Below are 72,089 nucleotides of genomic sequence, written 5' to 3' on the forward strand. Positions count from 1 at the left end.
CTGAGCACTCAGGCCCAGACCAGAAGGTACCAGTGCTCTGGGCAAGGAGTGAATTCCTGGGTCGCTGTGTGTCCTGGTTACTCCCTGTTTGGGGAGAGCATTGCTGAATCCTTACCTTAGATACTGCCCAGGATAGAGCTCCTGATAGCCCCTCTTCATCTAGGTTTTGTGAGGTTGGGTGCAGAGCTGCAGCTGGTGATCCCACTCAGTGCTCAGGCCAAGACCGAAAGTCCTTATCTATTTTTTACAAGCATTCTTAAAGTTAATATCAAACTTGTAAAACCATTTGGTATTGGTCAGTGATTTTTGTGTCTGTTAATTTTTGCCTGCACAGAGCCATAAAGGTTAAAGCATAAAGCCCAAAAGTTAATCGTTTCATTTATTTATTTTGTTGTTCTTGTTGTTGATTTACTTGGCCTTTTCTTTTAATATGAGTTTAAGAATCATGTGTCAATTTCTTATGTTAATTTCTATATGCTTTATTATTGTGATTATAACATTTGGATCTGAAACTCACCTAGAATATATGTATGTGTAAGTTATTTTTTCTCACATGGTTAGGTAATTCGTCTAGCAGTATTTATTGGAAGGACAGTCTTTATCACACAGCTTGCTATTGGCAAGTCGGTCGTGAATCAAGTGTTGGGGGGTGAGGGTTTGTTTCTGGATACTGTTTGACAATCATGCCAAACTGGTTCAGTTACTACAACTTTATAGTGAGTCCAGTATTTATACATTAGTTGTCTTTGTGTCATTAACCCAAACTTGACAAAAGTTTATTCAGCCCATCATTCAGACACACTCCATCATGGACACAGCACAGGCTGTGTCTGTGGCAACATCTTCTTATAATAGCAGGCAAATCAAAGTTTACACCTGCTTCCCAAAACCCACTTCTTCCATCTAGGGAACAAGTGTTTAAACACGAGCACACTCATGTAGAACATTTCACACTCAAACAAAAACAGTCCCATTGTGTGAGTCCTTCCTCATTTTGTAAAGGTGAAGTTAATCTTTTTATTTATTTATTTTGTTGTTGTTGTTGTGTTACTTGGCCTTTTCTTTGAATAATAGTTTAAGAATCGCTTGTCAGTTCTACAGAACAAAATTCCTGGGACTTAGGAAGAAATTACACTGAATACGTGTCTCAAACAGGGAAAAATATCACATCGTGCTGGATGGATGCTTCTGATCCCTGAGCATAGCATGCCTTTTGAATTTCTAAGATATCTGCTTTCATTTTTTAAGAACATGACTTGGGAAATGTCTTTATACCTCAGTAGATAAGACATAGAATCTCAAATCATTGCAGTTTTTTTGTATAGAGAATCTTCACATCTTCCATTATGTTTTGTGAAATATTTGATTTTTTAAAAAAGCTTGCAAATAGCATGGAATACTGGAAGTGCAAATACTGGAAGTTATACAAGAAAGGCAGAAATTATCATTACTGCTTTGTTAAAATTTCTTCCACATGCTATGATGATTAAAGGAACTCTACCAGAACAGCACTTCTCTGCCTTCAGGGGCCTGACTACTGTTCACAGTTTAAACCATGTCTACTAAACACATCTTGATTAAGGTGTGATGGACCCAACTATAATCCATTCCAACATTTGGAAGGCAGAGGCAGGAGGATTCTGAGTTTGAGGCCAATCTGGTCTATGTAGTAAATTCTATGCCAATCCAGGTACATAGACCTTGTCTCAAAAAAAAGCACATACTATGTGTGTGTAAAATGTGTATGCACATGCATATTTTTTAAACTCATAAGTTAAAGAAAAACTTAAAGCTTTTATAAATCATAATTTTTTCTAAAGCATAGTAAGATAAATAGCCATTCAATTATCTATGTTTCTTAAGAGACAGGATAATTCCAAAATCCCTGGACTCTCAGGTTCTCCCCACCTCCTTATTTTTATCAATACTAATAGGCCAGTTTTCTATTTTTTCAAACACTGAAATTACTTTTTCAAAAACAGTTAAAAATCATCACTCAGATTGGAATTCTTGTAAATATTCTTGTGTTCTGGGAAATTCTTGTAGATGAACTCAGTCAGTGGATTCAGATGTCTTTTAAGCATTACACTATGCAAGAAGCCAAACAGCAGTTTATCGAAAGTGATAAGAACAGCTATGGTACTGTGACATGGGATGAGTACAACATCCGGATGTATGGCCGCGTGATTGATGACAACACTGCACTGGATGACACAGAAGAGGGGTCTTTTAGGCAGGTGGGTCCACTCTGCTCCTTTTGAGCACATCCTTCTCTTTATCCTCCTGTTTGAGGAAGCACAAGAGGACCTGAGGTCCTAGACTGTTGCCTTGTCACTGGACAGTCACCAGTTCCACTCCAGTGGGGGTTTCGATGGTTTCCTTTTACCCACACATAGGACTCTTACCTGTAGACCTAAGTTATGCCTGCATTTGTTTCCCAGCTCACTAATTTGTTCACGTTTCCAGAGTTGTTCTTTAAGTGCAATTTAATGATACTAATATATTTATCAACATTTTATTTTTAAAACAATTTAACAGTCAGCTTAACATATTTACATCTGGGGTGAATACAGGAGGAACAGTTACTTATATTTTTATGGTTGTGAGCTTAGCCTTTAATGGCTCAGCCATGTCTCCTGCTGTGACAGGTCACTTTCTGATTTTCCTGTTGTCCTCCCATGCACGACGTGGAGGATGAACAGGTACAGCCTTCGTCTCTGAATCTGGAAACAGAAATTAATTTAGTTAAGAGACAGAGATGAGGTTTTGACAAAATTCTTGTCACAGTTCCCTGGAAAGATCAAAGTGACCACTGAGGTGCCTTCTTTCCTGCTATGCCCCACGTTTGGGGAAAGTGCTGCTGGTTTTGATTCTTTCCCTGTGTCTATTCTCATGCTGGGAATAACACTTCTCAGGGCATTGAACTCCTCCCTCTTGGTACAGTTCTCCTACTTGAACAGCTGGTCATCAGCAAACTTCATATCTGCTACCCAGTAAAAGGAGCAACTGAGGTGGCATACTAAGTCTCAAATGTCTGTCTCCCTAGGAATATTCCTATGAAGTGCTCAGTTCTGTCTTCTCACCATTGGGATCAAGTCTGTGTGAGCAACTTTGTAAGGGAGTTCACTAGGACCATAATTCATAAGGCACAAAGTACTCTGACAGAGAGATAGTGGTTAAGTGAAGAACTATTAATAAAATACTCAGTTCTCTAGCTGGAAGGACTAGGGACACCAGGTCAGGAGCAAGGTAACAGGTGAAAAAGATCCCAGAGTCTCCTAGGACTGTCAGGCAAAGAATCCAGTACCAACATAGCCTAAAGAAACAGAAGGAAGAAGGGACTATGGGTAAGAGATACTCAGAGAAAGAGTGATTGCAGGATGTGGCCAAGGAAGCAGGTTTTGGGAGCTGAGCAGGACACAGAACAGAGACTCAGTGCACAGACAATGAGAGATCACACTTTATGATAAGCAAAGGCTGTGGCATTGCCTCAAAGGCTTCTGGGAAGGCAATGGAGGAAAGAATATTTAGCTCAAACTAGTGCCTACAGAACTGAAGAAATACCTCAGTACTCTCTCAAGCGGAACACACAGAAACTCCACAGATATCTGGGGACAACCAGAGGTCTCAGGTAGCCATGACAACTTGATGGTAGAAGATAGGGGTAGGACAGTGAGGTTTGGACATATGTGACTCTATGGCTCCAGAGTTTCAAAGAGATGGCGGACAAGTGTCCATGTATTTTAGCTCTATTAACTGTCTGCCATAGCTGTGGGAGATATTTAATATCCAGTCCTCATCATCGTATGTACTCAAGAGAGAATATTTGAAAAACAGGCCAAACAGGAGCCAAAGGCCATATCCCCCATCAGCTCACTAGGTGGGAGACTCCCAAATGGACAGGCCACCCTCTAAGCCCCCTTGCCTGGCACCCCTACAAGCCCCTCAAGTGTGCAGAGTACCAGCTGTAAATGAAGTGCAAGTTTTGTGCTCACCTCCCAGAAGCCACAGTGAGCAAAGGCTAGAGTGCCCTGCTGTTGCTCCAGGTGTGTCCTATAAAGTGGGACTAAAAGGACCAAAAGGAGAGAAAGAAACCTGCATGTGGTTCTGCGTGTATGGACAGAGCACAATGAGGTCTGCTCGTCTTGTACTGGTGGTCCAACTGTAAGATTCCTGTCTCCAGGTTTGTGCCAAGTGTGCATGAAAGAGTTTAGTCCCACCAGCTAGATTCCCTCTGTCACAGGTCAGTTTCCCAAAGTCAAACTATTATGGACAAAATTGCCAAGAGCTTCATTAAGCACAACAAAGGAAACAGGAGGAAGCAGGTGTGATGGCAAAGATCCTGTTTAAATGGCAGAGCAACCAACAGACACAGTGAAGAACGAGATCTTACCAGCAATGACCTACCACTACCAAGACCATCTTTGAAGGCTGTTCTCCTTACCCAACTCATTCACAACATCACTGTCATCCAAATCACCAGTATCTGGAAGAAAGGCAGGGAAGAGTTGGATGTGACCAGGATTACCATTACCATACCACCACCAAGGTCATTGCTATAGAGGCTGGTCCTCATACCCAAGTCATTTTCAGTCCTATCTTCAAACATATCAACATCTGGAAGACAATCAATGGAGACAGTGAGTGACTCCTACCTTAGTGACCATTATAGCTGAAGCTACCCTGCCTCACATGAGAACGAGCTCAACTTCCTTTGGCTCACATCAGTCACTGAGAACCACAATAGACACTCTCCTAATGAGCTAGAGTAACACCTCATATATTAAAAATACTGCAAAACATCTTAATTCTTGTGACACAGAGATACAGTCTTACTTACAGCTCCTATTATTAATAGTGAACTAGGAACTTGAGAGATGGCCCTATAGTTAACAACACAGCTCTTCCAGAGGACTAGTGTTTGATTCCCAGCACCCACATGGTTTTGAAGTTTGGTCTTTTGCTATGTATTATTCTGCTAAATACTAGCCTCCAAGGCCTAGTTGTCCCCAAGGCCAAGAGAATCTGCACATAGACCCAAGTGACACTATGCAACCTTGCCCTCCAAGTTACCCCTGATTGATGAGTAAAGATGCCTACAGCCTAAAGCTATAGCATATAGCCTACAAGTATAACCTGTAGCCATGTGGGCAGAATTGAGAGAAGCAGGGCTTGGGGTTGCCCAGACTTGGCTTGAGAGAAGAACCACGAGGAGAGGGAGAAGAAGGTGGAGAAAGGGGGAAGCTGTCATCAGATAGGTGAACCATGAAAACTTAACTCTGGGGGTAGCAAATTGGACTTTAGAGCTGCCAGGATGGAACATGGCAAGTTATAACTTGGCATTATAGATGGGGGAATGGATTCTAGTAGCACAGAGGGTAGATCTAAAGGTTGAATTTCTTTTCTCCAGGAACTGAATGGCCAAAGGCAGCATAGAAGCCCTGGATTGAGATGGAATATTTCTGTAGTAGCATGGTGGTTCAAATCCATGTGGTACTCCAATTCTGGTCTATTGTATGCCCTCTTCTTGCCTCCACTGGTACTATGCAACATGTGGTTCACCCACATATATGCAGGCAAAGCACAGTAAGGTTAATGTGTTGGTTTTAAGAATTCAAACATTATTGAATTTTCACAGTACCGTCTTGAGTACCACAGGCCTTCTCTGCTGTATGCACACTCTTTGATTGAGGTTTCATGATGTTTTCATTGTTTTCATGATGCTGGACAGAACCCAGTCTTTTCAATGTAGGGGAAACTGGAATGCAGTCACAACAAAAACAGGTTAGCTGGATCACATGAAAGGAAGGCTGACCACTGCCCTGGCTGAAACATTTGCTCTCATTACTTATTTGCAAGTACATTTGTCTGATTCCCAAAGTCACTTCTGGAAGACCAAGGACATCAGTGAACACTTAAAGCTGATGTGACATGGTCAGTGTAGTTATGATCTCAATCCATGTGGATGAGAGGAGATGGACAGAAGAGCATTTGATCACGGTTGGCTCTTCTGTAGCAGGCTATGCTGAGAAATGACTCTACCATACCCCACTATGATGAGCTTTGATTAAATAATGTAGGTAAAGCATGGTCTCAGGTTTTTTCATTTACAAAATTGGCTGAAAATTGGGTTGAGCAATTGGGCTATCTTTGGGGAGAAAACACATAATTCAAATCTCACAGCAATGAGGGTAAATGAGGGTATGAGACACAAGTGACCATGGTATATCTCTTGGGGTATCACTGGTGGTTTTAAGCTAAATTCACAAACTTATTGCCAGAAAGATGCTTTGAAATAGTGGAGAACCAGACAAACAGGAGTGTGTGCAGTGTTCTTATCTACACTGTGCCCTAACACAGCCATTCCAGAATACATACTGTATTTGTGCCTTCTAGACGGGACCTGAAATTTAGAGAAAACACTCTTAGGCCCAGATCATAATGAGTTATGTTTGCACAGGTCTATAGTTTGTTCAGTGTCTCAGGTTAGTGGTAAACAGGACTGGGAAGAATAGCCAAGTCAAAGATTTGATATTAGTCTGTTGTGTGACATTCTTATAAAACACCTGAGGCTGGGTACTATGTGAAGAAAATAAGTAATTTTTACACTTTTGCCCATTTAGCCCAGATCAGGCAAACTTAATCCCTTTGTCCCCTGCTAAGAGTTCCCTCAGAGCTACTTTGAAACTTGGTAGAGAAGCATTATGCAACCTGGTGCTGTGAGATGAATCCCTTGTAAGGAGTGCCCCTGCAGCCCAATCATCTACTCTAACTTCATCCTTTAAAGGTGTCTCTGGCTCAATGTCCCTTAATGGACAAAGGAATCTTCTGCTACATCAATATTTGGGGAAACTCAACCCACCTGTGTTAACCTTAGGAGACCTCTGGCAGACAGACAAGAGGACAGTTGTAGAAGAAACAGAAACTTCTCCTATACAGTAGCCTGTCAAATTCTTACACCTGTTTTCATCTAAACAGGAAAATGTCTGCAAAAGAGGAGCTTCCTGACATGCACTGTGGAACCTGACATGATTTATACTTTCCTCTCATGCTGTGTCTTATCATGGGTGACTTTTGTCCTCCTCCCTTGTAAGTACTCTAATACCCGTAGTGTGTGAGCAGTTTTATTACAGAGATGTGAGAGCCATAAAAATAAAGTATCACGAGAGTAACCTTACTGTCTGAGGATAAAGAAAGCCAACTTACCTCAGGCAATGGTGGTGTCCCCTCTCTTCCTGAGGCCTTCATTTGTTCTTTGTGCAGTTCTATAGGAATAGAAAGAACTTTCAGCTCCTGGCAACATTTGTCACAGTCAAGAGTTATTAACTTGATATGCATAATGGACTATAGCTGTGGTCTATACTAGAACAACTATGGCTGTCCTTCTAAACAATGGGAATTAAAGCACTGTCAAACTGAATTGATATTGAATTGGATCAGTATTAAAGTTGATTTTAATCCCTGCTCGTCACAAATTAGAATCACATGAATAGGAAGCTTCACCTAAAGAATTGCCTTAATTAAGGCAATTACTTGTGTCGATTGCCTTAATTAAGGCCAGCAGATCCACCCAGCATTAGGAGAGTGCCTCCTCTGATTGCAATCTAAAAAGAAAGCTGGATGGATGGCAGGAGGAAGGTATTTTACAGTGTGCTGGCAGCATGGCTTCTCTGTTGCCACCATGTGGATATGCCTTGTTGATGCTGCTATTCATTCCTTCCCTGATAATAGAACCAGTGTTTCCAGGCCTCTATCTATCTATGATAAACGATGAATGGCTTTCTAGGAACTTTCATATGTATATGTATGTATGTATGTATGTATGTATGTATGTATGAAAATGAAGTCATGTTTTACATATATACATATTATATACAACAAACATTGTGGGACCACAAGTGGCTTGGGGAAGAAGAAATTGAAAAATTAATTTCTCTCCCAGGCTTGGTGGTAGCTGTAGCTGGTTGTCCCACTAGAGAGAACCAACAGTTTCTAAAGACTCCTTTGGTAGTGTGGAAAAGCAAGCCAGTGAGCATGGTCTTCCATGCTCTCTGCTTCAGTTCCTGCCTCCTGATTCCTGTTTGAACTCCAGCCATGAGTTCCCTGTATGATGAACTGTTACTGAGAAGTGTAAGCTAAATAAACCTTTTTTGCACCAAGTTGCTTTTGGTATTGGAGGAAAAAAAATACCTGGGACAACTGGGTAAACACTGCAATAAATGTCATGTTAAATTACAGATTTCTATCACTTCTTCAGACCATTTTCAAAAAAAAAAAATTCGCTATTCTCTAGGTATCCACAAAATGTATTTTACCCACCACAGACCAATGTTAATATATCCTATATTCATTAACCATACATGACTTTAGCTTTCAAATTACTTTTATTAGAGACTGGAGATATGGCTTAACAATTAAGAGCACTGACTGCTCTCCCAGAAGGCCTGAGTTCAGTTCCCAGCAACCATATAGTGGCTCACAACCATCTCTAGTGGGATATAATGCCCTCTTCTGGTGTCTCTGAAAACAAATACAGTGTACTCATATGTATCAAATAAATACGTATTTTTGAAAAATTACATTATTATTATTATGCATATGTGTGCATATGATGTATATGTGTGGTGGTACATTTCATAACATGTGTGAGAGTCAGAGAAGAACTTTGGCAGTTGTTTCTTTCCTTCAGTTTTTATATGGATTCTTGGAATCAAACTGAGGTTATCATCCTTGAAAAGCAAACATGTTTACCCAGTCAGTCATCTTGCCAACCTTAGCACATAGGATTGTGATTTTAGCATACACATTGTTCAAGGTATAGGAATGTATCATCCCAGAGATGTAATGATACATAAGTATTCACTCCTTGATACACAATATCTTATTGAGTAGTGCAACATACTGATTTCATTACATTTTGAAAGAAAGTACATAGCTCAGCATTTATTTCTCCCTCTGTATTCCCTTTACCATGTCATGACTTGTATTCATTGTGTGAAGCAGCTGCCCAGATTCATCTGACCAGCTCACACTAAGTGGGGGAAGGATGGTGATGTGGCACCCATGGGCCACTGGGGATTAAGACTTTCCACAAGGGTGAGCGTCTCTGATTATTATATGTCACTCTCTCAGAGTGTTCAGTTCACAGAGGTGCAAAATTGTAAGGTCACAGTTACACTGTCCTTTGTCTCCATTCTTAAAGAGTTCTGGGGCAGAGGAAAGGAGTGACCAAGTACTCAATGTGAGCATCACAAATGGTGAGCCTCCACAATCTTTATCTCATTTGGTTAATCCTATGGCTTTGAACATCATGACAGTGGTGAACTGGGGCATTTCAGTAGCAAAATATGCCCTGGGCTAGGTTGCTTTGGATTCACCTTTTCATGTGTATTTCTATAGGTTTCAGAAATTTACACATAAAATGACCTGTCTGGAATGGTAGCTAATGACCACAAAGCCTGAATTATAAGCACAGGTCAAGTTTAGAACTTGAGAATTAAGAGCCACACACTGATTCCCAGCTTGGCCCTTTTATCTAAAAGCATCATGAGCTTGGGTATGTGTCTCAGTATTGCTGGTTGACTCCCGGTGGGGCATGCATGTCATAACTGAAGGACATGTGTCTGTGATGTTAGTGTGTGATCTAAGGAGCACAGCAGTGTGCTGTAGGTGCTTAGACAGTGCACTACAGTGAATGCTGTTCTACAACTTATTTCTGCTTATCCTGCAAAATACTAATTTTAGTTTCACACAGATTCAGGTTTGGCAGAACTAGATAAAAGTTTAAAAATAACTCTTATTTGGCAAGGGTATCTATTCTTACAGTCAGTCTAGCAAGGTTCCAACAGAAGGTTCTAGTTGCCTGAGGTTCATAGACTTCATTCTGAATGAAATGAACCTCAGAACATTGGATGGATTAACATTATATTATGATTTCCAGTATTGTGAAATTAAAAAAAATTCTGGCTTACATTATTAAGGCCTCATTGATAGGAGGGAAACTCCCTCTAGATGGGGGCCAATTGATGAAGGGTTGCAAAACAAGCATCTTTTCAAATTAAATGTCCTTGGCCCTCAAAACCACATGAAAGGGGACATTTGAGTCATTATTTGGCATGATAGATTGATTTTTATACAACACACAAGTTTTCCATGCCTCTGTTTCCATGCCTCTAGACAATAATTGTTTTAAGATTCCATAGACATTGTTTATGTGATATATGTTCATTCTGACCTGACCTTTGTCAAAATAGAGTCTCTGTCCATAAGCATGTTTCCCGTACTCGTGGCATGAAAGAAAAAACTAAAATAATCATTAATGAAAGCAATTGGAGGACAAGGCGGCAGAGAACATGGACTCTGGTTTACTAACATACATTAAAAATAAAACTGAATTCCTGACCATACAACATAGTCATTTCTTTCTACTTGGAATTTACTGTCTTCCTTTGTGGAAAGATGACAGAGAGGCAATAAAAGAAAGAGGGTCCTTAGATTTCTACCTGGGCTCCACCTTATAGGACATGTCATGTGCAATCTACATATCTCTGTGTGTCATGGTTTGGGCCTGCACGTGATGCTACCCCAGGAGAGAGCAGAAACTTTAAGGTCTGGGGCCTATGAGAAGTTAACGAGTTATGAAGGGCCAACCTTCAGATTCTGGAGCCCAGGCCCACTTCTGCTTACTGTGTTTCCTCCTCAATGTGGATGCAAAGGGACAAAGTGGTCTCCTACAAACAAGGCCACCCACACTGATCCTGACAGTGCCAGGGATTCAAACATGGCAGAAAACACTTCCTTCCTTCAGTGCTATTTCTTAGGTCATAGCAAGGAGGAAAACAACAAACAAAATGATCCCATAAGAGTTGCATCATGGCTTCTCTCTATCCAGAAGGCCCTTACACTGCATCCAACCAGGATGCCATTACCCACAAGAAACTGTGTCTTTGTACTTCAGAAAGGTATGACAAGATGAGTTGGACATTTCATCACTGCCACCTAAGTCTGAAAGAGAGCCAGGTGACAGAGGGACTCACACAGAGTGCTTGTTGCCACACAGCCTCACAGAAGAACCAGCTCAGCTTTCCTTTGGTTCCTTATCATGTCATCAGAACCAAAAGAGGCGTTTAAATGTGGTTTTATAGTTCTACACTTAGTGGGCTAGGGAAATGAACAATTCCCATGCTAACACTACTGCAAGATATCTTCATTTGTTTTATAGTGGAGATACAGTATAATCTACAACTACTGGTAATAGCTGTAATTATTGAATTTCTACAGTACCGGCTTCATTTTCTGCTCCTGTCACTGTAGATGGCACTGTTGTCACTGCTGAAGGCGCAGGTGCTACAGCACTCGTGAATGAAATGGACCAGCGAATCCCACATAATTTCAGCATAGCAGTGACTGGAATGCACACACAACAAAAACATTTAGGTCCACGGGATTCATTAGAGACAAACAAGAGACTAACAATTCTTCTGTGTTTAACATTTGATCTCATTACTGACTTGCAAACACACTTGTCTGATTCAGAATGTCACCTCTGGAAACTCATGGAAATCAGTGAGCACTCAATAGAGATATGGCATGGTCATTTGTGTAGTGTAGGTGAGGTCTCTGTTCACATGGATGGGACAGTATCGACAGAGCAGTGTGAGTATGAGATGGACAACATCACATCACTCTAGAACCATGTGAACACATTGAAATCTGTGCAATTGTGCAGTTCTGAATCTTGATGTATAACATTACAGTTTCCTAGGAACGCACATTAACCCTAAGGAAGCTGAAAAGGCAAATGAAGAAAAAGCCCCTAACAGCAAACACTGATGCCACAAAGGTCCTATATGGTGTTTGCTGATGTCAGAGAATCAGCTGGATGGTGATGGTTAGAACCACAGACCATATTTGGATGGCTTCTGGAAAGGAGATATGGTTGTTTCTTTCATTATTTACACAATGCGAGTTTTACAGTTCACAGACACAGCAGTATGACCTACACAGAAAGGCATTACAACACTTTTACTACACCTCCCACTTCTGACACGAGTTGACATGAAGGCACTGTACTAGTTACCTACTAATGTCACTGTGACAAAGTCGCTGACAAACAAAACCATTTTCAATCCCTGCTACAGAAAGTCACCATTCCTCCCAAAGAAGTAGCGTAAGGGACCATGGCATGTGGCATTCCTCCCCCACAACTTCTCGTGGCCAGCTCCTCTCAGTGGGTCTTTCAGGCATTGTCTTATGGGCTCGTCTGGCTAGGAAAGGCCAGCGACTGAAGATGAGATTGAGTTCCTGATAACCAAGGATCCCCTGCTAGAGTGCTAGGTTAACAAACCTAGGTACACCCATCACACTTTATGCACTCTTAAATATCAAACCCAGAGACCCCTGAGTCAAAGTCTGGTATTCCAATGACAGAGTAAAAACACAAACAAAACCACAAAACCAGCTTTCTGTCCTTCCCAGCTGTGAATGACTGTCACCTGATCCCCAGCTGCTACCTGAGATCTCTGATCACTAAAGCAGATAAGGAACTGCTCCCATTCTCTATAGGCAGCAGTATTTCTGGGGACAAGCTGGAAAGCTGAATGTGTCCTTGTGAAATGACAGCTCCTGTCTCCGTGGGGAGATAAGTTGAGTTTATAACTAAAAATGTCACTTTTATACCAGATATCAGGGAACACATTTTGATCTTGTACTCCCTAGCTGTCCACCTGGACACTCACCTCCTGTCCTGGGTGGTGCTTCTGTAGCAGGGTCTACTGAGAATTGAATCCACCAGACATTGCTGTGATGAGCTACTAACTAAGTGATACAGGTAAAGCATGGTCTCTGGTATTTTTCATTGACAAAATTAACATGGGTAATTGGAATATCTTTTGGGAGAAAACATATAAAGACATGTTTTGATACAGGAAATCCCAAGCCCATTAAGGGGAATGAGGGAACGACATACACATGATCATCATGTGTCTCTTCAGATATGAGTTGCTGTTTTACAAACATCCACAATCTCATTGCCATTAGGTTGCTTTGAAAAGAATGAGAAACAAACACGACCCAACAGAGCTGGTGGCAGCATCCATAGGTTCAAGCCAGACAAGTCCACACGCCATGATGGGGAGTAAACATGGGCTCCCATTGCTAACCAAGAAGCTGTCTGCAACTGACACCCACTCACAAAGGAAACATGAGTTTTCTCAAGTGGATTCTCACTGGGTATATAAACCACATTTCTGGTACATCCTGTGTCCAACAGTAGAGCCGACAAAAAACAACCTAACTAACATTTTTATAGATTGTTTTTGTCTCATATTTCAATGTTCTATCTTACTAATATTTTTGTATATTTTGTATATTATGGTTTCTGATTCTGTATTTCTATAGTGTGTGTGTATGTGTATGAAAGAGAGAGACAGAGTGTGTGTTTGTTATGCTTTTTCTGTGTTTTATTTCTTTTTTTTTTTTTCCTGTCTGTTTTCTAAGGAGAGAGTGAGAAGCATACAGACTTGGATGGGTGGGACAGTGGGGGAGAGCTGTAGGGAAATGGGAGAGGGAAACATGAAGATTTTTTACAATGGAAATAAATATGTTTATAAACCAATACAGAGTGGAGAACTAGACAACGACAATGAGGAAGTGCAGTGTTCTTATCTACAGTGTGTCCTAACACAGCCATTCCAGAATACATACTGAATCTTCTCCTTCGAGACTGGACCTGAAATTTAGAGAAAACACTCTTAGGCCCAGATCATAATGAGTTATGTTTGCACAGGTCTATAGTTTGTTCAGTGTCTCAGGTTAGTGGTAAACAGGACTGGGAAGAATAGCCAAGTCAAAGATTTGATATTAGTCTGTTGTGTGACATTCTTATAAAACACCTGAGGCTGGGTACTATGTGAAGAAAATAAGTAATTTTTACACTTTTGCCCATTTAGCCCAGATCAGGCAAACTTAATCCCTTTGTCCCCTGCTAAGAGTTCCCTCAGAGCTACTTTGAAACTTGGTAGAGAAGCATTATGCAACCTGGTGCTGTGAGATGAATCCCTTGTAAGGAGTGCCCCTGCAGCCCAATCATCTACTCTAACTTCATCCTTTAAAGGTGTCTCTGCCTCAATGTCCCTTAATGGACAAAGGAATCTTCTGCTACATCAATATTTGGGGAAACTCAACCCACCTGTGTTAACCTTAGGAGACCCCTGGCAGAAAGATAAGAGGACAGTTGTAGAAGAAACAGAAACTTCTCCTATACAGTAGCCTGTCAAATTCTTACACCTGTTTTCATCTACACTAGAAATTGTATCATGAAAGTAACCTTTCTATCTGAGAAAAGAAGGAAAAGCCATCTTACGTGAGTCAATGCTCTTGTTAACTCTTCTCCTGAGACCAGTGGCAGTGTTGCCTCTTTTCCTAAAATCTTCCTTCGATCTTCCTCATTCAAATCTAGGGGGACAGGAAGAACTTTCAGCTCATGACATCACTTGTCATGGGCAAGGGTTTTTATGTTGGCAGTGACAGTGACATATGGATTGAGTCTATATGCCTCGCCTAGATGCATAGAGTTAACAAATATAGTTGAAGCACTGCAAAACCCTTCTCACAGCTCTGAAAAAGGAGAGCAATGCAAGACCTCAAGAGAAATGAGAATGGAATGTTATTCCCCAGTGGGTCAACACTGGATAAAGGTTGTGATAAATGAGAGTTCTATCCCTTTTTCCAGCAGATTTCAAGTCTTTCTAGATTTCTCCTAACCTCTTTCAGCCACTACAGATCAACATACACAGATTCTGTATTCCTTTACCATGATCTTATGTTTTGACATTGCTCATTCATTACTGTGTGTGAATGCACACATACACAGTGTCTATGTAAGAATGCATGCTATGTAGCATCTATCGGGAGTCAAAGAACAGGATGTGGAGTTGATTCTCTCCCTCTGCCTTCATATTGATGTGAGAATTGTCAACTCAGGTCCCAAGAAATGTAAGAAATATACACTTAGTCATTGAATCATATTACTATATGTACTATAAATACTATGGCCCTAGCATATAGAATTTTGATCTTGAAAATGTACACATGTTCAAGAAAAATTAATGTAGTATCAGGCACACGATGAAATGACACTAAATTATTTACTCGTTGATACATAATACCTTATTGATGAGTGCAAGATACTGACATTTTTACATTTTAAATAATAACCACCACACATTGTTTTTGTCTCCTGCTAGGTTTTCTTTGCTGGGTCATGCTTTGTATTCCTTTTGTAAGGTGGATGTCGAGGTTCAGTCACCCCAAATCACATTAAGGCTGAGAATTTTGATCATCTGCCCCCTGAATCTCTAGTTGCTTCAGCAACAGGGAAATTCGTACAGAAGAGATACTCTTGTACAATGGTGAAGGTTCTCATAGCCTAAACATAAGCACAGGTCAGCAGTTTGCAACCTCAGCCTCAGGGCCACACACCTGCCTCCCTCCTTGGCAACATTCTGACCTAGGGTCTATTCATCATCAGGCCTCTCCAGTTCCATCCAGGGAATAGCCATCATCACTAAGGAAGCATTCAGTACACATGTATCGTTGACCTAGAGTCAATTCTCAAGCTACTGTTCTCAGATATATCCTTGTTTATCCCAAAGGTATTCACTGTAATACTTTAAAACAGACTTTTGTTGCTCAGCAACAGATAAAACTTTAAAATTAATTCCTGTGTTGGCCTGAGTGTATATTTAGCATCCACTTGTGAAAGTAAAATCACTGTTACTCTTCAGGAACTCCCAACCACCTGACTAGTCAGAAGATCCTGCTTGAATAAAATGAACTATAAAAGACTGGTTAGGTTACCATTATTTGTTTAAATGTCTAGTACTCTTAAAGTTAGAAAATCCACTCTCTTATATTACAACTGCCTCAGAAATATGCCCCTGTCTTCCTTGAGCTATTGGTCAAGTTATGGGAAAGTCTGTATGCTTGAATGCAAGCACTTTATTAACTGAGCTAGTCACTTAACCAGCAAGAAGGATATAAAGATACAGGAAGAAATCGTTCCTAGTGAAAAACTGATCTTACATAGCAAATCAAGTCTTTCCATTTGCTTTCTACACTACACGGCATGCACAATAACGTGAAGTCTACACAGGTGTCTCTAGGATATGCTTTCATGTTATCTAACTTGCCCAGTGTCCAAACAGATTCCCTCTATCAGCTGTGTGGCTTCAGCAAAAGGCAGTACGCAGGAAATTACTAAAATACTTATTTTTTACACAGCAGGCTAAGGACACAGGAAAGCAAGTAGACATCAGGACAGCTGCCAAGATTGTGACAAACTATATTAACTCTTGATCAGATGGCATGGTCACTGCTTTGCATGTGAAACATACTCTCTTCCTATCTGAAAGGATGACAAAGGAGTCAAAAAGAAAGCAGGTTCTTGTATTTTTACCTCGAGTCCAGGTTATGTGATATGAGATGATCACTCTACACAAGGCGAAAAGTACAGAATGTGTGTCTGGCTTTCTTATAAATGCCCCCCATCCCAGAGCCTCAGCCGATGGTACTGCACAAGAAAGTTTGTAGAAGAAGGAGCCTTTGTGGACAAAGTGAGTCACTGGAGAAGACTTAAGACTAACTCTATGTACTCTCTCCTTCCTGAGAAAAGATGCAACATGACCAGCCAGCGCCATACACCTGCTGAGACATTTTCCTTCCAGAATGTACCCTTGACCTATAAGCCAAAATAAACCCTTACTTCATTAATTTTTTTTTCTGTTATTTGGTCACAGAAACAAGAAAAGCAACTAAACATGATGATTGAGTCATGGGGGTGCCTTATTCCTTCTCCCCATTCAGAAATCCTTACATTGACTTTCTCTCTTCTTTTGCCTCCCAAGCAGAAGGAATCACCTGACTGCTGACTGCTGCTATACCCTCTCATTGGATCTGACCAGAAGTGCTAGTACCTTCCATGATCTTTGCAATTCAAGCTGGTCTCAGAAAAAAACTCATTTTCAGTGTTGTCATCACTCATGACATTAATGTCTGGAAGCAAGTCTGTGGAGAGTGGCTTACATATTACTGTCTGTAGTAGGTGAACCCACACTGCCTCCCCCAAGAACCTGCTCCGCTTTCCTTTGGTTCATATCATTCAGTGAGAACCACAATGGCCATTGAATTACATTGTTAAGTTCTATGGTTGCACTGTGCTGATGGGCTATGGAAAGGAACACTTGGCACATTAAAATTAAGCAAGATAGTTTTAGTATTTTTAAAGAGTGATATAGTATTATGGTTTGAAAAAGAAATGTCCCCTATATGTTCAGATACATCTGGTCCTTAGATAGTGGCTCTGATGGGGAAGGTCATGGAACCTTTAGGGGACAGCCTTGCTGAAGGATGTTACTGACGAAAGGGTTTGAAGAGCCCTTAGCCTCCCCCTAACTCCTGTTCATTCTCTCTCTTTCCAGTTTGTGGTTGAACATGGGACTTTTCAGAATGAATATGTGAGTGCAACCTGTTCAGTAACCTGTCTGATGTGACTTGTATGTATATGACTCAGGGTTGATCACTCACTGTTGGATAACGGGGTTGGGGGAGGGGGAGGAGTTCATCTCTGAAGAAGACTGTTTCTCCTGTTCTCAGTAGTCTCCAGTTGTCTACACTTCTTTCCCTAGGGGTGGGGCTCAGTGAGATTCTCCTCTTCCATGTTAGCTTCTCTGTTGGTATTGTATCTACTTCAGGTCTTGTGTAGGCAGCCATACTGTTGAGCTATCATTTGGTGAAGCTTCCCTGTCATTTTTCTGGGAGCAGATTTCCTGCTCTTCTGGTTTTTACAACTTTTCTATTCAGTCTTCCTTGATGTTCCCTGAACCTTAGGTGAAGGAGTTATGCTGTGTATGTATCAATTAAGGCTTGGCACCCTGTGGAGACGTTTTCAAATTGAGCGCAATGCATTTAGCATTATAATATGGTCATAAGCCTACAGAGGCCAGAAGTACAATGTGCTGGGGCAGCCACAGGCTCCTATAATGGAAACCTTGTGCCCTGGTAGTTGATGCTGTTTGGAAAACTTGTGAAATGTTTAGGAAGTCGAACATCACTGGAGAATCTACACCACTGTAGGCAGACTTTGAGAATTCACAGCCTCACCCAACTTCCAGGTGGCTGTTTTCTGTTTGCCATTAAAATCATGGTCTCTCAGGCTGCTTGCTGCCATGACTTTCATCACCATGATTGACATTGATCCCTGTGTGATCTTAATGGGACAAAATCTTTCTTCTATAAGCTGCTTTTCTTCCTAGTGTATGATCACAGCAACAGGAAAGTGAGTAATACAAGTGTTACCACCAATGACTATTAATAAATCAAACTAATTATTGAATATCAACAGTACCTTTACCAAGGCCGCAGGCCTTCACATCCACAGGTGATCTTTCGGGTTTGACCCTCGAGGAGTTGGTGGGCCTACGCCTCAGCTTTGTCAAGATCGAACTAACTGGAATGCATTCACAAAAAATAGGGGTCAGCTCAGTTGAATTTTAAAAATAAACAAAACCCAAAAAATCTAACAACTGTTCTGTGTATGACTTTGATCTCAATAGTGACTTTCAAGCACACTCATCTGATACAGAGAATTACTTCTGGAATATCACAACATCAGGGTCCATTTAACACAAGTATGGCGTAGTAAGGCCTCAGTTTATGGGAATGACAGTATTGACAGAGAAGCAATGGGACTCAGTGTGTTAGATAGCCATTAAGATGCATGTAAACCTAGTGAGACTTACGCAACTACTAGGTACACCACTGTTGGCACTATGACACTCTATTGCCCAAGCACTTACATTAAGCCTGATGAATCTCAGAAAGTAAAGGAACATAGAGCCTTAAAGAGTAGCAGTAAGTCTACAGGAGTGTTCTGTGGTGTTTGCTGACTGAAAGAAGAATCAGCAAGACAGCAGTGGTTGGGTCCAGCTTCAGACCAGTAGGCAGTGGCTGTTCTTTTCATTTTTCACCTAAACTTGGTGTTGCACAATCTGTGAAGATTGTATAATACCACACTCAGACAGAGAAGTAGGGAAGAGGCTGTCTTTATGCCACTGTGACATAATTACCCTGAGAGAAAAGACTCAGAACAGGGATGGATGTTCTACTTTTTTTAGTTCCTAATTTAAATACTAACCATTTTCTCCAAAAGGAGTGTTAAGAGGGAGTTTGGCTAGTTCCAATGCCTCCATTTTCATAGCAATGTTTAGCATACAATGACCCCACAGTGATTCAGACTCTAAGCCATTCTAACAAGGCTGTTATATTACAGTGTGGACAGAGGGCATTTCCCTTCAATTGATATATTCTGGATAAGCCTTCAAACTCACTGAACAAGACAAGAAGTCTGGTGATTTGGTGATTTAATGGATGTGTCTGTGCATACCACTTTCTAGGTGACAACTGTCACCAACACTCTCTCTGTGAAGCCTGAACTAAGAGTAGTCCCAGAGAAGGGCACAGCCTTCACTAGGTCTGAGTGTGTACACCTCTCCTGCTCATTGTTCCACAACAAAGTCGAGTTTCTACACTACACACTTTACTATCCACAGTCTAGGCTTGAACAAGATACACAGTCCTATTTGCCTTTAAGAGCAACAATCCGTAGATATTCCCTCGTTCATAGGCATATTAAAATAGTGACATGAAATCATATTGTTTGATAATGAGTATATACTTCCACTGAGTGTATAGGCTCCCTACACTTTCCTATTAGCCAACATGGGAACAGCACCAGTGAGGGGAAGTAGCCTTCAGACACAAAGTGTAGCTCAAAATAATGAGACCATATTAGTAACTTAGTTGACATGAGCCATAAAATGTGGGGCTCTTTGGACTTACACTAATAGCATCTATAGCACTAAAGTATTTCTCTAAAATAAGCCATGTTGAAGTAAACCCAATGATGACACCCATCCACCATGTTTTCTGATGTAGAGTCTCCCATTTTTCTGATAAGAAGCAAAAAGGTTTTTATTTTTCTGGGTTGTTTTGGTTTTTGTTGTTTCTGGCAGCTGTTTTACTCTTCTCAGACAGGGTCTCATGTCACAACTTGGGCTGACCAGAAAATGCCTCAGACTGCTCACCATGCATTCCTCTCTACAGTGCTGGGATTACAAAACTGTATACCAACTCCCCAAGGAATGCAGTGCTGAGGATTGAACCCAATGCCTTCTGCATCATAGCCTAGTTTTCTGTGAGCTAAACAACCAGAGCCTACCTGTGCTGTCTCTAGCTTTGAAACTAGTATCTCCAGCATAATGCATGGATGCTACCTTCACCTTTGACCAATGAGACAGCTAAAGTACAGTTCAGAGTTCACTGTTTGTTGGAATTATTCTGGAAAGCTAGAGTTCCTCCATAATTTCTACCCAAATCTCGATAGAATAAAAAAAACACAGTTTATAATTTGGAATGTTACTTTCACACCTCCTATCTGGAGACACATTTTGTTCTCCTAGACTCTAGCTCACACTCTGGGTCACGTGACTCCCTGTCCTGGTAGGTTCTTCTTCAGCAGGATATACACTGAGAAACAAATCAATCAAGGATGTCTGTGGTGAGCTACAAACTATTGTGGGGAAAGTGTGAACTCTCCATTTTTTTTTCCATTGGACTGGAAAATAGAGCCAAACAATTGGGGGGAAGGAAACACATATAGATATTGTTTGTTTTGGAAAATCACAGGGTGACTAAAATAAATGATAGAACTAAAGACACATGACTATGATTGTGTCTCTTGGAATACCAGTTGTTCTAAACCAAGCCTGATATTCTCACTGCTATCAGTTCACTCTGAAAAGAGTGGTGCAGTAAGTGCTTAATTTTTATCAAGAATGCGACTTAACAAAGCAATTCTAGAATACATACAGCATCCGTGATCCTTTGAATCAACCTGCAATGTAGAGAGAACACTCTTAGGCTCAGATCATACTGACTTCTGTTTGTCTTTGGTTCTTCTAGTGAACTTAGAGCAATGGTAGCCAGGACTGGGAAAAGGGGCCAAGTGAATGATTCTATATTAGTCTTATTGTGTGATACTCTTACAAAGTACCTGAGGCTCAGTACTGTGTAAACAATGTATTTTTTCACACTTCTGCCCATTTAGCTCTGACCAGACAATCTTATCTCTTTGTCCTATACTAAGAAGTTTCCTTAAAGCTTTCTTGGCACATGGTAGAGAACTGTTCTGACAGCCTGGTATTGTGAGAGGAATCCCTATTAAGGGGTGCCTCTGTGTCTGGATTATTTACCCTAACCTCATGCTTTAAAGATCTCAATGCTTCGATGGCCTTATAGTCAACATAAAAATCTTTTACCACATCAATATTTAGAAAAATAATTTGCAACTGCCCAAATCTTACAAATGTTCTGAAGAAAGATAAGAAAACACTTAGAAACAAACTTATCACAGGTAATGTAAGCCAACTTTTGAGTGAAGATCACTCAAGTTTTAATCTAGATAAAAAAAAATTGTTAGAAGAAAGGCTTCCTTAGAGCTGATCTCTGTGCCACAGCACTCTATACCCAAATTCTGTCAGGAGAGGACTGGTTTCCCAGGAGCTGTGACACACCTGTGAGCACAGGTAAAACCACCACTTTTTCTAAAATTCCTTCCCCAACAGGGACCCTCCCAGGACCATCAGGACACAGGAACCAAGAAAGAGTCAGGGAGACTAGACCCTTCCAGTTTCCATCCATACCCTGGAGCTGACCCTGTGCCAGAGCTCTCCATACCAAATCCCTCCTGGAGAGAACTGGTCTCCCAGGAGTAATGACACATAGGCATGTAGGAGGGACAAGCCACAGTCATCGACAGCAAGACCAGCTAACACCAGAGTTATCCAGATGGTGAGAGACAAGGGCAAGGACATAAGCAACAGAAACCAAGACTACTTGGCAGCATCAGAACTCAGTTCTGCCACCACAGCAAGCCCTGGATGCCCCAACACACCAGAAAAGCAAGACTCTGATTTAAAATCACATCTCATGATGATGATAGAAGGCTTTAAGAAGGACATAAATAACTCTCTTTTTTAAAAAAATACAGGAGAACACAGATAAACAGGTAGAAGCCCTTAAAGAGGAAACACAAAAATCCCTTCAAGAATTACAGGAAAATACAACCAAACAGGTGAAGGAATTGAACAAAACCATCCAGGATCTAAAAAATGGAAATAGAAACAACAAAGGAACACCAAGGGAGATAACCCTGGATATAGAAAACCGAGGAATGACATCAGGAGTCATAGTTACAAGCAGAATACAAGAGAGAGAAGAATCTCAGGTGTAGAAGATACCATAGAAAACATTAGCACAACAGTCAAAGAAAATGAAAACTGCAAAAAGCTCCTACCCCAAAACATCCATGAAATCCAGGACACAATGAGGAGACCAAATCTAAGGATAATAGGTAAAGAAGAGAGTGAAGATTCCCAACTTAAAGGGCCATCAGGAAATATCTTCAACAAATTATAGAAGAAAACTTCTCTAACCTAAAGAAAGAGATGCCCATAATCTTTTAAGAGGCCTACAGAACTCCAAATAGATTGAACCAGAAAAGAAAATCCCAAAAAAAAAAAAAAAAAAAAAAAAAAAAAAAAAAAACCTCTAGGACAAAAAGAAGAAAAGACACCTAAGAGGAGTAGAGGCAGGAAATAATCAAACTCAGGGCTGAAATCAAGTACAAACAAAAAGAACTGTAAACCAGGAGCTTTTTTTTTTTTTTTTTTTTTTTTTTTTTTTTTTTTTTTTTTGACAAAATCAGCAGGATAGGCAAACCCTTAGCCAGACTAACCAGGGGGCACAGATATAGTATCCAAACTGACAAAATCAGATATGAAAAGGGAGGTATAACAACAAAAACTGAGGAAATTTTTTAAAATCGTCAGATCCTACTACAAAAGACTATACTCAACATATGGGAAATCTGGATGAAATGGACAATTTCCTAGACAGATACTAAATACCAAAGTTAAATCAGGATCAGATCAATCATTTAACAGTCCTGTAACCCCTAAAGAAATAGAAGCAGTTATTAAAAGTCTCCCAACCAAAATAAGCCCAGGACCAGACGGCTTTAGTGCAGAATCTTATCAGACCTCCAGAGAAGACCTAATGCCAATAACTCTTCAAAGAAAGATTCCTCAAAACAGAAGGAGCACCACCCATTTCATTCTATGAAGCCACCGTTTCACTGCATGTTCTCCTGGGAAGGTGTAACAGTTTCTGTCTAAGCAGGAACTTGTCATAATTTCCTTTCCTAGAGGACTTCATAAGAGATTTTTTTCTACTTCTATCATGTTTAATGTTCCAAACAGATTTTAAAAGCTGGTTGAGTGCACATTACTTTTAGCTTCAGAAGATATCATGTATATTTAAGAGGTATTTAACTATTATAAATTACTTTGATGACTTAAACATGTCAATACTGAGTTGTATATTTTAAAATAAATTTTATTAGTTTTAAATAAATAATTAAATAAATAACTAAACCTTTAAAAAGAAAGGCTCCCTTAAACACCATCTGTAGAGGCTGGCACTGGTCTGTTTGTATAGAGCCCTCCATCAAGGATCCAGTTCTAGTTCTTCCTTTTACTAAGAAAATCCTTGAATACCTATAGTGTAGGCTATCAGTTTATTCCTCAGTGTGATAAAATAGAATATAAAGGAATTCTAAAACTTACCTTTCAGTGTTTTAGAAAAAGGAAAAGGATATTTTACCTCCATTTCTGGTGGGTTTGTCTCCGTTCCTTGTGTGTTCTTCATCTGGCGGTTGTCAGACAAACCTAGAAGAGCAAAAATCAGCTCTGAGCTCATGGTACGACTTATTGGGTTAACAGGGGCTCTTGGCTTGATGTGGACAGAATTCTATGGATTTAGTCTAAACATGTAGGCTTACTGCACCTAGTTCATTAATAAATATACTGGTGCTGATGTGAGAACACCCTCTTGGCTGGGGAAAATTTAAGAGGAGACCTCGAGAAATAGAAAGGAAAGTTTTGTTCTTTTATAGAATGCAAATCTAAAAATATCTGAAAATGTTACATCGAGGAGACAATGAAATAACTGTTAATGATAGCTTTCTACTACTTCTCCCAACTACTTTGAAATCAGGACAGTTGGTACTTCTGTTGGGTGTCTGTCAGACCTCTTTTCTCTCCAGTGGCCAGCATCTAGATTCTGCATGTATTAACCAGATAGGGTTTTAATTATATATCATCTTAGTATTGTGAGTGTGAGCGTATGAGTGTAAATGAAGTGTGTGTTTGGGAATGCTATGTATTATGTGGGTCCAGAAGACAACTTTGTGGAATTTCTTTTCTCCTTCATCATTTATATGAAATCTGGAAATCAAAAACAGGTCATGTTGGGTAAATTTTTGGTTTCTTTCTTTTTTGCTTTGGTTAATTATATTTTCTTTTGCTGTAATGTCTATCTATGTGCCTGTATATATGTGCACCACTTCCATGCCTGAGGACATCAGCAGTTAGCAGAGAGCATTTGATGTCCTGAAACTGAAGTAACAAATGGCTGTGACTATCTGATCTAGGCTCTATAAACTGAACCTGGGTCTTCTGGAAGAGTAGCAAACATTTCTGACTATGTCCAAGCTCTCCAGCCCCCCCCACCAAAGTATTCCTTTTTATATACAATGATGACTTATTTAAAAAGTTAAAGAAACTGATAGTGTTAATTTTAAAAGTAGCCACTACAGCTGCTACAATTTCTGTGTGCCTTTTCCACTGTGGTGGAATGATCCCCTTGAACTATAAGCCAGGATCTTACCAAGCTTTCAGTCAGGTATGTTGGCAGCAACAGGAAAGCAGCTAATACAGAACGGTCCAGTCATCGCCTCTGCCCATTTGGAAGACCTTTAAATTGCTGTTCTCTCTTTCTCCACCACCCAAGAAAGAAACAACCCAACCACTCCCAGACCTTCTCACTGGCTCTGACTAGGAATGCCAATATCCACCCCTACACCATGATCATCACTTTGAAGGCTGTTCTCTGTAACCTAAGTAATTTTCAGCCTCTTCCATATTGAATCTGGAAGACAGTCAGTGGAGAGAGTGACTCACACATTGTGTGAGTCTATAGTAGGTGCCTACAGTAGGTGAAGCCACATTGCCTCCACAAGAAGCAGCTCAGCTTTCCTTTGGTTCATGCCATGCAATCAGAACCAAACTAAACGTTTAAATGTTTTTACATTGTGTGGCTGAACTTGTACACAGTAGCCAGAAAAATACTGCAAGACACCTCCATTCTTTTCACAGAGATGTAGAATACTCACAAGTGCTATTCATAAGAAACAGACTACAGAATTCCCATAGAATCAGTAGTGCTGCCTGACTTTTCTGCTTTATTCTCTATCACATGTCAACAGTCATGTCCTTCTACTGAAGCCTCTTACTGCTTCTCTGCACTTTTAAAGAGAAGTTGAACTTTTATATGGCTGGCATTATTTGAAGACTGAGGAACTTTTAACACTGTCACCACTATTTTATATCATATCAACATAAGATCTTGGAGAAAAACAGGCAAGACTATGATTCAACGGTGGCAGGCTTTTGTGCCAAGGCTGATGTGCATGCTTATGGGCCAAGGGGAGAATAGGGTGCTTTGGATCACAAATGTCCCTCAAAGCTCATGAATGTGTTGATTCCATAGGTGGTGATCATGTGTGGGGGAGGTTGTAGAACTTGTAAGACTTGAAGCCTTACTTGGAGACGTACATCCTTACACGTGGGCTGTGCAAGTTTGTAGCCTCATCCCACTTCCACCTGATGTGTTCTACTTGCTGGATGTAGTTGAAACTGGGATCTCTTGGCTTCTTTCTCTGTCCCACCTATTCCAAGCCTCTCCCAAAATAGACTGCATCATTGGAACATAAGCCCAAAAAAAAGGTTTTTTTTTCTTCCATTTTGATTCTGGTATTTTATTATAGTAACAACAAAGAACCAATGCAGAAATTGGCGCCAGAAAGTTGGGCATTGCTGTTACAGACCTGACCACATTCCTGGATGGAGGATTATGGAAATGTAGAACTTTGACACAGAAGATCCACTGAGTGTTCAAAATGTAATAAGCTTATGAGCAGGATGTTGGAAAATAATGCTACAAGACAGACAAGCAAGGAAAGCTTGGTTTGTGGGGTTTCAGAGAGCAGCAAAGTCTCCTTGGAGCTACTTGAGTGAAGTTTGGGTTAGGAATCTGTGAAGAGAACCCTGTGCTCTACTGGGATAATAATGGCTCATGGGTAGCCAGGGCTGGGAATTCAGATGACTTGGGAACCAGCATGGTCCCTAAGGGGAAATCTTCCAAGAAGGATGTCCTTGGAAGTCAGCACACAGAGGCTATGTCTCACAGAGGGCAAGGATGAATCTCAAGTTGACACTCAGACTTGGTGATGTGTCAGTTTTCTGTGTGCTTTTTGGTGTGGTGGCATAAAAGCTAGAGGACTGGAGGGGACATGGAAAGAAGCTGAGGTGTGGCACCATGTGAATGGGTCAGAGTCCCTAGAGAGTCTAAGCAAGGCCATTGGTGAAAATTCAAGCTCAGTTGCAGGAAGACCTCTGCATGTTGGAGATGACAGGATACAGAGAGCAGTGAACTGGGAGTGGAGCTGGCGTGACCCTCCAGCAGGAGGCGTGTGTGCTGTGGGTGGTTGTCTGGGAAGCGCAGCTCTGCAAGTCTTTAAATGCAGATGATGAGAACCTCCTAGATGTTAGACAGGGAGCTTCTTGGATGATTTTGTTGTTGTTTTGTTTTCTTTTCACTACAGCCTTCTTATTGCTTCTTTGAACAAAAAGTAACTTGTTTAAACTTGTTTTTTGACAGGAAACTACAGTTAAGAGATTGGACTTGAACTTAAACTTCTAATGCTTGTCATTATTTGAAGACTTTGAACATTGTACACTATTTTATATCAACATGAGATCTTGAAGAAAGCCAGGCAAGGCTATGATTTAACACTGGCATGCTTGTGTGCACAATTACATGTCAAGTTGACAAGACTGAATAGTGCTATTTAACCATCAGCTACTTCTACACCTAGGAAGACAATCAAAACTGGGCAGTTGTTCCATCAGATTGGCCTGTGAAAATAACTGTGGGTATGCACCTGTCTGCTAATTGACACAGGAGGACACAGACCACTATGGGTGGTGTTATCCCTTAAGCCGATGGGGTTGTCTTGTGTAAGAACAGTGACTGATCAAACCAGAGAGAGCAAATCAGTAAGCAGCATTCCTTCATCATCTCTGCTTATGTTGCTGCCTCCCGCTTGCTGTCTTGAGTCCCTGCCTTCACTTTCCTTGATGGTGGACTGTAACTCAGAGATGAAATGAGCCTTTTCCTCCCAAAGTTACTTTTTGCACAATACACTTATCATACTAGCAGAAAGCAAATTATAACATGTGCCTTTGACAAGATGTACAACACAGAAAATAACGAAAATAATTCATGAAAGCACCAGCAAGATGGCAACATGAGAAGGAAACCACTTTGGTTTGACCATTAGATGACAGTAACAAACTACATTAACCACCAGACCAGATGACATGGCCATTTTTTTGTCTAAGGAGTACATTATCTTCTCACAAATAGTGAAAGAATAAGAAAGAATAATAAAATATCTGTTCATAACATTGAGAAGAGCATAATGATTTACTCACACAACCTCATCGGTCCTTCTGCCTATTTGAAAGACCCTTAAATTGACTATCAACCATGGAGAAAGAATAACATGACTGTTCCTAGACCATCTCATATGACCCAGAATGTCATTACCTACCACTAGAACATTCCTTCAATTCCCTGTTGGCACTAGGTGATATACCAGTGATGCTGGTGAGATAATGTCTGCCACCCGAAGCATCAGTATCTAGAAGAAAGTAAGTGGAGAGAGTGACTCACATATTGGTACCTGTAGTGGATTAAACATGCATTGAAAAAGAACAATCTCAACTTTCCTTTTGGTCTCATCATTCAGTGAGGACCACAATAGAAGTTTAAATGTGTTTTTAAGTCCCATGTTTATACTCATCCTTATAAGTTATGGAAATTAACACTTCCCATATCAAAAGAACTTTGAAGATATCTTCATCTTATTCACAGAGAAGATACCATAAAATATACAAGTTTTATTAACACAAAATGTAAACAATGGGTTACCATAATACCATCAGTAGAATAATGGGACTTTTATGCCTCCTTCAGTGTCACTTGGCACTGGCATCGCAAAAATGTCATGACATTTGTTAAATACAAAAAAAACAAACAAATCCCAGCACCTCGATTAGACGGGCTGCATACAGAGAGGGTGTTTGCATGGCCTCAGGCCAGTGGACACTGGTTGCTTGCTCTTCTTTCTTATTAACTCAGCCTGATGGTTTGCAGATCATGGAGAACATATAGCATCACCTCCAGTGGGCTATATATTACGTGTACAACGTTATATTACATTACTTACATTTCACCAGAAGCTATTGGTGTCATTGTAACCAAACTGCCTGACAGAAGTAAACTTAAGATAGGGAGGGATGGTCTATTTTTGAATCCCTAACACAAAATATAAGTTTGCAACAGAAGCAATCTAGAGACCTTGTGGGTGTGTGAGCCTCCCTCCTCCACCACCCTCATGCTTCCTTTCAGTGGTTTGCAATTGCCAAGTCCATGGACATGGGACCACTTCTCCATGTCTACCACAATAACTCGTATGACAAGTCATGCTAACCCAGTTGTCACTTGGTGTTGGCAGGGAAGTGACACTATCTTTCAACTGATCAACTCAGTTTATTGAAAGTAAATCAACCCTCAACATAAACTGACAGGACAAGATGCCTCGATCACTGTGGCTCAACACACCTGAGTATGTGCATCCCACTTTTCAATGACCATTACCCTCAGCAACAATCTCTATATCCAGGCCAGGCCTGCCTCTAGCAAGGATGGTGGCTGCACTAGCCCTGAGAGAGCACCTGCCCTGGTCACTCCTTCCTCAGTGAAATCCAGTCTCTACTATGCAAGCTGTCTTTACATTCACTGGCTACCCAGGGGCAGAATACAGGGTCCTGTTTCCCCTGATTGCAAACCCTCCTTAGCACATGCCTGGACATGCAGACACACCTTGGTCTGACAAGCAGCCACATCTTCAATGCTCTGTACACACACCCAATGGATGGGTTCCCTGAGGTCTTATTTACTACTCAACACAGAGACTGACTTTCAGTGAGGAAATACTTTGAAGCAGAGTCTAGCTCATCTTCAAATGTGGCCTGTTGAAAGAATGTTTGCGACTAGATTTATAACAGTATTGACTGGAATTGGGCCCTAAACTGTGTGTTGCTTTGAGCTCATGATGACAAGCTAAAGCTAGTCGCCAGTTCTTACTGTGATCTGTTATGTCTAGATGAAATTCAGTTGGGACACACATGCAGTTTGTCTTTCTTTGCTGGATCTTCCATAGTTACAATCAATGCTCTCACTAGGCAGGGCAGCTCATTCTTTCCCTGTTTGTCACTTTTGTTTCCTGTTTTGTTATTGTTGTTAGGCATGGGCTCATTGTATAGCCCAGGATGAGCAGAAAGTGTCAGACTGGAAATGACTGTGGACTCCCAATCCCCTGCTTCTACCTCTAGGGTGCTGAGATCACAGGCTTGAATGTTACCACTCAGGTTGGTGTGACACTGAAGATCCAATTGAGGGCCTCCTGCATCACAGGTAGGCACTTAACTATGTGAGCTATTTTCCAGCATCTGTGGGCTCTCTCTGTCTCTCACACTTGTGCAAGTCTGCACCCAAGCACATGGATGCTAAAGTGGGTTTATGTTGTTCCTTTGTATCTCTGCAGATGTGACTTGTACCAGGTCCATCTAGGGGCTGGAACTCATCCACAGTGACTACTGGTGTCCTGATAAGGTAGTAAGTGGAAGCTTGATCTCATACACTGATACTGGACCCATGTTTGTGTACACAATGGTGATCTTCACCTCTGTAAGTGACAACTCAGTCACTTACCTCTGTATCTTGGTCGATTCTTCTCTGGAGCACTACGCAAAGAAATAGAGCCAGCCTGCGAGGCTGTGATGAGGGCTAAACTAAATGTAGGCAAAGTGTGCACTTTATTTTCATTGAGAAAACTGATGTTAGAAATTGGGCTTAGGGGCTGGAGAGATGGCTCGGGGGGCTAAGAGCACTGACTGCTTTTTCAGAGGTACAGAGTTCAATTCCCAGCAACCACATGGTGGTTCAAAACCATCTGTAATGGGATCTGATGCCCTCCTCTGGTGTGTCTGAAGACAGCTACAATTTACTCGTTAACATGAAATGAATAAATAAGCCTTTAAAAAATGAAAAGAAATTGAGTTTAAATAATTGGGTTTCCTATCTGGTAGAAATACAGATATCAGTTTGTAGGTTAGTTGGGGGAAGTTGGTGTCGTTTTTTTCTTTAAATAAAAGTCTCAATACTCATTGCCAGCAGGTGGTAGAAACTGTACACCTTACAAAGGATGGGCAGTACTTCTACCACTCTTATCTAAGATAGGTCTTAAGAAAGTGCCTCCTCAATACATACCATAGTGTTTTTTCTTTGGCTCCACCTACAATTAAGAAGAAACAAACACTCTTAGTCCAGAACATGGTGAGTTCTACTTGTACAGGTTTTTTTCTCTCTTCATACTTAGGTCATGGTAAGTAGAATGGAAAAGAATGGTCAAATCAAAGCCTCTGTATTATTCATACAATTTTGTTGTGAAAACACCTGATCCTGGATACTTTGTGAAAGAACTATTTTTCCCATGTTTGCTAATTCAGCCCAAATAAGAACTCACTGTTATCCTGTAAGAAGTCCGGATGCTACACTGACACATGGCAAAGAAACTGTATAACAACCTGCTCTTAGGAGTCCCCTTTAAGAAGTTCCCCCAGGGCCGATGATCTGTGCACCCCCTGGCTGTGAAGAAAGAGGCTACTCTGCTGTGAGTTGGATGACTGCAGAGGCACAGTTGAGAGGAAGGGACCTGGGAGCTTCTCTGACAACCCCTGCTCTCACCCCTACCTCCACCCTCTGCCAAAACCTAACAGCCAAGACAGGAAGTGACCAAAGATCTCTTTTTAAAAGTGTGCTGGGATGCTGAAGCAGAGCTGTTCACACTGGATGGTTTCCTATGGAGTAGGGGAGGACTCAGTACTACTTAAGGGGCACTCCAGGAGAGTTTGGCCAGGCTCCACTGAGTATATAAATAACACAAACTGGACTTGCTTTTTTTTTTTTTTCTACTGGTTTTCTTTAGGGGGTGGCATGGAAGGACTGGGAAGTGAGTGTGATCAGGGTGCATGATGTGAAAGTCTAAGAGAATCAAAAAACTCTGTTACATTAAAAAGGGTGGGGTTGCATTCATGTCCCAATTAATCACACTAAATTTCATGTTTTAAAAGGTCTGGTGACCTCAATGTTCCTATAATTGACATAGGAAACTTCTGGAACAGCAATTCTTCAGAAACCTGCTCATATCATCTAAATCACAGAACCTTGCAAGAGAGAGCAGAGACAACACTTACAGAAAATACAAACTTTTCATAAATGATGAGTCAGCTACCTTTGAAAATACTTATTTGCTGTGTATGTGTGCTTAAGTGTGCACTTGCCTTAGTTAGGGTTTTCTTGCAGTGAAGAGACACCATGAACAAGGCAACTCTTTTTTTGTTACAAGAGCACAAGTCTACTTTATTTATTTACTCTCCATTAGTTTAAATCTCAGATGGGTACAGCATCACACACATTCTGAGTCCAATGGCCTTTGCACGAATGTTGCTTCAGAATTTGGCACGAGCCATACCACTGTTTCTGTGGGCCTGAGTTACTTTTCCCCAGATCACCCTGGTTTTGTTTGGTTTGCTTTCAGGTGTTACTGTATTGGTTTTTGCTTTGTACACATAAGCACATCTCTTGCCTCAGTAGAACTCAGTTTCATCTTGGGCATAAACACCTTCCATCTTAAGAAGAGCTGTGTGTTCTTTTGGTTCTGGAGACCTCAATTGTGGCCAGCAAAAATGGCCTTGCACCACAACCTTCAGACACACTTGCTGTGTTTTAGAAGTCCTGTTCCCAGCAGGCCTCCACAGGCTCCAAGATGGCAGAAAGAGCAACCAAGGTAACTCTTATAATGACAACATTTAACAGGGGCTGGCTTACACTTTCAGAGGTTCCATCTATTATCATCGGGGTTGGAAGCATGGCAGCATCCAGGCAGACGTGGTGCTGTACAAACCCAGAGTTCTACATCTCGATCTGAAGACAGCCAAAAAAGTGTGTCTTCCACAGGCGGCCAAGAGGAGGCTCTCTTCCACACTGGGCAGAACTTGAGAAGTAGGAGACCTCAAAGCCTGCCTACACAGAGACACACTTCCTCCAACAAGACCACACCCATTTCAACAAGGCCACACCTCCTAAGAGTGCCACTTCCTTTGGGCTAAGCAGATTCAAACCACCACAGCACCACATGTGTGCAGGAGTCCACAGAGGCCAGAGAAGGATGTCAAGTCCTCTAGTACTGGAGGTATAGATGGTTGTGAACAGATGGTTATAAAGGCTTTATGCCATCAGACAGTGTAGCATCTGGAACCCGTGACAGAGTGATAGGATGAGCTGATTTGAGCTGAGTCAGGGAAAATGTGAGACCACCAAAGGGATCAAACCTGAGTCCTTTGGAAGAGCAGCAAGTGCTCAAAAGTGCTGAATCATTGCTCCAGCTTCACCTATTATCTTGTGAGTAAAAGTTAGACAACTTTAACTATAAAGAAGAATACCTTCAGAAGAAAAGGCCTCTTAAAACATACCCACAGGGATCAAGTCAGGGGATAACTTGGTGTGATTTCTTTTCATTCACTTCCTAAGTAAACACTGTGATGCATGTGTGTGTATGATTATTTTTATTATTCCAATATGGTATCTCCTAAAAACAGAAGGACTGTGAAATCGCTTGGAAATTCCTTGGAGAATGTGCAGGCCAACTTACCTTAACTGGCTCTGCCAAATCTTCTCTTTTAACAGTTTCTTCCTGGGGAGGTATCTCCTGTCTTACAGGTACTACCTGTATGTCATCTGGGGAAAAAATAGAACACAAAAGAACATCTCAAGGAACAATTTGTAATTTCCCAGAGATCTTTCCTTCATATGGACAAAGATCTATGGATTTAGTCTACATGGCTGAACTGAATGGATGTAGTGTATTAAAAAGCATGATCTAACTACTGCTAGACCATCCCTTCTGATGGGAAAGTTGGAGAATGGAGGAGAGACAAGAGTTTTGGCCTCTCTCAGGAATGAGAGTAATGTCTAAGGAAATGTGCGCCAACCCATGTTGGACGGGCTGAGAACTAAAATGAATCTTAAGGTAACATAGGACCTATAACATGTCTTCAGGCCATTGTGAAGCCCAGGAAGATTGACACTTTCTAAGGAATCTCTCGAACCTATGTCAATGCCCACAACCTCAAATATGCAGAATTTTCATTTGTCATTAAGCAAATTGAAATTTAAACTCAGTAGTCTACACAGTATACTAGGGAACTAGGTTTGATAGCAGGTACACAATGTAATTATATTCACCCACTCATCCTTTCAAAACCAATAAGATGCTGAACAGAAGAAGATGCTGATGGTGGTACACTGTCTAAGAAGTGAAACACACACATGTAGTTCTATTGATCTTCCTTCCATTTGTCTTCATGGTGTGGTATGGCTGCACAGATACAGATCAAAATATGGGAAGTGCACATTCCTATGAACTGTCACATAAATAGAAAACACATGCCCGTAATTTTCTGAATAAAATACACCTTTCAGGAAAAAGAAGAGAATGTGTGTTTAAACATACACACACACACACTTATTATATAAAATGCCTTAAAACAACTCCAACATTTTTTACTCATTCCAATTTCCTGAGATTACTAATTTAAATATATGTAGCCTAAATCTTATCAAAATAATCAAGAGTTATTTATACTGTGGATCACCTAGTAAGAAAAGACTAGCAACATACACTACAATAGGAATTTATGCACACATATGTATACACAGACACTGCTTCATATTGGTCGTCAACTTGACTATACCCCAAGCTGCTGGGCATTCATTCCTGTGAGGGATTTTCTTGATTCGATTGTTTGAATCAGAAAGCTCCGCCCTATGTCTGGGCTGTACCTTCTGATGCAGCCCAGGTAAAAGGACATGGCATTATGAAAGTTTGCTTTGTGCTTCTTTGCCCTCACTCTCCCTGGCAAGACCATCAGCCCTGTTGCTGCAGTGCTCCTTCACTGGGGTTAGAACCAACTTCTTTGGGACTTCAGTGTAGACTGAAGATTAGGAAACCTCCAGGACTCCAGTGTAGACTGAAGCTGCTGAGACAACTAGCCTTTAGATCAAACCACTACTAGGTTTTCAGTCTCTCAAGCATGAGACAGCCTTTTCTGAACTAATTAGACAGTAGTATTCCAAAAGCCAATCTTATGAATCCCTGTTTAAAATGTGTGTGTGTGTCTGTGTGTCTATGTGTGTGTCCCCGCGCGTGCGCGTGTGTTCATTCTATCAATTCTGTTTCCTTAGAGACCACGAATAAAACATATATTGAAAGGTAAAGTCAAATTGCTTTACAGGACAATCAAATAAATATATTTTACAGAAAGTAAAATATTAACCAGTCCAGTTGAAGGACAACATTCAATGGTGAATATCTTACCTTGACGGGAGCAAAAACTTCCCATTTTAAACTTTACCACAAATAAAAGAGCACGTTCTAGTATGGACGTTGCTTGTTCAGCAGTCTCTACTAGACTGAGACTCAGACCTGAGACATGAGGACATGTACTCACATAACTATGACAACACTGTGTCACAGAACTGAGGTCACAATCCATACTGCAACAGCTATCAGCTGCTAGTGTGGCAAGTGTGCTAGTACAAGTTCAAGACCACACTGATGACTAGGTTAGTGGGTTGGCAAGATGCTGGAGTGCTTAGAGTGTCACACAAGCCTGATGACCTGAGTTTAATTATCAGAACCCATGGTGAAATTCTCAAAGGCTGTCTTCTAGGATTCTATGTACTTTATGTATCGATGTCCATCCATAAACCATCAATACACCTGTACTAAATACATACATACATACATAAGCACCAAAAAGTAATACTTTTTTTTTAAGCAAAGAGGTTATTGTACATGTTATCTGTAGTGGCTCGAGTTCTCATGCTAATTATGTTGCCCCCAAACCTGCTTGGAGTGTCCTGCATGTAGGGTAAAGGAAGCCTATTCCCAGTTGGTTCTGACAGGGAAATAAAGTTGCCAGTGGCCAATGGCTGGGCAGGGAGACCAAGGACATTTAGGATTCCCAGGCAAGAAACACAGGAGAGTCATGACAAGGGGCTAGGAGACAGACCTCACCAAGGGGATAGAAGACAGACCAGCCAGGAAAATGCAGGACAGTGAGATGCTGAAATGTAGGTGCAAGGGGAAAGTGGCCCTGAGGGCCTGAAGGGGTGGGACCCAGCAGAGTCTAGGGCAGCAAAGATAAAATACAGATTTAGTAAGTATTAATTCAGAGTTATCTGAGGTGAGAGTGTATTAGCCATGTGCAGCCGAGGTCAGTGTTTACATACATGGCCCATATTATCACAGAAGGTCATGTGGATGTCTATGGTCTGTGCTGAAGCCTGAAGCTGTGTTGATGTCCATGGGCTGGGCTGACCCAGAGGGCCATGTGAGTGGCCTGCACTGCTGCCTGAGGTCATCTTGATGTCCTTCTCCTATGCTGCCACTGAGGGCTGTGATGGTCTATGGCTTATGCAGAGGCAGAGGGCCAGGTTGATGTGCATGGTCTGTACTGCCACAGGAAACCATGCTGAGGTCAGTGGCTTGTCTGTGGTTTATGCTGTCACCAGAAACCCATGTAAGTTCATGATCCATGTTCCTGCTAACTATAAAGGGCAAGGAAGCTACTTTTCCTTGGCATTGATGACTGCAAACTCACAGCTGAGAAAGAGGGACACAGAAGTTTTCTGGGACAACTCTGACCCCTGCACCTGATAAGTAACAGCCTAGACAGAAAGCCATTAAAGAGAACTTTTTACACTTGTGATAAGAATGCTGAAGTGTAGCTCTCCAGAACTGTTGATGGCTTCTGGCTGGGGTCTGGGAGGGAAGGGCTCAGTTTTCCTTAAGGAGCTGGATGCCTTAAGTTTGGCTATGCTCCAGTGAGTACATGGGCAACACAAATTGGACTTTTTTTCTATGGAGTCTGGCTAAGCTTTGGGGTTAGTAGAACTTAACTTCTCTATAGAACCATCAGTTGGCACCGGTCAGCATCAAGGCTGTGCAGGGATACTAAAGTCAGACATAGCTGCTCCCAACCCCAGCACTGCCTTACAAACCTGTACTCATTGATTAACTCTAAGAGCTGTGTTCTCATCTGTAGAAATGGTGTACATGGGGCCTCAGCCGATGGTCTAGTCAGTAAAGTGCTACCCAGACAAGTATGAGGATCTATGTTTGATATCCAGAATCTTTGTTTACAAAAAATGGCCTATGCATGGTGGAATGTGCTTCTAACTCTAGTGTGGAGACAGGTGGATTTCTGGGGTTTGTAGGCCAGTCTAATTGGTGAGCCCCAAGTTCTAATGAGAGAGTCTGTCTCAAATAACAAAGCAGACAGCTTCTGAGGAGTAACATTTGAGTGCACCTGCGTACACATGCACATGCTCACACACCCCTGAATACACATGTGCACACACACACACCTGCATACAGACGGACACACACACCTTCATACACATGCACATACATACACACACACCTGCATACACATGCACACACACATACCTGGATACACATACACATCTGCATATACATGCACATAACACACCTACCTACACACACACACACACACACACACACACACACACCTGCATATCCGTAGCCAGGAAGCAGAGAGAGATGACCGCTGGTGCTCAGCTTGCCTTCGCCTTCTTCTTATTTAGTCCAAGATCCTACTGCATCACTGTAGCACAGGGACTTGCAGAGAGTCTTCCACATCAATTACTCCAGTCTAGAAACTCCTCACAGATGTGCCCAGTGGCTTGTCTCTGGATGTTTCTGGACCCTGTCAAGTTGACAATACTATCACACAGGGCTTTCTGGGACCAGGGATTCAGTATGTAGTGCCCCTGAGTCATCCTTAGTTATCCTGCACACCACTGCCATTCCCAGGAGACCAGGCTGGAGACTAGGATGAAGCTCCCAGTAGGGTTTCCAGATGGAAGGCTTCCCTGAACTTCTCCCTAGAACCTAACCCACTGACCTGCAGCTGTGTACCAGTCCCACAAGATATGGAACTGGGATCAGAAGACCTAGAAGAGAGAATGGGGGGAAAACAGGTGAATGCAAAGTATGATGATTTGTCTATAGTCTGATCAAATTGTAATTTTTACTTGTTGTCACAGGGGTTATAAACACATAAAGACAGGATGTGGGGAAGGGGATGACCCAGGAACATAGCTGTTCTCAGGGGGAGTACAGATATCTTCCAGAACAGGGTAGCAGCTGGGTGAAGGTTCAGGGAACAGGTCACTATGACTGTCTATGAATCACTTGTCCTTATCTAAGTTGGCACTAGCCACCGAGGCTACCTATCCACAAGTTCTATGACTAGCCAGGCTGGTAAATTTCCACCAAGGCAACTTGTTTACAAGATCTTATAGCCATCTGTTCAGTGTTTTTCCACAGAGACCAAGACTTTGTGTCAGCAGTTGACTTAGGCCTATTGCTGATTTTAGGCCTTCACTGTATAAGCAAGGCTGCCCCTGACGGAGCTGCCTCCTAGTCTTCCTGATTGGCCTCAGTTCACATGGTAGGGTGGGAGAGCTGACATCACCCACAGTTGTCCCCTAGATGGGTTGGGTGGGGTGAGGAGGTCGAGGGAGCACAGCTGTGGGTGGAGTGAACTGGAGGCCACACTGTTGACTTTTTTCACATGTGCCCACTGCCAGGATTCCCAAATGACCTCTCTTTGGGGGAGGAGTAGTGAGCAAGGACACAAGACCTAGGCTGGGTAGTAGTCCTAGCTTCTGCTTGGCTGTCCTATGGAGTCTAGGTGTCCTGAGCACAGGGAGGGGCATATGAGAGTGGAGCTGCTGCCTTACAGCAAGGCTGTAAGTGACCTCAGTGACAGCGGATGTGCTGACACATTCTGACAATCCCAGATCAGGGAAGCTGGGGCAGGAGCATAGTGAGCAAGAGGTCAGCCTAATTACACAGTAAGACTGTGCAAACTGGATTAATCAGTTAAAGCGGCGGAGCTGAGGATGGTGATGGTGCCTTTGGTGAAGTACTTGTCCTGTTCAAACATCTTCGTTCAGTTCCCAGGTGTTGGGGCGGCCAAAATAAATGTTGCAGCCCAGGCAAAATGTTGAGGCCCGGGCCGACCCACGTTTGGGCGGCCACTGTATCCAGGCCCAAGCTGCTGCTCTGGTCTGCAGGTCGGGTTTCAGCTAGAGCAAGGGTGAGGGCAGACTCTACCTAATGTCTGATGTGTATGAATCTCTCTCTCTGGTCTGATGTCTCTGATTCTCTCTATATAGTCTCATGTCTGGTTCTGTCTTCTATAGTCTGACTTCTAAGCCACGCCTCTAAGTTACACCTTTAATCATGCCCTTAGGTCTTGTCTCTAACTCTGATCTCTATACTTCTAATTCATACTCTTAAGTCACACACCTTTAATCTCACATACCTTTAATCTCAAGGTATCTAAACCAAGATTATCGGAGTGTTCTCAGCTGTTGTAGGCTATTGTAATTCAAACCTCATGTCAGGGTATATGGCTCAAGATGGCTGCAAAGCTGATAGCCTCTTTCTGCTAAAAGTCAGCCCCCAACACCCAGGCACCCATGTGAAGACCAGGTGTGGCAGCTTGTAAATGAAGCTCCCCAAGGGTAGAGCTTATGCCTGCCTTTTCCTCTGCAGCAGCCTGGGATTTGGGCAAAGCCTGCCTATGGAGGTGCCTCCAAACTGTGGAAGCTACTCATGGCACCACCCATGAGTGAGTGCGTGTGGGGTGTCTCCTCTGAAGCTTTCCCTGCCCTGCGGTGAGCCACTTTAGTCTGCAATGGAGTTGTTGCTGTCCAGTGGCTGAGTTGGGAAAAGGTGAACTCCTCATCACTGAAGATAAAGAAATGGGAGGGCAGAGCTAGGGAGACAGCTCAGGAGGAAAGTGTGTGGCACACAAGCCTGAGGAACTGGATTGTCAGCACCCATGTAAAATCTGGGTCTGGTGATACATGCTTGTGATCCCAGTGCTGGGGAGTGGAGACAGAGGGATGTGTATTGCTTACTGGCCATTCAGTTCAGATATATTGGTGAGTTTCAGGTTCCATAGGAAATCCTGATTCAAAAAAATAGGTGGAGGGGGCTGGAGAGATGGCTCAGTGGTTAAGAGCAATGACTGCTCTTCCAGAGGTCCTCAGTTCAATTTCCAGCAACCACATGGTGGCTTACAACCATCTGTAATGAGATCTGATGCCATCTTCTGGTGTGTCTGAAGACAGTGAGAGTGTACTCACATACGTACAATAAATAAATCTTAAAAAAAATACTAGGTGGAGAGTCACTGAGGAAGATACACAACAAAAAGATGTATAACACATATACACTTGAAGATGTATAACACACATACACATGGATGTATAATACAAACAAGAAAATGTGTAACACACATGAAGATGTATAACATACACATGAAGGTATATAACAGATATATGAAGATGCATAACACATACAAAGATGTATAAGACACACACATGAAGATATATAACACACACATGTGAAAATGTATGACTACACACGTAATAAAAAGAAAAGAGGAGAGAAGTTGAGAGTCTTGGTGAAGGTCTTAGAGCTGGCACCCTTAACAGTGAGTTCTGGTTGAATTGGACCACACCATGAGACCTTCTGACTCAGTGCAAATGGCAGGCTGAATTGCCCACTTTGCTTCCCAGCCACTGGCAGCCCTCAGACACACCTGGCCCAGTAGTGCACACTCAAGTGAAGGTCACTGTTATGCATGCTGTGTCACATACCCTACCCAGAAAGGACAGCATCTGAGTACACAGCCACAGACACTCCACCCTGTCCCTACAGCCACCCAGTGGCCACCAATGCCATCACTAATCTCCTGAGCACCAGAGGCCAGCCAAGCTTTGGGATTTGTCCTCTGTCATCACTTCATGTCATTCTTGTTCCTAAGAGGACAGAACCTCTGTCCCCAAGCAAAGATTCAAAAGTAAGATGCACAAGCCAGGAGCTTCCTAATCTCAGGCTGTGGAGTGGGGCTGAGGGGGAGCTCTTCTTCACTCCATGGCTTAAACTAACTGGCATGACCCACACATGTGAGCTCCATCCTTTGGGGGACTAAGTTTTGTAGAGTGGGGTCAAAAATTTTCAAATAACAGTATGTGAATGGCATTAGCGACCAAGCCTCACTGTATCTACCAATTCAAATGACATTTTGTTTGGACACTGTGGTGTGTGTGTGTGTGTGTGTGTGTGTGTATCTGTCTGTCTGTCTGTCTTATGTATGTATATGTGTGTGTGTGTGTGTGTGTGTGTGTGTGTGTGTGTGTGTGTGTATCTGTGTGTTTGTACTCCAGAAGTCAATTTCAGACATCTTCCTCAGTAGCTACCTTGAGACTAGGCCTCTCAATGGAACTCACTGTGTGACTGGGCTGGCTGGCCACTGAGCCCCAGGAACCCTTCTGTCCCCATGTCCTCAGTGCTGGGATTACAAGGAAATGCCACCATGTCCAGATTTCCCTTTGGGTTCTGGGTCTCCAATTACACTTGAATGGTAAGCACTGTACTCACTAACTCCAAAGTAAATGCCTGAATTAAAATTCTGCCCTTCCACTGTGGACCCGGGCAGGACATACAACCCTTCTTCACATCCTTATTCCATATCCTGAATTGCAAAGGGGCTTCCCAGGGTGGACTCAGCTTCAGGACCAGAAGCCCCGCCCCCTGCAGCAGGCTCATTCTCCTGGTGTCTACAGACTGTGCTCTTCCAGGGGCTTCAGTCTGGTGGAGCCTCCCTTTCTGTTTACTGAATAATCAGCACACTTCTGGATCAGGTTCAAGTGCCACTTGAACTGGGGATCGCCTCTGATTTCTCAATCAAAACAGCCCATTTCTTGCTCTCTTTGCCCGCAGTACAGAATTAAATGCGAGACAATCCGCCAACACAGGAAATACTGGCTGTGAGTTCACACTGGAGGCCCGCCTCCTAAAGCAGCTTATCCAACCAAAAAGATGCGTTTCAAACATTAATTTTTTTAAAAAGCAAATTTTAAAATTTTAAATTACAATGTTATTGATTTTGTGTGCACACACATACACACACACTGGTTTTGGTACACCCACCATGTTGTGCTTTTGGAGGTCCTTCCACCAGGTGTGTCCAGAGCATCGAACCAGGTCAGGCTTAGTGGCCAGTATGTTTACCTGATGGGCCATCTTGATAGCCCAGTAGGTGTGTTTTGGGTTTTTTGTTTGTTTGCTTGCTTGCTTGTTTGTTAATAAAGCAGAGTAAAAATCATGGTAAATTCTATGCCTGGTAGAGCTTTTGATTGATTGTTGATTGATTGGTTTGTTTGATTGATTGATTGATTATAAATAAAGCATACATCATGTCTTTCCTTCTTCCTTCCTTCCTGCTTGCCTTTTTCTTTTTTGTGTGACACTGATTGAGCCCACAGCCTGGATCGTGCCTGCTAGTAATTGCTGTACCAACTGAACTGCACTCCCAGTTCACAAAGGAATTTTCTTACTGGGCCGGTTTACAAGTCTGAATGGCACAGCACTAACAAGGGCTCCTGGAGGGTGGAGACTCACCCTGGGTCCCCTCTGATTTTGCTGCTTAGTGCACATATCAGCTGCTCAATCAATACTTCCCCAAGTGAGCTGGAAAGTTCAGTAACCCTGAGGAGGACACTGAAGCCTGCAGCACAGGTGCCTGCTCTGGGATCAACCCTGCATTCCACCACCATTGCCAGGGTCCGTGCAGACACCATAGAATGGCAAGCCTTCCCTGGGGACTCAAGATTGAGGCTACCCTGTGTGAATAGGAGAATGTGCTTAGTCCCTGTTTGTCTACGACTGACTGTGAAGACCCCATGTTTATCACTTAGAAAGTGGGATTCTCAGGGACAGCACAGCAGGGGAACACAGAGAGGGAAAGGCCTGATGTTCATCTGATCCAACTCTCCTGAGCCTGCTAACAGTTAACCTGCACTCACTCACACGCTCTCCTGACAGACGCTCATACATACATGTTCTTCATTTCATAGGTGGGAATGCAGAGGCCCAATGTAGAAATGAAGCCCAGGACAGACTAACCAGGGATCTGAGACAGATCTAAGTCCTTCGAGGGACTGAAGGACAAACTAGATTGTAAGTGGAGAAGGGCCTAGGAAGCAGGTCAGGCCCCTCTGAAGAGACGGGAGCCTGTGGCTAGCTCCAGGGTCTTCCAACATGAAGGAAAGGTCAATGGCTGTCTTACCCATCCCTGCCCGACTTGTCTCTGGGTTCCAGGATCTTAGCTGCAACCCTCCAGTACCACCAAGCACTGTAGAGCCATGCAATGAAGGGTGACAGGCTGAGAGGCAGAGGAGCCTCGGGCTGCATCTGTGCCCTGACAATCCCTCAGCCATTTTGAACTTCTGCCAGCTAGATTACAACTTCCTTCCTCTTTGGCTTTGACTGGGAGGATTGAATGAAGTAAGTTAAACACCTAGGAATGTTCATGCTGGGACCCTTCTCTTCACCTCCCTCAAAATCCTTTCCTTCCACCTCAGAGATTTCTCTGAGATGAAAATAGAATCCTCTGACCACATGTTCTACTCACACATCTTCAATCTCCAAAACCCCCGTCCCGACATTGTGTAAGTTGGATTCCATTATTTCTTTTTAGTAAACTTTTCACCCATCCATGTCCCTTGTCACCTCAGACTCTAGTTGGCCGAGGACATGTATACATGGATACATGAACACCCACCCTCTCTCCTCAGCCATGGATTCACACATCCTTCAGCTCCAAGTCCCTTCTCAGATTTGCACAGTTGGAAGTGTCTGGCTGTGTGAGTTATGGACACACTGTACCAGTTCCTGCCTGTCTCCCTGTGGGCCTATGTGACTCCCACATGTGATGGCGGGCGCTCCACATACAAGAGTTGGCTCCCTGCTCTTGGTAAACCAGGTCTTATGTACACATGAGCTGTAGACAGCTGTGGCCAGCATCAGCCAAGCATGCTGTGTTCCACAGGCTGGGACAGCACGCTCATGGCCTGTCCCGTGAGTAGACCTTACCTAGAAGACCTGACAGCACCCAGGAGGATCTTTAAATCTGGGTCCCTTAGACAGCTTCCTGGGTGAGGAACTGTTGTAAGACAAAGACAGCTAGGCCAGGCAACGAGAGACCAGAGGCTGGATGACCTTGAGGGAGGCCTTTCTTTTCAGTGGGAGTCAAGGCAAAATTTTGAAGTCTATAAATATGACTTAGAAAAAAAAGCTAACTATCTGTCTGAAGGAAACTAGGGCAAGAGGAGCTTTTTCAAGCAATGTACATCCTGCCCAAGATTTCTCTGTCTCTCTGTGTGTCTCTGTCTCTCTCTCTCTCTGTGTCTCTTTTTCTGTCTTTCTCTGCTTCTCTCTCTGTTTCTCTCTGTGTGTTTCTCTCTCTCTCTCTCTCTCTCTCTCTCTCTCTCTCTCTCTCTCTCTCTCTCTCTCTTTCTCTCTCTTATGCTAACAGTTGAACCCAGGGACCCTCACTTGCTATATACTGCCTTGCCACAGTGACACCCAGCCCCTGAGGTACTTAAGTCCCCGGCCCCCATTACTACGTAGGGTAACTTGGACGTAGAGAAGGGGTAAAGGCCTTGGTTTGTAGTCTGATCAGAGGTCCCCACCAGTGGGTGACCCACTTATGCCTCTCATTAGGCTGTTCATAGCACAGGCTTGAGAATTCATCTAACCAACCTGAGCAAGGAGCCTATCAGGACAGGTTTCTGCCAAGGGCAGGAGACATCAAGTAGACAAGGCCACGTGGGGAGGGCATGGGCCTTCCACATACACTGCCTACATCAGATCACCCAGGGAGAGTTCTCTCACAGACAAATCCTCCCTCTATTCTCTTTGTTTGGAGAATCATGTATCTTCCATCTACCAGTCAGCATCCAGCAGCGAGGCTCAGGAGTCTCTATTAGCTTAACCTTTCTTCCTTGTTCTCAGCATGACAAATGTCCTGATGCTCCGAGTCACACTGTGTTATGACTTATGTTTACTTATCTTTTTTTATAAGCTCTGATTACCCTGCCTCCTTTTCCTCTCCAAGGCAGACACATCTAGGGGATTCTGAGTAGCTTCCGGCTGCCCCAAGATGTCTTCCAAAGGCAGATTTAGCACTGACCCGAGTAGCTATCTTCCTCAGGTCATCTTCCACTAGCAAAAGCATCAGGTCCTCTAGACAAGTGGCTTCAAAGGCCAAAGATGCTCACTGCCCAGCCTTGGCCAGCCCTGTTTTGGGTGCCTCCATACAAAGGGAGGAAGGCTTGTTCCTGACCTGCTGGAGACTCCAGTTTCCCAGGAAAGACCCACAGAAGTGGGTATTCCCTGGGTACTAAAGACAGAGGCTGTCCTATAGTAAGGAGCCAGAAACTAAAACGGGTGGAAGGAGAAAGAGGGAGAAAGAGAAAGAGAGGAGGAGAGACAGGGAGACAGAGAAAGAGAGAAGGAGAGAGAGGGAGAGAGAGAGAGACAGAGACAGAGAGACCTAGTGAAGGAGCCAGAGAGAGGGAAGTGTTCACCTGTCCTCTGGCCCCAGCCCCATCATGCCACCTTCTAGACACCCTTGGCCACTCAGCCCTCCAGCTCTCGCTGGTCAGCAGCAGCAGCCAGCTTTCGCCCTTGTCTCCATCTTCTTTCCAGCTCAGCTTTTTCTTTTGCTTCACTGGGCCTTGGCCGCCTGCCTCTGGCGCTCACCATCTGTCCTCTAGAAGTTCCTGCACTTCTGTTCATGCACATGGATCTGTGTTTTATAAAATCTCCCAGCGGCTCTCTGCTGTCCCTCAGACTGAGGCAAGAACAGAGTCCTGGGGACCTGCCTTTGCCCCTTGTCCCCCTAGGTCTACTGTCCCACCTAACCCTTGGCATTCCTTGACCTGCAGCTCCAGCTGCTGCTCCCTCAGCATCCTCTCCTCCATCTCTGGCTCCTCCAGGAAGCCCTCCCAGGTGCATCCAAGGAGGGTTGAATCCCCAGCCTTGACCCTTCTCAGAGCCCATTCTGTGTGCTTGACCAGGATCTCACTTTTTTCTATTTCTGGTGTGTGTGTGTGTGTGTGTGTGTGTGTGTGTGTGTGTGTGTGTGTGTGCCTGGAACAATGATTGTGTGAGCTGTGGAACTCCAGGGGCTGACTTTTCTGCCTGGCAAGGCCTGGACATGGCAGCTCCTTTGCTCCATCAGCTGTCTCCCACACCCTCACCACCATCCCTGTTTACACTTCCCAGGGCTGCATTTTTCCTTCTCCATCTCTTTCACCTGCAGCCTCTCCCGCAACTGCTCCTAGCTGTCCCTGTAGCACAGTCACACTCTCTGTGGTTCCAATCTCCCAGCACCTTGTGCCTTCCTTGGCTCCCACCCTTGCCTCTCCTACGGCCATGGACTCACCTCCTCCACCTTGACCTCTGCTCTTGCTCCCCTGCCATCTCAGCCTCTGTCACCCTGAGACTGTGGTCCATGTTTCTCATCTGCATGAGTGCAGGTGCCTGCAGAGGCCAGAGCTGACAGGTCCTTCTGGAGCTGAAGTTGCAGGAGATTATGAGTCATCCAGGGTGGGTGCTTGGAATGGAACTGGGGTCCTGGGAAGAGGAGTACATGTGCTTACCCACTGAGCCATCTTCCCAGGCCCTGGGCTCCTCATCTTTGTCTCTGCCTAGGCCTTCCCTCCTTCCTCTCAGCTTTTCTCCACTGCTGTCTATAGACATCCATCCTCCTGACTCAGGTGGGAGGGGTTTGGCAGGTGGGATCTTCCTTCCACTCCACATCTTCAGAGTGAATAGTGACAGGGAGCCTGACAGGCAGGCCTGGGTCCTAAACTGGGGCTACTTCCTCTGAGCTGTAGGCTTTTGGTCCCCTGTAAGGCTGAGAGTGTGTGTGTGTGTGTGGTGGGGGCAGGGCTTCTGCTCCTGTGTGAGGCTGGGTAGTTGGGGGAGGGAGGAGCCACAGAACTAGGGTCATCAAGGGTCCTCCAAGGCTAGTTCCTCCTAGACTTTTGTTCTATGCTGTGGCCAGGGCCCCAATAGCAAACGGGAATGGTCAGCATGGGAAAGCAGATAGCAGCCCTGGAAGGCTCCTTCTCAGCACTGTATAGGCAGCCAGAGGCTGATGGCATCCAACATCCTGCTTCCTATTTACACAGTACGGTGGTTAGAAACCTGGCTCCAGAGACCTGGGTTCAAATCCTGCTTCTCCCACATCTCAACCTCGTGGTGTGGGAAGTTATTTGTCTAACCCCTCACACGTCACGCTCCTGGCCAGCACAGTGGACAGTGGGATGGCCTTGGACTTAGGGATCTACTGCTTGGGTTTAGTGAGATGGCTCAGGAGGGGAAGGTGTCTGCTGGTAAGTCATGTAGTTATAAAAAGATGAAGAGATGTAGAATACTTCCTGTCGGTGTGTTGTGAGGTGTGGGGGAAGGGGATGTCTCAGTGGGCGCATGCCAAGGCATCCCTTCCCCCTGAGGGACCAACCACACCACTGTATAGTATAGAATAGAGTTTATTCAAGGCATGGGGAGGGGAGTTAAGAGGGTAGTAGAGGCAGAGAGAAGCAGAGAAATAAACAGAGAGAGAGAGAGAGAGAGAGAGAGAGAGAGAGAGAGAGAGAGAGAGAGAGAATAAAGGCCAGCCATGAGCACATGGAGAGAGGAAAGGGGAAGGAGGAAGGAGCAAGGGGACAGAGGGATCAAGAGATTGAGAGAGAGCAAGAGAGCCAGAGAGAGAGGAGCTCGCAGCCCCTTTTATAGTGGATCAAGCCGACCTGGCTGTTGCCAGGTAACTGTGGGGATGGAGTTTGGACAGAATGCTAACAGTAAGAATGAGGAGTTCAGGTGCCAGAGCCCACATGCTAGAAGGAGGGAAGTGACTCCAGTAGGTTGACCTCTGACCTCTTTCTACTTGTACACTGTGGCACATGGACACCCCTCAGTGGAATAAATACATAAATGTAAACAGATTCTCAACTAGACACCACTGAGAGGAAGCAGAGGTCTCTGACCACCCCTTACTTCCGCTGAACACTGCAAAGGATCACAATGCTCCTGTGATGTAACCTTGGAATGAGGTTAGGACAACTATTGTCCCCTCCATTTCTCAAAAAATAAAATGGAGGCATGGTGGCCACCTGGCCTGCCTAGGCACACAGCACCAGCAGCAGGCTCAGGGCCTAGGCATGGCTCCACTTTGACTATGACCTGCTTGTGCAAGGATGGAGTCTCATCTTGGTGACATCCACTTCCCTGGTGCTCTACTCCCTGCAGACACAGAACTCACCCAGGCAGGGAGTGTTCAAGAGCAACAGGATCGGGGGCTGCAATTCCAGGTCTATGGGCATCGGGCTTACAAACTCCCCACAGCCCATCAGCCTCAGCTTCCATGCACTGGGATTCAAAAACCCACACACATCTTAACTTTTGGAGAGTGAGGGGACATTTCCAGCTTCAACAACAGAGTCTATGAACTAAAGGGAAAACCAGCAGGAGACAATGACAGGTTCATTGTCACCCTTGAGGTGTCTTGTGAACCTGAAGGCTCAGATGCCCTCCTTGGCAGCAGGGGGAGGTGGTTCCTGTGTAGCAGCATCTGTGTCATTATATTTTAAGACAGTCATTCAAACCCGGAACTCTGGAGTTTGTCTAGACTGGCTGGCCAGCAAGCTCCTGGGACTCACCTGTCTCTACTTTCCCAGCCCTGGGGTTACAGGCATGCTGCACCCAGCTTTTTATATAAGTGCCCAGAATCAGAACTCCAGTCCTCATGCTTATAAGTCAGCACTTCACTACCTGATCCATTCCGGCAACCCCTAGATTTCTTTTTCCAAAAGGTTGGCTTTTCTGAGCCCTTCTGGTGTCTTCAACATCCCTGCATGACCATTATACATGTGTTCAGGGTGGCATATTCAATCTATTCTCTTGAGCTTACCCACTCACGTCTCTGCAACTGCCACTCTGGCCAAAGTGTTGTCCTAGAGGGCTCAGCAGAGTCTATCTCATGGAAGTGACCCCTCCCACCATGCACTAGTAGTTAGCAGTGCTCTTCAGAGAGAGGCCTGCTGTCCTGCCATCACCAACCGAAGGCACCAGTAAGCCAAAGTGTATGCTGGGGTGGAACACAGATTCCTAGCCTGTGGCACCATTGAGACCTGAACACTGGCACCATCTAGAATGGTCTCAGTTTGAGCACCACCACGGAACTTGTTAGAAATGCAGATTCCTGATCCCTACTCCCAGGACTGTGGATCAGAAACTCCTGGGGAGTTGAATGGGTTTCAGGGCCTTCCTGCATCGCCTTAGTCTACAAAGCATTGTTCGCCTTTTCAGGCACTTCAAGGGTCCTGTCAGATAGGCATGCAGAAGCCATATCACCATTGCCCACTTCCTGAGTTACACAGGTGGACTCTAGTCTCAGCTTCAATACCTGAGCCAGAGCCTTTTCATAGCCTTGCACTGAAGATCAGGGGCCCACAGGGAGGCAGAGAGCAAAGGTAAGGTGAGAGTCAGAAGGCCGAGAGGGACAGGAGCTTTGACAGTTCCTCCCTCTTGTCCTTATAGTACCTTCAGTGATGGGAAGGGTGAGCACCCCATGGCCTCATGGGAGAGGCCTTCTCTATTCAGATAGATGTAGCCTCAGAGACTGGGAGAAAGACCATGGACTCCACGTATAGCTTCACACATCTCCTCTTCAGGAACAGTGTCCCCTGGTCTGCTAACTCCTGTCCCTCTGAGCCTGGCCCCACAGTGAGCACTTTCCTTCTATTTCAATGGAGGGTACTCTCATTAGAAGGAATCTCCTGCCTTCACACAAGCAGCTCTGTCCCCTCCCACCCCTGAGCTCCTCTGACTTGGCACCCCTTGACAGTTAAGCACCAAGCCTGACAACCAGAGTTTTATCCCCAGAACACACATGGCAGTAGAAGACAGACTCTCAAGAGTCCTCTGACCTCAGAGTATGTACAGTGCATGCACACACCTACACAGCTACACACACACACACACACACACACACACACACACACACACACACACACCATATGTAAGTAAGATGTTTTTGAAATACTGGGTCTTTGCAAGGTCCAGGGACCATCTGCTCCAATTCAAGTCAGACACCATCTCTGTGTTCTGTATTCCTGATTCATGTCTTATCCCGCCAGAAGGACGAGGTAAGGGTGCTGTTCTTCCTCACTGCACAGCTCTTGAGGACCCTGATTGTACTGAAGCCATTGATTCTCCTTGCCTCTGCTTTTTTACTTTTTGGAACTCTGCATACCACCCAAAAATATGACTTTAGGAGACTAGAATATGCCACTCCAAAATATACTTCCTTGATGTATTTTGAGGCAGCTATTCTGAGGAACCAAAGGCATAGGAGTGCTGAAAAGCTGTACTTCTGTGGGAGACATTGACGTCCAAATTCTTTCAGAACGATGGCTGCTCCTGACAGCTTCTATCACCCAGGAGAAGCTCTTTCTCCCCCTCCACCCTTTCTGCTGCCAGCAAATCTAGCTCCAATGCCTCCACTTTGGTCTTGGCCGTAGCCATGTGGCAAGACAGAGGCAGGACCCACACACAACCCAACATCCCAATTCATCTATCTTATGTCAGTTTAATTCATAGCCCCAAACATGCACCTTCTTAGCTCTCTGGCTGGAATATTGTAACCAGCCTTGAGCACTGGGGCTAGCTAGTTCCTCTGTTCTCCCCCAGCCATGTATCACGTACCTTCAAGTAATATAAATGTCTTGATTGATGCTCACGATTAAAGAACAAGGAATCCAATGATGAGTAAAGGTCACTGGATGTTCTGGGTTTTATAAATCAGGAGAAAGATGATTCAGCATCAGCATCTTAACCACACAGTGGAGCTTTTCTCTGACTCTTGGATGCCAAAGGTCACATGTGGTTGTTTATACTTTTAATCCCAGCTGCCATTCCAGGAAATGCACATAGAATTATCATGGACTTGGAGGATTGTTTTGATGCTGCTCCTTTGCATCCTGGTGACTGTGGGAGGTTTGCGTTTAGTGACTCTGACTGTAGCTTTAAAGAACCCATGACGTGATAGCATTGGAAACGTTTGCCACAGGGAATGGCTAATAGCTCCTCATTATATAAAAAGTTTGTTTCTGCGTTAATACAAGAGGTTAGGACTTTGAATCCTTCCGTGTATATTATTCATTATATGGATATTTCATTGGCTGATCCTCTGAAGGAGTTTTACTGCAAGCCTTTGCTCTCATACAACGAGCTTTAAAATTTTCAGGAGTGCTTGTTGCTCCAGAAAAGATTCACAGGCAATGTCTTTTTAATATTTGGGACATTAATCATATTCTAAGCAGATTTTGGCACAGAAAATTCCAATAATAAAACATAGTTGGGACTGGAGAGATGGCTCAGCAGTTAAAGCACTGACTGCTCTTCCAGAGGTCCTGAGTTCAATTCCCAGCAACCACATGGTGGCCCACAACCATCTGTAAAGGCATCTAGTGCCCTCTTCTGGCTTGCAGGTGTACATGCATAAAAAGATAGTTAACTTTTAATGATTTTGAAAAATTGTTAGGAAAACTATTAATTGGTTAAGACCTCATCTTTAACTTGCCACTAGAGACAACTCTGTTTGATATTCTCAAAAGAATACAAATCCTAATTCCCCTGGACAATTTACAGATGAGGGAGGAATAGCTTTGCAGAATGTAGAGGAAGCTGTTAGCTGACAACAGATACATTATACAGACTTATCAATTGTTGGCTGTTTCACAGAAGTTCTTTGGCAAAGGGACCACTAATGTGGATTCGTTCTTCTTCGTCTATCAGTAAAGTTTGAACATGCTGTTATGAAACTGTAGGATAGAATCACAAAAAGTATTTTGGATGAAATGTTCATTACTTGTTTCAAACAGCAACCAAATCGGTTGTTGCAGAATACTGATATTTGGCCTATTGTATGTGCAAACCTTTCAGGCAAATTTGACAATCATTATCCAAACGACAAGTTGTTATAACTTCCTCTATGCATGCTTTTATATTTCTAGTCACCTTATGCGTGACGTCAATAGAAAACGTGTTTACTGTATTTACAGATGACTCATCTAATGGGAGGGCAGTATAAGTAATTGGATCACATGTTCATTTTCTTGAGTTCCCCCTACTTCAGCACAAATAATTGAATTACTTGCTATAGCCACTTTTTTTGGAATGTTGAAACATCAAGCTTTCAATTAGTATACTGATAGTCAATACATAGCTGAAGCTTACAATTGCTTGAAATTGTTCCTTTTAGATACTGCTAATTCTCAAATTTTACAGTTATTTGTACAAATACAGCTTAATTTAAGAAAGATGTACTATTCCTAACTATTCAGGACATTTAAAAGCTTATACTGGATTGCCCAGACCAGAGGGCAATGCCACAGCAGATTTGTGTACCAGGCACATTATAGGCCTTACACAGGAACAATTGGCCATAAAATCAAATTCTTTGATCATCAAAATAGCAATAGCTTGAGACAAGAATTTGGTATTTCTAGAGAATATACATGTCATTTGTAAAAACTTGTTCTCAATACCCTCAATTTCTTCATAATGGTGTTAATCCTTGAGGACTTATAACTGATCAATTATGGCAAATGGATGTTACTCATTTCTGATTTTGAAAAACTAAAATATGTACATGTGACTTGACACCCTTTCAGGCTTCTAGTTGCAACTGCTTTAACAGGAGAAGCAACTAAAAGTGTACTTAGTCATTGCCTACATTGTTTCTCTATGCTGGTCATTCCAAATCAGATTAAGACAGATAATGGAACTGGCTATTGCAGTCAGGCATTTGAGATGTTTAGTTGACATTTTAATATTATCCATATTACTGGGATTCCTTATATTCCTCAAGTTCAAAGTATCATGAAACAGGTATTGTAGAACTCTAAAATAATATCTTCATAACTCTGTGAGTGTGGGAGGAGCAGCTACTGGCGCTTCTGTCCTGGCTTTGCAAGGAACTCTGAAAAATTGGCTTTTAGAAACAAAAGAGATGGAGTTATGCTCTCCAAGGTCACCAAAAGCACACCTTGCTTTTGTCTTATTTGTTTTAAGTTTTTTGCAAACTGTTGCTAAAAGTCAGTCTGCAGCAGATCACCACTGGCATCCAGTCAGTTCCAGCTCATTTACCAGCATTAAATGAAGAGAGTCCCTACTACTTGGAATGGTCATGACCCTCTTTTAACTAGGGACCATGGTTTTGTCTGTTTTCCTCAAAAAAAAAAAAAAAAAAAAAAAAAAAAAAAAAGGAACTTGATGGCTGCCTGAACGATTGCTCTGTCAAGTAGACACCAAGACCTTGAGCCTAATGATTATGATGCCAATGATGAAGATGGCTCAGAATCTTTACCAGCCAGCCGAGTTAACCTGGAGTGTAGTCTCCACTCTTACTGGAGAGCAAGTGTTTATTATCAATACTCAAAGTCACCACCCATATACCTGGTGGCCAGACCTTGTGTTTGATCCTTGCCAATTAGAAGCAGGATTAGAAACCTGGGACACTCCCACTTACAGCTTTAATTTCTACACTGCTTGGACCATTAATTATAATCTGGTTGCTTTGACTTTTTGACCTTGTGTCTTAAACAGATTGGTTGTCTTCATACAGGAATTGTCTCAGCAAGCTCAGCTATTCACCATGGCAGTTATCCACCACTATGAAGAAATGCATTGAGTGCGTGCTCCCAGGTCCTTTGGTCTGAATTCATATGCATCTTTGATCTGTATGGGAAAGAGTGTGCTATAGAAGGCCAGTAGTCAGAGATGGGTAAGAGTGTTCTTGAGCTTCTATCAACCTAAGACAGAGGCATCAATACTGCTATGTTTGTCCTTCTTGATGGGTAAGAAGGAGCAATATAGACACTGGCCTAAACCACACACAGTTGCCCGGCTACTCTACCCTAAAGGGGATGATGGAAAACAAGTAAATCTTGTGTCCCCGCCCAGCTACTGGTACTGCTCATCTTTAAAAATTAAAAAGGGGCAATTGTGTTCTCCCCCAGCCTTGAGCAGCCTGGAAAGACCTTGTTTACCACAATAGACCTTGCTATAATAGGACCCTGGTGGAGTTATCCACCCTGGCTACAAGTCCAACTTTCTACAGGAATAGATTGAATAGAAGAATAGATTGCCCAGTGAGCTTCCCTTGTGACAGAATCCAGCTGAAACAGTGGACGAGTTCCATGGGCTTCTCATATATATACAAAGTGCTGCAAATTAAACTTTGATCCTTCATCAGAAACTTTGTCTTGGCTCTGTGTTTTGCCCCTCTATCTCTTTTTCATTTCCAGCCCTCCTTTCAGGTCAACCCAGTTTGTCCATGGCCGCTGGTGGCTACACCTTCCTTCTTTCATTCCTTCCTTCTCCTTATTATTTTATGTGCACATGTCTCATGTCAGGTTCACCCAGGGCCACTGTCCCATCACCTTTGACTTATGCCCAGTGTCACAGAGGAGGCCTCTGGGCAGGAATAGACACTGTCAGGGGAGAGGGCTGGACTGGAAGAGCAGCTGGAACCACAGGGTATGGAGTTTGCAGAAGAAACTAGCTAGAGTTTAGGATCTCTGCAGGACCCTCCCCTTTGGTGCCCAGAAGGCTTAAGCAGCCTGAATTTAACAGGGACCCTCTTCAGATAAGAGGTTTTGGGTGGTAACTAGGAAACCAGGTAACTAGGTTTGGTTCAGTGACAGAGCACTTGCTTAGCATGTATGTGAGAAGAAGAAGAAGAAAAAAAAGGAGGAAAAGGAGAAGAAAGAGGAAGAAGAAGAGGACAAGGAGGAGGAGGAGGAGGAGGAAAGGAGGGGGAGGAGGAGAAGGAGAAGAGGAAGAGGAAGGGGAAGGGGAAGGGGAAGGAGGAGGAGGAGGAGGAGGAGGAGGAGGAGGACGAGAAGAAGAAGAAGAAGAAGAAGAAGAAGAAGAAGAAGAAGAAGAAGAAGAAGAAGAAGAAGAAGAAGAAGAGAGACAGAGAGAGAAACACTTTAGAGACAGTTAACTTAAACCAAAATCTTGCCTTTCTGATCCTAGCTGTGTAACCTTTATTGAAATGCTTAGACCCTCTAGCCCCCAACTCCCTCCTTTGTCAAAAGTGGATAATGACAGTTGTCTACATCACAGGTACAAGTCTGTCCATAGCCTGCTACAGGGACTTCCAGAACAAAGGCACAAAATATAGCAGTCGTGTCTCACACATGAGATACAGGTTCAAAGGCTGAGGAAATAGCTGTCAGCAAACTGCAGGGTGAGTGCACATGAGGACTTGCTTTTGATGCCCAGAACCCATTCTTTTGAAAAGCTGGGATGGTAGTGCTTGCCTCTAATTCCAGCTCTGAAGGGGCAGAGACAAGTGGATTCCTGTGGCTCTCCAGACGAAGACCTCAGCCTACATGGTGAGTCAGTGAGAGATCATGTCCCCCAAAAATCTCATTTTGGCTGGTATCTAAAGGCTGACACCTGAATTTGACCTTTGCTTTATGCGCACATGAAAATACATGTGTGCATGCACACACATACATATACACATATGTACATACCTACACAGGCATATACATATACATACATACCCATACACATATACAAATACAAATGTACATACATACATACACACACATACACATACATATATACACATATGCATATACATTCATACATATACACATAAACGTATATATGTATTTATACATATACATATATACACATATGCACATACATACACACATATACATGCATCCACACATAAACACATGCATATACATACACATACATATACACATACACACATATGCACACATAATACACATACATACACAACATATACACATACATGTATATACATACTCATACATATATAACAGACACACATACATACACACATTTATACATACACACATATGCACATACATACACACATGTACACATAAATGTACATACATACACATACACACATACACACATATATACATATACACATATACATACTCACACATACATACACACACACCTACATTTCAATCAACCTTCCCATGTTCTGATGCCTATGAGAGTAAGATTTGTTTAAGGCACTTCTGTGGCCCTGACACTATTGTAAACCTCACCCACATCCTGGTTCTCCCTCCTCTTCTCACTCAGCAGGGCATCTCAGGTGGCTGAGGGCACTGCCTGGTTTGAGTGCACAGAGCACAGTGCCAAGGTGCTGTCATCAGCAACTTCCTGCAGCACCAGAGGAAGATTCAGAAAAGGCTGCAAGAATTCGTTAGCACCAATTAACACAGGAAGGCTTCCTCCTGCTCATCCCTTGAGCTGCCTCTCTGCTATCTGAGGGCTAGGACCATGTGGCAGTAGAAATAGTCAGACTTAGAGGGGAGGGGACCTGGGGGACATCAGCCAAGGCTCTGTGTTCCAGCAGGGCCCAGCAGTTTGCTGCTAGCCTGGCTGGAAGGTTCCAGAAAGTGAGACCAGACATGGGATATCTAGCAGGCCAGGTTCCTCAGGGCTCTAGACAAGTGTCTGTCTGAATCAGTGGTCTGAAGAGAGCATCTGATCCCAAGAGTTGAGCTGTCCCCTTTCCAAACAAAGGATCCTGGAGTAGGGTTTCCAGTCCCCACACTGCTAACTTGATCGCTCAGGGTCCTTGTTGAAAGAAAGAGTGCCTCTGCTGCCACTGAGCATGGTGGAGCACACCATTAACCCCAGCACTCGGGAGACAGAGGTAGGAGGATCTCTGAGTTCGAGGCCAGCCTAGTCTATATGGCAAGCAAGTTCCAGGGAAGCCAGGACTAAATGGAGAGACCCTGTCTCAAAGAAAAACAACAAATGAAACAAACCAAAAACAAAATATGAAATTTAAAAGTAAAAATTCAGAAAGAGAGGGCTGGGAAGATGGCTCAGAGAGTGAAGCACTTGCTACATACATTTGAGGACCAGAGTTCAGTTCCCCAACACCCATGTAAAAGCTGAATAGGAATGGTAACTGGCCTGTAATCCTAGTGTGCTGGTGGTGGAGATGGGACCCTGATGCAAGCTAGGATAGCCAAATCCACGAACCGCACATTCAGTGAGAGCAAGGGAACATTGCATCTTCCTCCCTGGTCATTCTCAGTACATGTATGTCAGTCCTGTGACTGAGTCTCAAAGAACCAGCCTTTGGGCTCCTGGGTTTTCTCTGCTGTTTTTCCTGTCTGATTTCTTCATCTCTGTTCTAGTTAATGCTGTTCCTGTCCCTCTTGCTCTGCCTTTAGTCTGTGCCTCACTTTGCAATATCTTAGGGATATAGACAGAGTTCATGGACCTTCTCATCAGATGTAGGCACAGGTCACTGTAAATACCCCTCTAAGGACAGTGCCTGCTGGATCCTACAAGTCTTTTTATATTTTGTTTGTTTTTTCTTTTTTCGAGACAGAATTTTTCAGTATAGCCCTGGCTGTCTTGGAACTTCACCAGGCTGGCCTCTGACTCAGAAATCTGGCTGCCTCTTCCTCCCAAGTGCTGGGATTAAAGGCTTGCACCACCACTGCCGGGCTTTTTGTTGTTGTTCCTACAAGTCTTAATAAGCTATGTTTGTGTTTTGTCTCCAGAATTTTATCTCCCCTCCTCCACTTCACTGGTGATTTTTTTCATGAACACATTGGTTATGTAAGAACGCATTGTTTAAATTTCCATATATTTGTGAATTCTCCAGTTTTTCTTATGATGTTTTTTGTTGTAGTCCACTGTGGTTTTAAAAAAGTGCTTTTGGATCATTTCAATTTTTAAAATATACCATGCTTTGTCTCATAGCCTAGCACCCATGCTGGAGACTGCCTGTGTGTGCTTGGGGAGAAGCTAGATTCTGCTGGGGTTGAGTGGACCATTGTAGCTTTCTCTGTTAATAGTCTGTTTGCTGTTGCTATAACAGACTGGGCAGTTTATGAACCAAAGAGGTTTATCTGGCTCATAGGTTAGAGCACTGAGAAGTTCAGAGCTTGGTGGTACCTGGTGAGGGCCATACCACTCACAAAGCGTAGTAGGATGTCACCCAGTGAGAGAAACTTCCTGTCCTAATTCAGGGCTCTGCTCCTTTTTTATATCTCCACATTCCCACTCACCGGTGGGACCCATGCTCCAGCTGTAGGACTTGATTAACTTTCCCCTCCCCCACTGCTCCCACCTCCAAGAGGTACAGTCAAATTGGTTTCTCTCCTCTTAATTGATGTCTCACAATGGAGATTAAGTTGCACTGGCCACTGACAGGAATGCTCACAGCACGAGCTGACATGCTTCTGAGTGATTGTGATTTGACCTCTACCTCGGTACTAGCCCCCTGTTTAGCTGGTCCATGTGCTATTGATGCTGAGACATCACTATTCCTAACCATTGTAGTCTTGCAGTTTTGTCAATATTTGCTAATATATTGGGGGTCTGTTGTCGTGCATTTATACATTTACAGTCATTAAATCTTCAGATAGATTGACCTTTTAGCAACATAAAGAAGTCTCTCTTGTCTCTCTTGTCTCTGTAACAATTTTTAAATTAATGCCATTTGCAGACGTTGGTTATTATTTTTGAGGAATGCTTTATTTATCTTTTTATTTTATCCCTCTTGCATCTGTGGCAGGCTTCAGTATACACTGACCAGGTTACCGAGGAAAACCACGGGCTGGTTTGTTACATTTGAATTCCAAGGAACAGGAACAGTGAGCAACTGTTTTAGTGCAAGTACTTTCTGTAAAGCATGTGTGCTTCATTTATGTTAGAATTTTTACGATCTGAAATCCAGTTGTTGTTTTTTTTAAATCTAGGAACACTATACCAATGAAGCCATAGAGTCCATGTATTTATTTTTGTCTATGTGTGCATGTGGTATCATTAGGTTCCAGAAGAGGGCGCTGGAATCCACTGGGGCTAGTGTTACAAGTAGTTGTGAACAACTTGACATTGGTTCTAGGAACCCAACTCAGATTCTCAGGAAGAGTGGCCAGTGGTCCTAACTACTGAGCTTTCTCTCTTGTTTCCTGGGACAGGGTTTCTCTGTGTAGCTCTGGCTGTCCTGGAACTTGATATGTAGACCAGGCTGGCCTTGAGCTCACAGAGATCCACCTGCCTCTGCCTCCCAAGTGCTGGGACTAAAGGCATGTGCCACCCCTCCTGCCTGGACAATGCACTGTTTAAGGAAATAGAGACTTTCCTTCAAAGGGTGCCTTCAAGTCCTTGCACTGAGAACGCCAGACTCAGGAAGGGCAGCTCAGTGTCACCATGAGGAGTGGGAGGAGTGGCTCAGGGCTTTGCTTCAGGGCTCTTGTTCCTTCCTGGGTCCACCGTGTCCCCCGACTCCCACTCTGTAATCCACTTGGTGCCCAACACCCGAAGTCGTCCTGCAGAGCCCTGAGTGTCAGTTAGCCACCTTTTCTCAGATTGTCCTAGAGACGTGGGACATGGGAAAGAGCCAGTAGAAGAGAAAAACATCTCAGCCTTTCTCCTGGGCCCTGAGCCAGGGGACATAGTTAGTGCTGTCTTTGTGGCTAAGGAGGGGGCACAGCTGTGAGGCACACAAGAGCACAAGCTGCCCCCACTCACATACATATGCATGTGCCCATGCACACATTCATGGCTGAACATCTTACTGGACAGACATCTCCATGGACAAACACAGGCCCATCAAATGCATTAATGGAGAGATACCACTTCACATCCTCAAACCCACTGAAGACACTCCACTCACAGACATGTGACCCCTCACACAAGTCTGCAAGGGGCAGCCATCTGGGCCTGGGAGACTGGAGCTGTGGGCACTGCCCAAGTATTTCAAAATGGCAGCTGGGCACCGTGGTGTCCTGGGAGAATGGGATAGGGGACAGACATGGCATATGTAGCCTCACCCTACCCCCCTTTCACTCCTAAGTCCTTCCCTGCCTACCCTACCTCATCTCCCTGGACTCCCTCATGCCTGCTCAGTTCTGGAATAGCTCTCTCAAGTCCCCTTTCCTGACACCCGGTTATCGCTGAGGGGGGCCGTGCTGGGGTCTGAGTGAGAGGGACTCAGTAACAACCACAGGACTCTGTGGTTCTTGGTTCTTTTGAGGTAAATGCTCCACTCTGGTTTCCTGTTGACAATGTTCCTTGGGCCAGTGAGGAGCCACACCCCATGGTACCACTGGGAACCCAGAAGATGCACTCACAAACATCTTACCAAGTTGCTTCAGAGCCACAGGACGTGGTCTCTTCCCTCACAGGGTCCCCAAGTGCAACCTGCCCTCCAGCTGAACATAGGAGACAGCTTAAAGATGGGCTGTTGGGGGAACCTCACTTTCTTGCTTTGCTGCCTCCCTAGTGCAGCAGCCTGCATGGCCCTCTGTCTCTTGCCTTAGGTCTCCCTGAAGGACTGACTCCCCAGAGGACAATCTGGCTCCTGAGCATCCTGGCGGTTCAGAAGACTGTCAGGCCTACAGACCGGTAGAGGCGGCGTCGGCTTTCTCAGAGTGAGGCTGATCATAAGCGCTTTGCATTTCGAACTCCTCTGGCTCAGCATCTCAGTTGATTCCCCAGCTTCCAGATCCACAGTCCTTGAAGCTGTGCTAGCTCTTGTGCTGGTGATTTGTGCCACCGAATCCAGAAGAATGTGGCCGCTGTGCCCTCTGGTGGACACCTCTTGGAACTACATCTCCAGAGTCCCAAGCCTCCTGCAGACAGAGCAGGGATGGATTGATGTTTCCCAGGAGACCCTGAAAGGTCCCTGCAGAAACTTCGGACCGAGAGAAAGAACTAGACAGAAGGGCTTACGAGCTTCTTACCACAGCTAATGGTGTCTCCTCTGTCCCTTCCGCTCCACTCTTGGGTCCTGCTTGCTGCTGCAGACCCTGCCCCTCTGCCTCTTTACACATGTGAGCATGCAGGGATTTGGGAGGCCACTAGCTGGTCTTGAATCTACTGATGCTCTCCAAATCACCCGGACACTGCCGGGGTCTCCGGAGGCACTGTGAGAAAGCTCTAGAATTTTCAAAGCAAAAGCCTTCGAGGTTTCTAATTCTGGGATCAGGCTGCGGCTCTTCCTGCACTGGACAAATCTGCTGCAGGGATATTTTTTCCTTAAGCAGGGACTCTGGACAAAGCCTACTCAGTTAGCGTTTATCTAACAAAACTGAAGATGACAGACAGGGAAGGGAAAAGGAACACAGTCCTAAGTGGCAGCAGGGCCATGTTCTCATGGGTCACCTCAAGGATAGAGGCTCAGGAAAGGGACGGAAGACAAGGTGAGGGCTGCCTCTTCTAGTCTTCTGATGACTTTGCCACAAATAGGCAGGCTTGCCTCAGCCGAGACCACTCCTTCTCTAGGCCCCTCTGTTGGTTCCTGTGTAAAACTCCAACTGCCTCTAGAGCCTTCTCTGGCCCCATAGAGGCGGCAGCCGCACAGGCTGGGATATCAGCCGTCCTCCATTAGCAAGTACCCTTAGTGCTCAGCCTTTTAGGCAAGTTGGATCTTGACACTTCAACCCCCCACCTTGCAGGACAGAGGAAGAGATCTCAGGCCTGGAGTCACCAGGAATGAAAGTCACCTGATGGAGTCTGCCCTGTGCCTGTGTGCCAGGCCCCAGGGCAGAGCTGACAGTCTGTTTTGTGGGTAGCTTCCTTTCCCACAGTGCTCTAAGGTTGTTCTGATAACTGAGGAGGGTGCACGGCTGACAGGGACTGAGCGGGGAACCAGGCAGATGGCCCGTGGTGATTGGCCCTTGCTGTGGAGCTGAAGCCAAGGAGGGCAGCAGAGCTCCTTTGGCACAGCCACAGCTCTGCCTGGTACCCATGACAGGGTCACTGCACCTTCTAGAGACAGGGTCTTCAGAAATGGTGGGGTTGATTGGTCTCAGGCCTGGGGAGAGAGCAGAGAAAGGGAAAGGCAGCTGAGCCTGTTCTAGACTGGAATGGATGGTGAGCAAAGGCTACCCACTGCTCAGAACCTCTGTCCACCAGCAGGGTGGGCCTGGTACCCTCCACTCATATCACTGGGGTGCTCCTTTGTGTGGGGTGCTGCAGTTTGGAGTCAGGCCTGGCTTTAGGTCCCAGCCCTGCTGTTTCCTGGCTGGCATCTGATCTCAACATGGATATTTTTGGTTAACCAGATATTTTTTTCTATATGTTGAAGTATGTCTACTTATTGTAGACAATGTGGTAAAGTTCAGAAAATGACAAAGAAACAAAAACAAACAAACAAACAAAAAACAGAGACAAAAACACCAAAGCCTAGAAATAACTGAGTTGAAGTTTCCTTTCACAACCTGTTTATAAGTTTCCGTGCAATGTTTTATTGTTCATTTATTGGGGGTATAGCTCATGCAATAGCGAACATTTTCCAGGTCAGAGGTCAACTTGCTTGAGTGGGTGCTCTCCTGGCATCCTGTGGTCCCCAGCCCAGAGAAGGAAGGCACCTCTCTAGGCCTGGCTGGAAGCCCTGTCAGGTGAGCCATCTGGACAGCTTTTGTTTCTTCTGGGTTTGTTATGTGTATCAGGGTTGAAAACAAAACTGTATGATCTAAGGATGCAACATTGTAGACACAGCCTCACTTACTACATGTTTTTGGTTTTTTTTCCAAATCTCTCCTTTGTTAAGACAAGGTCACAGACAGCTCAGGATGCCTTCACACTCACTATTTAAGCAAGGATGGCTCTGAACAGAGCTAGGCACCACCATGCCCACCTCAGACACTTCTTATAGAGGTTCATAATATTCCTTTCTCTAAGCAGAATAATAACCCTCAATGTCACCCAATTGTTAAAGAGGCTGTTTCAGTTTTGGCAACTACAAACAATGACCCGTGTTCATCTCTGCACACAGATATTTCTGGTTTTTATTTTTTTAGACAGGGTTTTTGTGTGTAGCCCTGACTGTCCAAGACTGGCTCTGTAGACCAGGCTGTCCTCCAACTCACAGAGTTCTGCTTGTCTTTGTCTCCTGAGTGCTGGGATTAAAGGCTGGGCCAACACACCGACCTCTGGTTATTTCTTTAGGATATGTTGCAAACATTGAAATTACAGACGAAAAGGAGTGTGTTTGTGTGTGTGTGTGTGTGTATTATATAATTGAGACAGGGTGTCTTAGTTAGGCTTTTATTGCTATAAAGAGACACCATGACCAAGGTAGCTCTTATAAAGGGCAACATATAATTGGGGCTGGCTTACAGTTTCAGAGGTTTAGTCCATTATGGTCGTGGTGGGAAACATGGCAGCATGCAGGCAGACTTAGTGATGGAGAAGGAACTGAGAGTTCTGAGGACTGAGTGACTATAAGCTGGACCCTGGCAGCCACAGGTTCCCTGGGGAGCCTCCTCTATCCAGTAAAGATTTCCCACCTCCTGGGCATTTTTGCTCAGAGACACTGGGTTCCTTCCTACAGCTACCCCAGACTTCTGACTCCCTGCCACCATATGGCCAATGGCTCCACCTACTGGCAAAACCAAAAGCTGCAAATTACCTGTTCTTTCTTTGTCTTCCCCACACACAGTGGGATGGGTGGAGACAGCCCTTGGTTGGTTACCCCCACCCCCACCCCAGCATCTGGCCCACCCTCTGAGCTCTTCCTTCTGCCCCTTCATCCCATCCCTGCTGTTCTCAAGTCTCGAGGGGACAGTCCTTTCTCCTGAAGTGTGACTCAGCTACTTTTCCCTAAGACCTTCAGTGGCTCCCACTTGATCCCTGGGTCACCCACCCAGTGTGATCTGGCCACTGCCTTCCTCTCCTCGCTGCCAATGGCTTCCAAGTCCTCTCACTGTCTGTCCCTCACCACCTCGCCAAAGCACAGTGGACCAGAGGCAATCTCATCCTGGCCTTTGTCCAAGTAGGTTTCTCTGTCCCTGGAGGAACTCATCCCTGATTCTTTAGAGTTCTGCCAGACATCACCTCCTCCAAGAAATTCTCCAACCCCTATTACTTTTCTGTGTCCACTCTAACAAACGACCACACATTTGGTGCTTGCAAGTGAGGCCACTGTATCCTTTCACAGCACTGAAGGTCAGAGGTCCAAAGCAGGGGGCTGCGTAGATGCCGTGCTTCGTGGCCTTTCCTCACAGCACTCCTGCCTCTTGTTTCTACCATTCATCTCTCTCTTGGAAGACCCAGGGTTCCATCTGGCACCACCAACATGATCCTGGTAACTCCCCTCCACACAGTCCCTGATGTAGTGTAGTCACAACTGCATGCATGTTCCCTTTGCCTCAGTGGGTATTGCTCAAGGTTCTGGAGAGAAGAGCATGGCGACTTAGGAGTGTGTTACACAGCCTACCCTTTCCCCCTTTCCTCCCTCAGAGGTGGAGGCTCACCCTTCTGTGACTCCATGGTTCTCTGGTCAGACACAAGCACGATTACTTGTCTGACTGCCCTGCTAGCTATTGCTTGGGACCTTGGGACCCTACCTGCCTTCCCAGAGCAATTGATCTGGGTCTGGCTGGAGATGAAACTTTCTGTCTCTGAGCAAGAAGAGGAGCCCAGACTGCCTGCCCCTTGCTAACTGTCTTAGTCAGGGTTACCATTGCTGTGATGAAACACCATGACCAGAAGCAGCTTGGGAAAGATAGGGTTAATTTGTTCATGGTTCCAAATAACAGTTCATCACCAAAAGCAGTAAAGGCAGGAATTTGTGGAGGGCAGGAATCTGGAGGCAGGAGCTGATGCAGAGTCCATGGATGGGTGCTGCTAACTGGCTTGCTTCCCATGGCTTGATCAGCCTGCTTTCTTATAGAATTCAGGACCACAAGCCCATGGAAGCTGCCACTCACAATTGTCTGGGCCCTCTCCTATTAATCACTAATTAAGAAATGGCCTTACAGACCTGTCTACAACCTGACCTTATGGAGGCATTTTCTCAACTGAAGCTTCGTCCTCTCTGATGACTCTAGTGTGTGTCAAGGTAACATAAAACTAGCCAGTATAATGTCCCTGAATGCAGTCCTGTCCAGCCTCTTAATGGTTATTTCCCCAGGTGGGCAGGAAGAGATGAAGTGGCGGACAGCCCAAGGTATGACCTCAAAACAGCCACTCCTGGGACAGGGACTAACGTGCTCTCTGGGGCTCATCTTGTGCAATACACCCCAACCCATGCACACACGACCACTAAGCTGTCCAGGCCCCATCTCTTAGGAGCTAGGGATTGAGCTGTACCCACTGCCCCACGGAGGGCTCCCTGCTCTCTCAAGGCTCAACCTGATGCTACTGGCAGCTGTTCTCATCTCTGAGATGTTCAGCCTCCAAGTCTCCACAGGGCTGAGCAAGGTCCTCAGAGCTTCTGTCTCTGGCCATTCTCTGGGAGTGGAGGAAGCAGGGCACTCCTGAACAGACTCACTCCCCACTCGCATCCCTGCTCTCTCAGGAGCAGTCCTCCACATCTCACACCCTGCTAAGCCCAGCAAGGCCTTGCCTTAGCATTGATCTGCCTGCTTTCTTATAGAATTCAGGACCACAAGCCCATGGATGGTGCCACTTACAATGATCTGGGCCCTCTCCTAGTAATCACTAATTAAGAAATGGCCTTACATACCTGTCTACAGCCTGATATATATGTGCATACGTGTGGGGACACATACACACACACACACACACACACACACACACACACACACACACACGTCAGTGCAGGTACTCATAGACACCCGAAGAGGGAGCTAGAATTACATGTGCCTGTGAGAAGCCTCATGCGGATTAATGAGAAATGAACCCATGTCTTCTGTGAAAGTAGTGTCCACTCTTAACCACTGAACCATCGCTACAGTCCCAAGACCAAAGTGTTTTTAAAAGTAATTTCTATAAAGGCAAATCAAGTTATAGAGGTTGTAAAATACTTGGCAAAGCCAAGTAGCTTTCACTGATTGGAATGTGAGGATGGCCTTTTATGATGATCTTCTGGGAGGTGGTTTATAAAGAATCAACTGGGGTCCTCTCAGAGAAATAAGGGCTGGAGTCCAGGGGCCCTTCTTGCCTTCTCTTTGCTGCATGGACCAGGATGCCACAAGACTGGCCAAGTAGGAGTGAGGCAGAGACCAGTCACAGAAAAGGGCTGTCTGTACCCTCCAGGTTGACTGAGATCTAGAGAGGCCTTGGTTGTCAACTTGGCCACACTTGCTTCTCACAGACGGGATATTGGTATCTCAACAAAGTCGTTTGACTAATATATTGCAGAAGTCAGAATCTGGTCCAGGCCACAGGTCTTTTGCCTCCTAGATTGATCCCCTTCTAGTTCTCTTGGTTCAAATAGAAAAGAAAAAAGTAAAAAAGGAAAAAAATTGGCCCAAATGTCTTCTGTCTCCCCACCTAGGCCACCCTACTCTTTTTCATTCCGATGCTTCGCCATGACCCTGACCGCCACAGTGTCATGAAGTTGCACTTTCTCCTTCTGCACTTGGAATGTGGACAGAGGACATCCATGTTTGCTAAACAGGGACACAGTCTGGAAAGGGTACAAGCCTTCCAGGGGAAGGGAATAGTCATAAGAAGAATTGGGGGGAAGTGGGGCATTGTTGCTGGGCAACCAACTTCTTCTGTTGCCTCGGTAACAGCCCCACCAGAGGGAGACTGTATGCAGAGTGTGCCTATGAGCTCCAGTCCCGGAAGCACCAGCTGGCTGGGTGTCCCTCCTGCACATATGGGAGGCCCCCAAGCAAGGTTACGCGACTCTTTCCCACTGCATCTCCTGTCTTCTGCACAATCCTTCAGCACAGAATCCAGACTACTGTCCACACACTCATTCACTCAACAAACATGCAGCCTATGGTGCCTTCATTGCATTCATATATACATATTCATATATACATATGCATCACTTTCTTAATCTGACATATGTGGCCCAGGTCTCCAAACATCTGGGAGATCCCTGGTTCCCTGATTCCTCACTACTTGAATTCTTTGCCAGAGACGTCAAAGGCCGGTGGTGTCTTCCTATGGAAGAAGGAAATTAACACAGACTCTGAAGGAAGGTAGACCATTAATCCACATTAGGCTTCTCACAGTCACATGTAATTCTAGCACCCACTTCTGGTGTCTATGGGTACCTTCACTCAAGTGTCTGTGTGTGTGTGTGTGTGTGTGTGTGTGTGTGTGTGTGTGTGTGTGTGTGTGTATTTGCACATAAATATCAGGCTGTAATCAAGTATGTAAGGCCGTTTCTTAATTAGTGATTAATAGGAGAGGGCCCAGACAATTGTGAGTGGCAGCATCCATGGGCTTGTGGTCCTGAATTCTATAAGAAAGCAGGCTGATCAAGCCATGGGAAGCAAGCCAGTTAGCAGCACCCATCCATGGACTCTGCATCAGCTCCTGCCTCCAGATTCCTGCCCTCCACAAATTCCTGCCTTTACTGCTTTTGGTGATGAACTGTTATTTGGAACCATGAACAAATTAACCTTATCTTTCCCAAGCTGCTTCTGGTCATGGTGTTTCATCACAGCAATGGTAACCCTGACTAAGACAGTTAGCAAGGGGCAGGCAGTCTGGGCTCCTCTTCTTGCTCAGAGACAGAAAGTTTCATCTCCAGCCAGACCCAGATCAATTGCTCTGGGAAGGCAGGTAGGGTCCCAAGGTCCCAAGCAATAGCTAGCAGGGCAGTCAGACAAGTAATCGTGCTTGTGTCTGACCAGAGAACCATGGAGTCACAGAAGGGTGAGCCTCCACCTCTGAGGGAGGAAAGGGGGAAAGGGTAGGCTGTGTAACACACTCCTAAGTCGCCATGCTCTTCTCTCCAGAACCTTGAGCAATACCCACTGAGGCAAAGGGAACATGCATGCAGTTGTGACTACACTACATCAGGGACTGTGTGGAGGGGAGTTACCAGGATCATGTTGGTGGTGCCAGATGGAACCCTGGGTCTTCCAAGAGAGAGATGAATGGTAGAAACAAGAGGCAGGAGTGCTGTGAGGAAAGGCCACGAAGCACGGCATCTACGCAGCCCCCTGCTTTGGACCTCTGACCTTCAGTGCTGTGAAAGGATACAGTGGCCTCACTTGCAAGCACCAAATGTGTGGTCGTTTGTTAGAGTGGACACAGAAAAGTAATAGGGGTTGGAGAATTTCTTGGAGGAGGTGATGTCTGGCAGAACTCTAAAGAATCAGGGATGAGTTCCTCCAGGGACAGAGAAACCTACTTGGACAAAGGCCAGGATGAGATTGCCTCTGGTCCACTGTGCTTTGGCGAGGTGGTGAGGGACAGACAGTGAGAGGACTTGGAAGCCATTGGCAGCGAGGAGAGGAAGGCAGTGGCCAGATCACACTGGGTGGGTGACCCAGGGATCAAGTGGGAGCCACTGAAGGTCTTAGGGAAAAGTAGCTGAGTCACACTTCAGGAGAAAGGACTGTCCCCTCGAGACTTGAGAACAGCAGGGATGGGATGAAGGGGCAGAAGGAAGAGCTCAGAGGGTGGGCCAGATGCTGGGGTGGGGGTGGGGGTAACCAACCAAGGGCTGTCTCCACCCATCCCACTGTGTGTGGGGAAGACAAAGAAAGAACAGGTAATTTGCAGCTTTTGGTTTTGCCAGTAGGTGGAGCCATTGGCCATATGGTGGCAGGGAGTCAGAAGTCTGGGGTAGCTGTAGGAAGGAACCCAGTGTCTCTGAGCAAAAATGCCCAGGAGGTGGGAAATCTTTACTGGATAGAGGAGGCTCCCCAGGGAACCTGTGGCTGCCAGGGTCCAGCTTATAGTCACTCAGTCCTCAGAACTCTCAGTTCCTTCTCCATCACTAAGTCTGCCTGCATGCTGCCATGTTTCCCACCACGACCATAATGGACTAAACCTCTGAAACTGTAAGCCAGCCCCAATTATATGTTGCCCTTTATAAGAGCTACCTTGGTCATGGTGTCTCTTTATAGCAATAAAAGCCTAACTAAGACACCCTGTCTCAATTATATAATACACACACACACACACACAAACACACTCCTTTTCGTCTGTAATTTCAATGTTTGCAACATATCCTAAAGAAATAACCAGAGGTCGGTGTGTTGGCCCAGCCTTTAATCCCAGCACTCAGGAGACAAAGACAAGCAGAACTCTGTGAGTTGGAGGACAGCCTGGTCTACAGAGCCAGTCTTGGACAGTCAGGGCTACACACAAAAACCCTGTCTAAAAAAATAAAAACCAGAAATATCTGTGTGCAGAGATGAACACGGGTCATTGTTTGTAGTTGCCAAAACTGAAACAGCCTCTTTAACAATTGGGTGACATTGAGGGTTATTATTCTGCTTAGAGAAAGGAATATTATGAACCTCTATAAGAAGTGTCTGAGGTGGGCATGGTGGTGCCTAGCTCTGTTCAGAGCCATCCTTGCTTAAATAGTGAGTGTGAAGGCATCCTGAGCTGTCTGTGACCTTGTCTTAACAAAGGAGAGATTTGGAAAAAAAACCAAAAACATGTAGTAAGTGAGGCTGTGTCTACAATGTTGCATCCTTAGATCATACAGCTTTGTTTTCAACCCTGATACACATAACAAACCCAGAAGAAACAAAAGCTGTCCAGATGGCTCACCTGACAGGGCTTCCAGCCAGGCCTAGAGAGGTGCCTTCCTTCTCTGGGCTGGGGACCACAGGATGCCAGGAGAGCACCCACTCAAGCAAGTTGACCTCTGACCTGGAAAATGTTCGCTATTGCATGAGCTATACCCCCAATAAATGAACAATAAAACATTGCACGGAAACTTATAAACAGGTTGTGAAAGGAAACTTCAACTCAGTTATTTCTAGGCTTTGGTGTTTTTGTCTCTGTTTTTTGTTTGTTTGTTTTTGTTTCTTTGTCATTTTCTGAACTTTACCACATTGTCTACAATAAGTAGACATACTTCAACATATAGAAAAAAATATCTGGTTAACCAAAAATATCCATGTTGAGATCAGATGCCAGCCAGGAAACAGCAGGGCTGGGACCTAAAGCCAGGCCTGACTCCAAACTGCAGCACCCCACACAAAGGAGCACCCCAGTGATATGAGTGGAGGGTACCAGGCCCACCCTGCTGGTGGACAGAGGTTCTGAGCAGTGGGTAGCCTTTGCTCACCATCCATTCCAGTCTAGAACAGGCTCAGCTGCCTTTCCCTTTCTCTGCTCTCTCCCCAGGCCTGAGACCAATCAACCCCACCATTTCTGAAGACCCTGTCTCTAGAAGGTGCAGTGACCCTGTCATGGGTACCAGGCAGAGCTGTGGCTGTGCCAAAGGAGCTCTGCTGCCCTCCTTGGCTTCAGCTCCACAGCAAGGGCCAATCACCACGGGCCATCTGCCTGGTTCCCCGCTCAGTCCCTGTCAGCCGTGCACCCTCCTCAGTTATCAGAACAACCTTAGAGCACTGTGGGAAAGGAAGCTACCCACAAAACAGACTGTCAGCTCTGCCCTGGGGCCTGGTACACAGGCACAGGGCAGACTCCATCAGGTGACTTTCATTCCTGGTGACTCCAGGCCTGAGATCTCTTCCTCTGTCCTGCAAGGTGGGGGGTTGAAGTGTCAAGATCCAACTTGCCTAAAAGGCTGAGCACTAAGGGTACTTGCTAATGGAGGACGGCTGATATCCCAGCCTGTGCGGCTGCCGCCTCTATGGGGCCAGAGAAGGCTCTAGAGGCAGTTGGAGTTTTACACAGGAACCAACAGAGGGGCCTAGAGAAGGAGTGGTCTCGGCTGAGGCAAGCCTGCCTATTTGTGGCAAAGTCATCAGAAGACTAGAAGAGGCAGCCCTCACCTTGTCTTCCGTCCCTTTCCTGAGCCTCTATCCTTGAGGTGACCCATGAGAACATGGCCCTGCTGCCACTTAGGACTGTGTTCCTTTTCCCTTCCCTGTCTGTCATCTTCAGTTTTGTTAGATAAACGCTAACTGAGTAGGCTTTGTCCAGAGTCCCTGCTTAAGGAAAAAATATCCCTGCAGCAGATTTGTCCAGTGCAGGAAGAGCCGCAGCCTGATCCCAGAATTAGAAACCTCGAAGGCTTTTGCTTTGAAAATTCTAGAGCTTTCTCACAGTGCCTCCGGAGACCCCGGCAGTGTCCGGGTGATTTGGAGAGCATCAGTGGATTCAAGACCAGCTAGTGGCCTCCCAAATCCCTGCATGCTCACATGTGTAAAGAGGCAGAGGGGCAGGGTCTGCAGCAGCAAGCAGGACCCAAGAGTGGAGCGGAAGGGACAGAGGAGACACCATTAGCTGTGGTAAGAAGCTCGTAAGCCCTTCTGTCTAGTTCTTTCTCTCGGTCCGAAGTTTCTGCAGGGACCTTTCAGGGTCTCCTGGGAAACACCAATCCATCCCTGCTCTGTCTGCAGGAGGCTTGGGACTCTGGAGATGTAGTTCCAGGAAGTGTCCACCAGAGGGCACAACGGCCACATTCTTCTGGATTCGGTGGCACAAATCACCAGCACAAGAGCTAGCACAGCTTCAAGGACTGTGGATCTGGAAGCTGGGGAATCAACTGAGATGCTGAGCCAGAGGAGTTCGAAATGCAAAGCGCTTATGATCAGCCTCACTCTGAGAAAGCCGACGCCGCCTCTACCGGTCTGTAGGCCTGACAGTCTTCTGAACCGCCAGGATGCTCAGGAGCCAGATTGTCCTCTGGGGAGTCAGTCCTTCAGGGAGACCTAAGGCAAGAGACAGAGGGCCATGCAGGCTGCTGCACTAGGGAGGCAGCAAAGCAAGAAAGTGAGGTTCCCCCAACAGCCCATCTTTAAGCTGTCTCCTATGTTCAGCTGGAGGGCAGGTTGCACTTGGGGACCCTGTGAGGGAAGAGACCACGTCCTGTGGCTCTGAAGCAACTTGGTAAGATGTTTGTGAGTGCATCTTCTGGGTTCCCAGTGGTACCATGGGGCGTGGCTCCTCACTGGCCCAAGGAACATTGTCAACAGGAAACCAGAGTGGAGCATTTACCTCAAAAGAACCACCGAGTCCTGTGGTTGTTACTGAGTCCCTCTCACTCAGACCCCAGCACGGCCCCCCTCAGCGATAACCGGGTGTCAGGAAAGGGGACTTGAGAGAGCTATTCCAGAACTGAGCAGGCATGAGGGAGTCCAGGGAGATGAGGTAGGGTAGGCAGGGAAGGACTTAGGAGTGAAAGGGGGGTAGGGTGAGGCTACATATGCCATGTCTGTCCCCTATCCCATTCTCCCAGACACCACGGTGCCCAGCTGCCATTTTGAAATACTTGGGCAGTGCCCACAGCTCCAGTCTCCCAGGCCCAGATGGCTGCCCCTTGCAGACTTGTGTGAGGGGTCACATGTCTGTGAGTGGAGTGTCTTCAGTGGGTTTGAGGATGTGAAGTGGTATCTCTCCATTAATGCATTTGATGGGCCTGTGTTTGTCCATGGAGATGTCTGTCCAGTAAGATGTTCAGCCATGAATGTGTGCATGGGCACATGCATATGTATGTGAGTGGGGGCAGCTTGTGCTCTTGTGTGCCTCACAGCTGTGCCCCCTCCTTAGCCACAAAGACAGCACTAACTATGTCCCCTGGCTCAGGGCCCAGGAGAAAGGCTGAGATGTTTTTCTCTTCTACTGGCTCTTTCCCATGTCCCACGTCTCTAGGACAATCTGAGAAAAGGTGGCTAACTGACACTCAGGGCTCTGCAGGACGACTTCGGGTGTTGGGCACCAAGTGGATTACAGAGTGGGAGTCGGGGGACACGGTGGACCCAGGAAGGAACAAGAGCCCTGAAGCAAAGCCCTG

At 44.6% G+C, this 72,089-nt stretch overlaps 1 protein-coding gene across 1 annotated transcript; it reads right to left on the minus strand.

Annotated features, from left to right (window-relative positions):
• Positions 1–2,506: 2,506 nt before the first annotated feature.
• LOC143439249 (uncharacterized) lies at positions 2,507–34,892 on the minus strand. The gene is made up of 14 exons (XM_076925328.1): positions 34,802–34,892; positions 33,077–33,162; positions 30,634–30,658; positions 27,851–27,940; positions 23,779–23,843; positions 20,926–20,950; positions 18,404–18,505; positions 14,363–14,454; positions 13,705–13,729; positions 11,284–11,406; positions 7,207–7,265; positions 6,379–6,403; positions 5,642–5,758; positions 2,507–2,723 (listed from the first exon to the last, which is right to left on the minus strand). Exons 1-14 carry the CDS (start codon positions 34,824–34,826, stop codon positions 2,650–2,652), a joined length of 933 nt encoding a protein of 310 aa, XP_076781443.1. The 5' UTR covers positions 34,827–34,892; the 3' UTR covers positions 2,507–2,649.
• Positions 34,893–72,089: the final 37,197 nt, after the last annotated feature.

This window comes from Arvicanthis niloticus, chromosome 26 (assembly GCF_011762505.2).
Source record: "Arvicanthis niloticus isolate mArvNil1 chromosome 26, mArvNil1.pat.X, whole genome shotgun sequence".
NCBI classification, from domain to species: Eukaryota; Metazoa; Chordata; class Mammalia; order Rodentia; family Muridae; genus Arvicanthis; species Arvicanthis niloticus.

Coding starts and splice junctions, on each gene's coding strand:
- LOC143439249 (XM_076925328.1), bottom strand. CDS start 34,826: ATGGGAAGTTTTTGCTCCCGTCAAG. Junction 30,659..33,076: donor ATTTGGCAGAGCCAGTTAAG/GTAAGTTGGCCT, acceptor TCTTAATTGTAG/GTGGAGCCAAAGAAAAAACA. Junction 20,951..23,778: donor CAAACCCACCAGAAATGGAG/GTAAAATATCCT, acceptor TCTACATTGCAG/GTTGATTCAAAGGATCACGG.